This window comes from Labrus mixtus, chromosome 9 (assembly GCF_963584025.1).
Source record: "Labrus mixtus chromosome 9, fLabMix1.1, whole genome shotgun sequence".
NCBI lineage: Eukaryota > Metazoa > Chordata > Actinopteri > Labriformes > Labridae > Labrus > Labrus mixtus.
Window position 1 is genome coordinate 4,486,662 of NC_083620.1, and position 72,089 is coordinate 4,558,750.

The 72,089-nt window shown below is 40.5% G+C and overlaps 2 protein-coding genes across 2 annotated transcripts; one reads left to right on the forward strand and one right to left on the reverse strand.

Annotated features, from left to right (window-relative positions):
* Positions 1-5,074: 5,074 nt before the first annotated feature.
* Positions 5,075-20,049, reverse strand: LOC132980101 (A disintegrin and metalloproteinase with thrombospondin motifs 8-like). The gene is made up of 9 exons (XM_061046028.1): positions 18,913-20,049; positions 16,956-17,195; positions 13,619-13,751; positions 12,889-13,056; positions 11,772-12,064; positions 9,805-9,991; positions 8,648-8,820; positions 8,052-8,227; positions 5,075-7,531 (listed from the first exon to the last, which is right to left on the reverse strand). The coding sequence occupies exons 1-9, from the start codon at positions 19,645-19,647 to the stop codon at positions 6,799-6,801; spliced, it is 2,838 nt and encodes a 945-aa protein (XP_060902011.1). The 5' UTR covers positions 19,648-20,049; the 3' UTR covers positions 5,075-6,798.
* A 1,056-nt stretch (positions 20,050-21,105) lies between these two features.
* On the forward strand, positions 21,106-38,812 carry LOC132980102 (A disintegrin and metalloproteinase with thrombospondin motifs 15). Its single transcript, XM_061046029.1, has 8 exons — positions 21,106-22,560; positions 26,214-26,346; positions 29,496-29,663; positions 30,552-30,835; positions 30,935-31,112; positions 31,657-31,832; positions 32,836-33,011; positions 33,848-38,812. Exons 1-8 carry the CDS (start codon positions 21,589-21,591, stop codon positions 34,623-34,625), a joined length of 2,865 nt encoding a protein of 954 aa, XP_060902012.1. The 5' UTR covers positions 21,106-21,588; the 3' UTR covers positions 34,626-38,812.
* The last annotated feature ends 33,277 nt before the right edge of the window (positions 38,813-72,089 follow it).

The window sequence follows — 72,089 nt, forward strand, 5'->3', positions numbered from 1 at the left end:
TATCACTCTAGAAATACTAGATGAAAAAATTCAAGTACATTGTGGAAACAGTGGGTGTAGGCAGGGGGAAATACTAAGGTGCTCTCTGAGGGAAAGGCAAGGTGAGGGGGGGTGAGAGCTGGGACAAAATGCCAAGTTATGTAACGACAATCAAAGCAGATGCGCAGCGATGCGAGCCAGACCCATGTGGAGGCCAATGCACTACAGGATGCTCGGCAGCTGTCTGTGAGACATGTGGATTTTCTGAGGCATGAGATTTTCCATCAAACAAAAGCTCGAGTGAAGGGGCTCTCGCAGGGAGAGTATGCACCCCTTTACACACACACACACACACACACACACACACACACACACACACACACACACACACACACACACACACACACACACACACACACACACACACACACACACACACACACACACACACACACACACACACACACACACACACACACACACACACACACACACACACACACACACACACACACACACACACACACACACACACACACACACACACACACACACACACACACACACACACACACACACACACACACACACACACACACACACACACACACACACACACACACACACACACACACACACACACACACACACACACACACACACACACACACACACACACACACACACACACACACACACACACACACACACACACACACACACACACACACACACACACACACACACACACAGACCAAGGGAAAATACTCTTGGGCTATGTTGGCCCAGTAAAGGCTAAGTGAATTATAGACGTAGGCTGTGGAGGTGCAACAGGAGAGTGCCTATTCTGCACTAGCAAACAGAGAGTTTAATTCCACCAATGGGGTTCTCTAAAGGCAAAAATAACTCCTTTAGAATATAAATTTAGCTACATGATCTCTGTAAACAAAAATAATCAAAGTGATCTTAACAAAACATTAAGGTTAGAGAGTACAGTTGCAAACTAGCAATGAAATAACTCCTATTTCTAAGAAAGATATCCAACCAAAAAGTCACATTTTGGTGACAAAACAAACACACTTAAAAATAAGAAGAAACCCATTAATTTCATTTTTTTTTAAAATTAGTATAACTTATTGATGATCCTGATCGTTTTACTGTTCATATTGTTAATATTGATTTAGGCCTTCAATTAATGGTATCCATAGTTTACCTCAGGCAGTGCCATTTTAATGTTGTTGAATTGTTGTGTTGCACATCAGAATAATGACAATAAGGCTTGATTGTCGTGTTGTATTATTTTTATGAATCCTTAGTTCATATGTTTAACTTTAAGTGAATCCTAAATCTAAGAGAGCGATAACTGATTAAATCATTGTCCATGAAAAGTTACAACAAATATTTGATAGCCAGATAATTATATAAACACTACTACCTGATATTGAGTACAAACTAAATAAGATAAGTAATAACTTTAGGATTTCTCGATTTGTTAAGATCATCTAAACTCTTTGTTCTTGTTTGGTTTCAGATTTAACAGATTTGAAGACAGCAGTGGCCCTTTTGTTATCGATTATAAACATTTTATAGCCTATATGCTGAGACATACAAATAATTAATCAATTAGTATGTGACTAAAACGGATTAAAACAAACAAACAGTCCAATTCCCAACCAAAACAATAATGAGAGGAGGCGTAGCCTTCAGCCTGGTGCTTTCACTCTGTTTACATCACTCACAGGCAACTTAATGTAAGTGCAAGCTGACTAGTTAGTGTGTGCACACATCGATAAAGACTGTATATATCTATGTAAGTGTGTATTTAAAGCGTGTGTGCTTATATTTAGGGAGTGAGATGCTGAACAAAAATGTTTGGAACAAATATTACAGTTTAGCTTACTGTAGCTAACAGCGTCACGCTCATACGTCAAGCACACCAGGAAGTGAAAAGTACACCCGGTTTGTTTTCAGAGTAAAATACTAGTGATCGTAGTAATAGTCGTTAACGTTGGTTTATCAATTTTAAAAAACAGTGAGGGATTAAAGTAACGTAAAACATTGACCAGATTATCTGTCGTGTTGCTTGTAATGTACATCTGTATCTGTAAATGTCTGGTGTATCTTAAAATGTCACCAGCAACAGATTCTCCCGAATAGTGACACACGTGTTTGTTTTTCGGTTGACATTACAAAATGTACATCTCAGTTCTTATTGAATGATAAATGTTATCTAAAATTGTAATACCCAAAACATAAATCGGCAAAAACATACAAAAGGTAATTTACGTTTCTATTTTGAAGCCACATTTCCGGTTTCACTTCAGGTAACCATGGCAATCTTTACGCAGCAGCCGCACGCAAGCTAACTGTCGTTAGCCACAAAGCTAGCGCTAGCCAAGCCACCACAGCACTGTTAGTTGGTTTTCTTCTCCTGAAGAATGCTATATAGCGGATTTTAAGTGTGTTCAACGGGGTTAGCGTTATTTTAAAAAACACTGTGCAGAGGGAATTTACCTTTTTGGATGAGGCCCGTGATACCGGCTGGGCCTCTGGATGGACCTCAGCTGAGGAGCGATAGTCGGAGACAGCGGAGCGCCCTGCCGCTTCACTCCCAACACTCACATTCCTCTCTCTCTGGCAGCTGTCAGCCTGCCAGCCGCACAAACTCACAGTTTAATTAACGTTGTCATGAATTGACATCACAACAGGCTGAAGTTTAAAGTTTTCGGGGGTCTGTTTTCATGCCTTTGTGCTTCCCGCTGTCCTTTCTGCGCTCTGTTTGTATCCCCACAATGCAACGCGCATCTGTCACTGTGCTGTACAGTGAGAAACAGGAAGTGTCTCATTAAGCAACACACACAACTCTGACATGAATATATTAACTTATTATTTACAGTCTGTGGAACTTACACACAGTTTGAAGACTTCTTATTCACCTGATAATCTAATCATTGCACAAATAAGATATAACACATTTTCTGTCTTTCATATAAACATGGACTACTTCTACATTTATAGTGTTCTGAAATTATGAATTTTTATGTAGGCCTCAATTAATTATGTGTTCATATTGTCTTATGCCACTCTTTTATTTTCAAATTTACAGTAATCAAATAACTCGACTCTGCAATGCAGAAACTTTACTGGACACATTTTTTTTTAATTGATCAAACTGTGCAATATTTGTGCAATTATTTACCTGTTCATTACTTTCTGTTTTAATTACAATGTACTGCTAATTTAAACAATGTTCCTATTTAACTCTTATTTAAGCAATTATAGCATTCATATTTGAATCACAAAACAACCCTTCACTCAGCATTTATTGGACTCACATATCTGTCGGCTAGATATTTAATATTTTGTACTTATTCCTATATTTGTTAGTTATTCTTTCTTTTTTTGTTGTATGTTGTATGACATACAATTACTACTCATCAGAGTGTATGTATGAGCAATCATGTAGCTCAGTCTAAGTTCAAGCAGGAAGACTGGTTATATTCTCTCCCACATTTATTCAGTTTCTTCATTCAACTTAGCCTCTCCCTCTCTACCACGTCCTCCCTCTCCCTGCTCTGGTGATCGGTTGATTTGAGGCGTTTACTCTTTAGGTAATAATCTAAACCACATTGCCACAACCTCTCTCAAACAATCATCCTGCCGTGGTCAAATTTTAAAACCTGTTCTCTCTCTTCCACAGTCAGTTTGTCATTTCAGTGAGATTGCTGCAACCCTCCTCCGCCCAGGTCATCTCCATTCCAGCTCAACAGAGTTCAGATACAGCCTCAGAAACCCACTCCTCATCACATCCTGAATTATTCTATCACCACCACCACCAGTGTATAGACTCCATAGGGGGGTATCATATCCTGTCGGCCTCATGACCCCTCTGAGTACATGAAGTCGTCATGTTGGAGTCTAATCCCCAAAGACTTTACACATTTATTTCCTAAATTCTTAAATAAACTATTGTTCATTCTCAGTTAAGTCTCTCCTGATTGAAATAACGTTAGCTATCACAATAATGCAAATGACGAAAGTCTTCTTCTCAGTATCCCCAGCTAATTTTACAATCTCCCAAGTCGGTTGCACTGGAAAAATTGGATTTTTGTTGAGGTTGCAAAACCTATTAGCACCTTGACTTCTTATCTGTGTTGAAATCCAGAAAATGTATGTGACCAGTTTGAAATCAAGGAGGCACCATTGATCTTGAACTTTAAATTTAATGGTCTTATTAATGGCTGCACTGAAGGTGCCTTATATCACCCCAGATTTTTATTTTTTTTAAACACATAGGCTTTCTCTCCAAACTGACCATAGTCACAAGCTGGTTCAAAAAACACAAATTGCCATTTATTGGTTTACTAAAGAAAAACAATAAATACTACAATTTGGAGTCAAATCCACAAATACCAAATATCTCAACATATAGCCTAATCCAAGTCCTCTGCCACCTTTAAAGCTTACCTGATGTTTTACAATTTAAAATACAATTTAAAAAAAAGCTCTACCAATTGAATTAAATTAAGTGGACAACCTTCTTATTGTAACCTGTTGTGATTTGACATAACCAAAGTCAGGTCTTAAGAGAAGAAATGTTGAATGGAAGTTCTTAACAAACCACAGCTACTGTGTGTTTTACACAGCTGTCTTTATTTCAGACGTCTGAGCAGCAAAGTTATTCCAATGTGGGAGGATTTTACTGAACATCTTAAGGGGTTTCAGTTTGTAAAACGCGTGATAAAATGTGCCTCACCCTGCTTTTAAAAGAAGCAGAACCGCCAAAGAGAATTCCAGTCGTCTGGACAACATTGTTGGGTTCAAGTGGCCCACAGTGGTTAAAGGGAGTGCTCTGGAAAACATGGAAAACTTGAACATTTGATTGGGAATCGCAGGTCATTCAAAAGTATGGTTCTTCCTCATACCAACTGTAAATATATACCCACCTGTCTGGATGCAAGAATTCTCTAATCATGTGGCTTTTGTGCACAATAGAGAAAATAAAAAGTGAAAACACAAGTGAAAACACTTGGACACATGTCCCAAAGAGTTTCTGCTGGTTTTATGTGGGAGAATAAGCTGCAGAAAGAGATAATCATGTTTGGACATAAATGTGTTTATTTGACCATTTTTATGAAAAAAAATCTCAGACAGCATCTGCCATGTTAATTACACATACAAGGTACACATTGTACAAAAATAAATAGCTTAAAAAGGAAGCTGTTATAATAAAATAGCATGGTCCTTCACTGAAGGGATATTTAGCCTAATGCTCAGTCTGTTTTGTTTTGATAGCATACTGTAAATTAACAACAGGAATGAAGAACTCAAATATACATACGAGAGTCTGGAAACAACTGTGAGTGTTTGCATACGATGCATTTACAAATACAAGTTTGGAATTGAATAAAATCAATACTATTTTCCATATGGATGATAATGTGGTTATCATTTCATGTACAATATCTCCAAAAGAAGCATTCATTGCCTCAACTGTTCCCACTACGTTCAACCACAAGGTAGAGGGAAATTCTCTGTCGAAGGTTTTTCTGGTTATAAATGACTCGTCATCATCTAGACTAAACCTTTTACACACCGTGTAAACTCAAACTCTTTCTATAAATACTACACGTCTGGTTCAGAAATGGAACCAAGTTTTCTAACTGGCACATTTTAGCCAAAGATATTGGGTCAGATTCGAGGTCGCCGATTGGTTTCCCCAAAGTTTAATAATCCAATCTTAATCAAAATGATAATCACTCATCTCATTTGGGATGTATAAAGAAAAAAGAAGTAAATCCAACAGGAGCGCATTTCCCAGAGGTTAAAAGTCCCATTGCATTGATCGTATGTACCTACCTCAGTAAAAGTTGAAAGGCTCGATCAAAGCATTATGGGGGTTTGAGTTCTGTGGAAGACACTTACAGAGGTATATTTACACTGTGCTGGTGTTTGACAGCAGGTTTAATGCCTTTGTTCTAACCCCACTCTAAGTGACAGCAAAACTGAAATAAAAAAGAATCATTGCAGATTATACCAGACTTCATACCAAAAGTTTCTGTTTAAAGTGGGACTCGAAAACTTCTCTTTCTGGAGAAAACACGCACACACAGCACCTTCATGTAGCATCTTTACATAGCATCACATGTACATCCTGAGGTAGATTTCCTTTGTTTCGGTTCTCAATAGTGGTTGTAAAATGTCAACAAAAGAAACTATATTTAGGCAAGAGCCTGGGAAGTAACGTCAAATGAACATGGATGGATAATGTGGTCATGGGCCCCTGGGCACAGACAATTTAAAGGCCAAAAGCAGTTTTTTTTTCACAAACTGAAAGAAACACAAAACGACTACAAACGTTCAAACACATTTGCAGTTGAACTTAAAACTCAGAAACGCAGAGACACAAGAGCAACCTCAAGTTTTTTCTGTCTTTTTGTGACATTGATGTATTTATCTCTCTGTTGTTCTTTTGTTGCTATTGTCTCTATGTGGTCTCTTTGTGTCATCTGTGATAGTTGGACGTGTCATTGTGGTTATATTAAATCTCATCACTGACATTTGTAACTCTTTTTTGCTACTTTTAATGTCTTTGTGGTCACTCTGTTCTCTGTAATTCCTTTGTCTTTGTGTTCATCTCTGTGTCTCTTTCTCGCTGTTTTTTGTTGTTTGCTTTATGTTGTTAGGCCGTTTTATGCATACCATACCCTTTGCCCACTTGGACTCTTAACCTGCGCCCAGTCTGTCCATTCTGTAATCCATCCATGTTGAGTAAGTTTAATCAGACCAAAATGGCAAAGTTCACCGTTCTCTTGTCCCTCATAAGCACTCTTGGTTGAGACATTCTCCAGAGACCGGTTCTGGCATTTTCTTTGGATCACACTTCTCTGACTCAACAGTCTTCCCAGTGTAGTCTATGCAGAAGACGCTGCGCCGGCGCTCGCCCTGACCACAAGTTCGTGAGCAGGCGGACCAAGGTCCCATCTGCCAAATGGGGCATGGCAGATCCCCACAGGCCCTGATGTCTATGGGCTTTAGGTCTTTGTCACACTGGCTGGAGAGGAAGCCCGCGCTGTCTCTGCATTCAACGTTTCTCCTGGACCACCCGGAGCCACAGCTCTTGGAGCACTCGGACCACTCGCCCAGCACCCAGTCAGGCACGCCAAACGGTTGGATCATGTGCAAAGACTTCTTCTCCTTTGATTTGTTGAAGGACACATCTTTGGGGATGAAAAAGGTGTATTTGACCTTTGGGGGGTTGGCGTCCCCGGCTGTAGCCAGGATCTGGATGGTGATGGCCTCCTTCAGCTGCCTGAAGCTCTGGATTCTCTCCAGTGTGGTGGAGGAGCCACTGTACTTTAACACTGCACCCAGCACAGGAATGTCCTGCTCCACCGTAGACACCGAGAAGTTACCGTTGAGGATATAACCGCCGCCCTCTCTCTTTATAGCCAGGTAGTTCCCATCATGTTTGATTTCCCTGTTACTCCGCTGTTTGATGTCGATGTTAGTCGCTCCAACAGGAATCGTGACAATGTCACTGTAACCATAGCTGGTGGAGAAAACAGAACAGGACTTAGACAACTGGATCATTTGGATATTCTTTCTTCTTGTGTAGTTTGTTAAGAAGTTAAGTATGTTTTAGAGCTATAGCTCAGATTCAGAAAAAAATTTGCTTAGCTCAGCTTAGTATTGATATTGGCAACAGGGCAGCGAGGCAACCTTTTGTTTTTTGTATGTGTAACAAATAACCTGAAACGGTCACATCATTTAACATTTAACATTGCATAATGCAAAACTCTTCCAAGCAAAAGGAAACAAGGGTTTTCAACAATCTCTATTCACAATACAAAAAAATTGTAAAGAGGCTAAAAATGCTCCTGGTGAAATCCTAACAGCTGAATTAATCTGTGCTTGCTGCTGATGATGATGAAACACTTTTAACTCTGCAGCCATGGTGAAAGGAAAATGCATAAATACCCTTTTTGGTGAATCTTGCAATATAACTATAACATATAATTGCAATTGTGTAATCCTTTCCAGATGAGGATGATGTTTTTTTAAACACTTACGTTGCTTTGTTGTAGGAGCCTGTGATCTTTCTACAGGTGAGTCCACTTCCTCCACACACTCCACACTTGTCGACTCTCTTGTTGGACCCGATCACCTGGTCGCATCCTGCCTTCACACACTGACCTTGGACACACACCGATGTGGTGTCAGGCCCACAGGTTGTCCCATCGATCACCTGCAGGGACACATAGGTGTTGTTGAATCTTTTATCAAGAGTGTTAAGAAACCGTCAGATTCACCGGCATCTTGAAGAACTTCAATGATTCATCAGTTATTATCAAGGCTGTTTGATCAATTGTATATTAACGTGCATCACTATTGATCTGCTGATAGAATACGATATGATACGATGCGTTACAATATGATATGATACAGAACGGAACGGCCACTTTTTTGCCAATTTGGGGATCTTTGTCTTGGACTCCAAGAGCTGCGCATATTTAACTTCCTCCACAGTAGTAACAAATCATGAATGCGGTGAGATGGTTAAGTCCCACAAAAAGTAAAAAAAAATGACAAGAATTGTAACGTTACTTTTCAGTATATTTTTGGACTGTGATGATGGCTGTGCACTGTATAGACTGTGATGCTGTACCTTGGATTCAAACACTTTAAATTCACTGCTGCCTCTGGCTCTGCAGAACAGCTTACATCGGTCTCTGGGGGAAACACCGGCGTACTTTGGTATCCACTGTTTCATATTCCCATTGAAGTCCAGGTAGTTGGGGCTGTTGTACTTCTCACACTGCTCCTCTCGGAAACTCTTACCTAAAGGGAAAACAGAAAGTCAAGCTTTGTTTTTCAAGGAGCTTGGACCCCAACAGGAAGCTCCTGGGAATATTATCTTCTTGTAAATATCAAAGAACTTCAGAAAAATTAAGCTAATAAAAATGTTAATTGTGTTAATATTTTACTTCAATCTTAGAGGAAATGAGTTCATTTTGCTTGAAAACACCACTGTACACTGAATATGGTTTTAGAAATTAATTATGTCAGAGCCTGCAGACAAAATGATTATTAAATATCACAAATCAAATCAACAGCTATTTTGACAATCTATTCACTTTCCAATAGCCAAGAAAAAAGAGAATATTTCATCATTTAAGCGTCTGAGTTGTTACGACTTGATGATTTTCTTTTTTCTTTTTTGACAGGTACCTGAGTGTGTTTGATGACAATGTTGACACATTTGTCACTGTTTTCAGACATTTTTTTGACTTTACACCCAACTGGGAAAATAATCCTCAGATCAGCTTTTTGTTTTTTTAATTAAAAAATGCATTGTTAAACTTTGCACAGTCAGTGTGTCAGCAATCATCCAAATATGCAAAAAACTGCTGATGTGCAATTACGAAAAGTGTAAGAATAACAGTTAATAATAATGGGACGAAGAAATTCATCTTGGATTAGATAGCATAAATGTATAAAATATAAGTCATGACTTGACACAGTTCAAATAAATCCATACATACACTTATATATACTACAATGTTTGTCTAAAGGAGGTGGAAACTTGATTCTAAACGATAATGTACCTAGATAGGGGGAGATGAGTTCATTTAAAAGACTGAGTCTTACCCCTTGAATAAAAAAGTACTTCAATTATTTTTTCTCATACCCGCACAAATCCTTAAAGTCCTTTCTTTGAACAGATTGTGTTCTCAAAAATGCTAAATAAAATGTGTGACAGTTGATTTTTTTTTTTAAAGTGATGGTATATAAGAAGATAAGCCATATATTATTGATTCTCACCTTGGTTGTTGTCACAGGGTTGTGCGTTACAGGACTGGTACTGAACCCGCTGTCCCTCACAGTATTTTCCTCCATTCTGCGGCACCGGGTCGGTGCACTCCCTGTAGGAGAACTCCACCCCTCCTCCACACGTCCTGGAGCACTGCTGCCACGCTCCCCATTCGCTCCAGCCACCGTCCACAACCACCTGCGGTCAAACACAACGAGAAGAGAGCAGTCAGAGTGGTTGGTTAGAACTCAGCGCCAAAGGCAATCTCAGCTGTGTAGCCCGTGACCACAGTCTGGCTTCTGGCTCTGAGGCCGCACAGTGTGTTGGCGGTCCAACACTCCAGGCTAAATCTGTGTTGAAGTTCGGCACGCGCTTGCTGTCTGCCTCTACCCACATTCCTGCCACATGTGTCACTCACCACCAGTGGAAGCCGGCATGCTGCAACTTTGTAAAGTAACATTTAAAGTGTGTGTGTGTGGATGTGTGTGTGAGTTTGCCAGTTTGGGTGTCCTTTCCAGAAGTTTTATGAGTTTGGATCAGCTAACGTTCCAGCTGCCAGCACGTCTGGCTTCATAAACAGATGTGTGATCATAACACAAGGAGAAGATATCAAGGCAACCATGCTCAAATGAAACACCGAGATGTATAAATGTTCTTAAAGGAAATGTAAAAAGGCATCAAGAAGCAGCTGGATTTAAAACTCACCAGAGCCCAAAAATGTAGTGATGTGTACTTTTATCCTCTACATTTCATTCATGTATTCCAGCTTCAAACTGCACAGCGCTGCCATGCTGAAAATCATCATATCTCCACTTACTGAGATACTGTACAGAGATTGACTTGTAGTTCTTTCCTTAAAATAGCAGATTTCTAATGGTAGTTTTGGAACTTGACGACCTCTCTTCCAAGGCTAACCTTACAGTGTTTTTCATAAATCAGCAGATTTCCAACAGAAGTTCTGGATTGATGACTCCTAACCTGAAATGTTTTCCCCTTAAAACAGCTGTTTTCTCAATGAAGTTTGGTATTGCTTAGTTAATCCAAAACAAAGGGAATGAATCAAAAACATCTTAAGCTGAATCATACAACTGCATTTCAGACATAAATCGAGGAGGTTGATGACACTTACATCACTCAACCAGGAAGCGACCGCTGGGATCGCCATGAACGTAATAAAGCAGCTTCATTCTTTTTTTCTGCTCACTAGAATGTTTTTCCCCACTCATTTGTTGATACTGTGGATATGTCCACAATCATACAGCATTGATAAAAAGGTAAAAACGACTGTTATCATTTTTATAGTTGGATTTCGTTGTCCCTTCACTTCACCGACCACCCGCCCACCTTCAGGGAAAACTTCACTCACTGTAAGGGACATATGTGAATAACAACTTTGGAAAATGTCATGGGGAGACTTTATCATAGAAGGAGTCAAATCAATCCAATCAGCAGCACAGATGCTATTTATATGTGAATTATCTCTTTAAATGCTCAACACAGATGAGAAAATAGGGAAATCTAACTCAAGAGTTGCTGATTAATTAAGTTTAGTGACTGCAAACTTGATTGCTTGTTTTTGGGTAAATAAGGGGCACACGTCAAAATGACTCATTAAAACTACAGGAGGTTGATAACAGAAAACAAGCGCAACAAAGTACACATATTATGCACCATGGAACTATAATGTGTGTGTTTTTTGTGAATGCCTTTTTAGCTGGATTCATCTTACAGCTTCTATCTATCTAGAAAGTAACTTCACTTGTGATGCCAAGCCATGCCAAGCCATTCTGTCATTCAAATGGGATAACTTCTGGCAATCCAAGACAGTCATGGCCAAAATATCAAGGAGTGTTTCCAGACAGTCTGTAGGTACAGCAGACCAACAAAGGCTATTGCAGCAAACACCTGGAGAGGATTGGCTATAACAAGAGTAAGATGCATATAGTCCTGCTTTGATGAGATAAAGAAACAGCCTTACCAGAGGCTGCATCACCTCCTGGGTGGGCATGCACGCTCCGTGGAGGCAGGTCTTGTTGATGCCACAGGCGGTGCCGTCGGCCCACGGCAAGCTGCCGTTCTTGCTGGAGCACTGCATTGTTCCGTCCTCCTGACACCACAGCTGGCTGCAGATATCACTGTCTGAGGTGTTGGGACAGTGGATGAACTCCTCTCCAAATATCTGCTGGCACTGCTGGTCCAGGCTGTACTTGGTGCCTGGCAGCTCTCTGGGTAACGACATGGCGCTCTCTGGGACGTCCAGCAGGCAGTCCCCTGTGGTTACAGTAGAGAGAGAGACACACAGTATGAATACTCGGGCTTGGAGGTTAATGGCACTGGACATTTGAAATGTGTTGTGTGACAACAGCGGAAAAATATTTAGGTCAAGTTCTGACCATTTTATAAATATCAATTTAAGTAATGGGGTGCAGTTTTATAGGCTGCCTCGTACTCCAAATCTGGACATTTGACAGCTAGTGTAAATCTGAATTCAGGCATTATTCTCCTAATGATTGCGTTTTATATTCAATAAGCTTTTTGTCCGGAGTTGTCAATGACGTCCCCAGTTTGGAATCGACATTCTCAGCCACATTCATTTTAAGTTGGAAGCTTTTTCCCCCAACTGATAAAGAACACATTCTGCTGACACCAGCTGTTGCTCTTGGCTGAGGAGGTGAAGAACAGGAAGAAGTCCATCGTGTGACTCATCGGAAAAGACGGTTCACTGATAGGTCTTGCAAGGATACAAACAATGCACGATGCAAAACATGAGCAAAAGAGGGTGAGGCAAAGAAAATTAAAAAAAATAAAAAACAGAATGGGAGAGGAGGATTTGGAAAGAGAAGATGGGGGAAATCTAGGGCAAGATAAACCATCGGAATCACACATAATTTAGGGAGCGACATGTTTAAGCAGGAAAGCTATCGTTAGAGCACACGAGGCCTAACATTATATTTTATTGATCTCTAAATCAGCTCTAATGACGGAGCCACAGTGTTGCGGCAGAAGACCGCGCTGGCAGACGGTCTCTATGGGGCTTCTTAGTTTAAGATTTATCCTCAGTGACATTTATGATATGAACCCGATATATTTCCTACCGTGTCCGTTGTCAAAGAACTCTGTGACGTAGAGAGCGCTGCAGGGAGACCAAGGTGCAGTCTTGTTGAGGCTGACAAACAGAGGAGCCATCAGGTAATGTCCTCCCAGATCTCCAAACAGCCTCTCGCAGGTCTTGGAGTCATCATGAGGCATACTCAACACATGACCTGAGGTGGGAAAAAAAGATTCAATTAGAATTGACTTACTTACATGACAAGGCTGCTGTTTTTTCTGACATCCAATCAGGGTAGGAAGCTCAAATGTGTGTTTATGTTTAATTCATCTATCTAACAGGCTGAACGTCTTTGCATTTAAATGTAGAACATTTCTTTTTGTTAGGACTTTAAAATGCAATTTATTTAAATGTAGTGTTGGCGCCCCAGTCAAAAAAGTCTGCACATGTTTTGCGGTCTATTGCCTTTTTAGTTCCAGTTTAGTTGGTAAAGGCTTAAATGATAATGATTTGTTAAATTACTTATTGTCAAATGATCTGCAAAGTTATAACAACAGTGGAGATAACAGCCTGGCTCTGACGTCAAAGGAAAATGGCCATCATGTAGATATAGTCATCAATGAGTTGCTAAGGTTCTCATGCATCAAAAGTGGTTCTGAATGACTAAAGGAGACTCTAAAGATAAACATCATACAACATGCTTTTTACATTAGATTTCCAAGTTTCCATTAATCCTACAGCCCAAACCACAATCTAAGACAAAAATGTGCTCTGACCGAGCTCATGTGCAGCTGTGAAGGAAGCTTGCAGTCCGTTGTCCTCAATGACTGAGCAGCTCCTCTTAGGGTCACACATCGTCCCGACATCAGCCACGCCCAACGTGTCGCAGCTCCTCTGTCCGCAGATGTCCTGCAACAGAGACAAGGGAAACGCTGAAGCTGGAGAACCCAGGGCATAGTGATGAGTTGATATTAGCGAAGCTGAAACCAGCTTTTAAATAAATGCTTGCATAAGTTGATGTTTAAAATCAAATGTGAGGATTTTCTTAAAATCTCAAAATTGTCAGACAAATTGACATCCTTTACCTGCAGTTGTTGTGATCCCATTTTTATCTGTTTTGTACTCAATTCTTATAGTTTTCTGAGTGTTTTCTCATCTTTAGACTAGACTCTGTCTGAATGTTTAATGTTTTTTTTCTTTTGGGCATTTTTGCCTTTATTGGATATGACTGCTGCAGACAGACAGGAAAAGTTGGGAGGAGACAGTGGGGGCTGACATGAAGCAAAGGGCCAGAGGTCAGATACAAATCAATGGCCGCTGAGACTTTAACCTCTGTACATGGGGTGCGTGACATACCTGCTTGGCTATACGATGCTCCACTTAGTCTGGATTTATTTTTTACTTCCTAATATCAGCCACAGTAATCCAAATCCTTTATAAAAGGTTATCGGTCTCAAAGTCACCTTTTGGTCAAACTCTGCTATGGGCCAACAGGCGTTACATGAACATGTCTGTTTACTTTTTGTATGTAAGAAGTGGCTCCACACATATCAGTCAGAATCTTTTTATGCCATTGGAGGTTTGGCAAAGTGACACAACAACCACTCAAGCCTCAGTGTACAAGTTCAGTAACAAGACACAGACACAGCCACACATTACAATAAGCAGCGTTGTAGAACAATAAGAGTTATTTTGTATGGTTGGAAAGTGGTTTCTGCCAGTGGAACAAGAGAGACTAACTATTTGTAAGTGCCATAAAACAGAAGAGCCACGGCAGCATACCAAATACCAACAGCGACATACCAACCAGAATTAACTCGTGCCACTCGAACAAAAGCTTCATAACACAAACAACATGGGCCAAACAAAGAAAAGACATTCCTCTATTGAACTCAACTAGTTCAAATAAGTTCAAGCTAAATTACTGCCATGGTGTGGTCATGATTGGCTTTTTACATTCATAAATAATTTCAAAATCTTGTATATAAAAAGTAGTCGCTTAAAAACGGCTTCCTAAGTGGACCATAAAGAGTTAAAGCCATTACTCTGAGGGACTGTTTTATTAATCAAGCTGGATGGACCTTCAACGTCTATTTATTTCAACTTGTTTTTCTGCCTTTTTCTTAAGACAAATCAAAAACATGTTGCGGAGTGTTTCCATCATAAAAAAAAGCAAATAAATTATCCCGAGCATGCATTGTCCAGAGCTGTGATGTGGGAGATTCAGAAATCTTTCCCTGCTCATGAAGAAGCCTGGCTGTGTTAGGACGGAGATGGACGCACCCTCCGTGGCCTTGCCTCAGCCGGAAAAAAAACCACAAGGCAGAGCAGTCTGTGATTCAAAACACATCTGGACCTGGAGCACAACCCCAGCGTGTGTTTGTACACCTTGTTTCGACAACAGCACCCATCAGTCATGTGTGCAGAAAACACTGACACGAAGCAGGACGTATGGGTCACAGCATTGGCTACAGTGTTGCATTTGCATGACGGACGTGCAAGAACACACATACAGTACGGGACCACAAGAATGCATGAGAAAAAATGTTTCCACTACAAGAAAGAGAGTGTAAGTTTAGAGTTTCACAACAGCCAGTAGCAGCAGCCTTCTCTTATGACTGTGGCATTCATGGCACACATATTCAACCCTGACCTGGCTGCAGACTCCAGCCCTGACCATTTAGAGTGTCCCTTATCATGTCAGGCTTTTATTTGTGGCGGCACTAAAGTTAGCTCACCCACGTGGTTGGAGCCTTCCGGCCTCTGCATTTCAAAGCATATCTCCGCGGAAATGGAAAAACAAACCTCGACCGGGGTTTGTGTGGAAGATGGCCTCCCCGATGGAAAGCCTTTGCAACAAGTCTGCAAAAACCCCCATATGTTCTATTCATCATTTCCCCCAAACTAGGCTCAGCTTAACATGGGAACGTCATTCAGTAGGGCGGATAAATACCAAGCTTGTCATCAATCAAGCTGCAAACAGCAATGCACTCGGCTATAAATGTGTAATAATAGAGAAGTTACTAGCATATGTATTGTCTGCTAACACCTTGTCAAAGTGCACATACCAGAGAGGAGACGGCAGCCAAATACAGCGGGACGAGCCAATCAAAACACAAACCCTGAGGACGCAAGAACTTATTTCCTGTTGGAGCATCCATAAAACACAGTTTGTTTGTTCTCTGTTGATATTCCCCCTGCTTGGAAAAAGATTACAACTATTCCATCTTGTAGATCCCTTTTCAGCACCTGGATTCACCCCGAGGGCTAAAGGGGCTTTCCTTAACTTCCTCTGGTCTTCAATCTCAAACAAGATCTCCTTAAAGGCCTGACAATAACTGTGAACATGGGTGTCCATTTCCAGCCAGCCCCCCCCCCCCCCACACCACCACCACCACCCTCCCCACTTGTAACACAAATTGCACCTGTTTTAGTGAAAGGCTCTCTGGTTTCAAGTAATTGTTGTGTGGTTTTGAGTCTGCTGCTTCTGAAACCACATCATGCCCCCCAGCTGGACTGAATTCCACCAGTGCTTCATTCATGACTCATCACTGCTCGAGTATTGCTTTCTGAACAGCGAAAAAAAAAATATAAAACATGAGTCAGTGGTTATTATAATACTAGACTTTTAAACTCACAACTCCATTCAATTTGTTTATGCGCCCACCAACTTAAACCCTAACCTGCATTAAGATTCAACTTAGATACATAATGTGTTTAATTGCCTTAAATAATCTTCTTCTTGTTTAAGAAAAATGCTTTGTAGTTTCTTTTGATTTCTTCTGTAACTGACTCGAAATTTCTGAAGGATCTCTGAAACGTCAGCAGTGTGTGAATGTGTATGAATGTGTTAGTTAATACTGATGTGAATGGAGAGGTGTAACCTGCAGTGTAAACACTATACAAGCTCAAATCCATTGACCTCTCTCTCTCTCTCTCACTCTCTCTCTCTCTCTGATATCAGTGGGACTAACCTGGCTAAATAAAGGTTAAGTAAAAGCATCTTTCCTCCTTAAATCCTTAAAACAGTATATGCAGATGACGGTGTGTTTTCTTGCAGAGAACTCCATTCTCTAACTGTGTAAAGACACCAGGTATGTTCTTGCCGCTCACCTCTCTGGTGAAGAGCATGGCCGTGTCATAGTGCTCTGGATGTCTCTGGCTCGGCGGGTTGAAGAGCTGCTGCCAGGAGCAGAAGTTCCTCAGAGCCACGCCTCCGTTGCTGGAGACCTCTGGGCCGACCTCCTCATCCTCCACCACCAGCATCTTCACCAACACGATGTTTACCGAGTTCTTTATGCTCGGGTGCTTGTACAGCTGGGCGGCCATCGACATCAGGGTTAGGATGTAGTGCTGTGAGGGAGGAGAGACATGGGCACAACATTTCAAACTTAAAACTTCCATGAAAAGGAACTTGTTAGCCTGAGGCTTTTAAAAGTTTGGACAGCACAAAGACACAGTGGAGGGTAGATAAAAAGGAACAGGGATGGTTTTACAAATATCTGACACCTGAAGAAATTAGGATTGTCATGATACCAGAATTTTAAACTTAGATACAATACTAATTTAAGATCAAACAATATTGAGACCTGTTTCCACACAACATGTTGAATCTGGTTAAGAATTCAAGAAACTGGTTAACTGTGTTTCAATTTCTGCTATCAGTGTTAGTGCTTGGCTGAAGAGACGTTGGACTGGACTCTCCTCCTGGTCTGATAAACTGTCTGCTTCCTTTAAAGGGGATGAGAGCAGCAGATGTGATCGGTCATTAAGAAGAGACCACCTGTATGTTTTCCTCTAATAATGTGAACTGTTTGTTCACCTAAACAGGAATTCCTTTGAGCTTAAATTGCAAACATTTGGCACAGTTATGTACTTTCATTCAATGCATGCAACCACTTCCAGCTAAATAGAGGCATCATGTCTGCCTTCTTCTTCTTTTCCAGTAAAAATAAACTAAACTATAAAAAGATTCCCCAAGAAGTTTTTTTTTTTTTTGCTTTCCCTGATTGTGTCATGGCAGGAAGTAGTGATGTGCAGGCTTTTCCACAATACTGTCATGAGGGTTATGTTTTAGAGGAGAGCTAAATCAGTGTGAACGTGGGCGTATTGTGCCATGATGTGTAATGTCAAGTCTATGTCTGCTGCGCTGAAATCACTTTTCCAAGGAACGGATGATTTTCCCACATATAAAAAGTTTTTCCACATGTGCTGCACACATACACAGACACACATGTTGGTTTGAGCCTAGGACCTCCAAACCACTAAAACTGCCCCTGTTCACAGAAAACCAAAGAAACATATGGATGGACATTATTGGGAATATGACTTGGAATAAAAGCAGAAATGAAGCCAGTGTATCAGCTTGTCCACTTCCCTCTGTTTATTTGTTAGTCTTTCTTTTCTTACAGTAGGATAAAGAAGTGTTTGGCAGCTGAAGAGCTTGTTAAGTACAAACAGACAAGAATTTGACTTCTCTAGGCTGTGCCAGGATCATGGACTGTCTACAGTTGTTAAGGAATTTTAGCTCCAGAATAAATGCAGCATTAGTATTAATGAATATCTTTATATAAATTCAGCACCAATATTTTAATTTTTTCAATTTAAATATTGAATAGCAGGAAATAGCCATGTAATGAATTCATCATTCTGAGTAAATACAGCATAGGACGGATATTGTAAGCCTTGTGAATCTGCCCTGCATGATGCTGAGGCTCTGCTGCCAAATCGTGACCAAGTCGTGAGGAATGTGCCTCAGCATTTCTTACATTTCTGTTGCCTGACCTTATTCTCAGTCTGTGGAAAACAGGGAGCACACCGGCTTCCTCCCAAGCTCCCTCAATGCCAAAACATGTTTTTATGAAACAGCATAGAACAACTAATTCCTGAGACTATTTTTTTCTGAGCTGTGAATCCTTACAGACAGGATTATGGAAACTAAAGTGGGGAAAATGTGACGTCTTCAGCAGTTTGTTTATGGGACAGTCTAATCAGTTTAATTCAACTATGGTGTGTTTAGGTTCATATATTAACGGTGTGTGCAGGAAAGAATGAGTGCATCATGTCTGACCTTTATTTCATCTCCATAGAAGTGGGTCATGGTTGAGTCTGCCACCACCAGCGTTTCTATGAACCGTGGCGCGGAAACAAAGCGTCTCCGGCGAGGTTCCCTCCGTGCGTCACTGTCGGTGTGCGTAAAACTTTCCCCATTGTGCTTATCTGCTCGGCTCTCCGCTGCCGCGTGATCAAACAGCAGGGGAAGACCGTGGCTTTTAGTGAATGTCCTCCTCTTGATGACATGCAGCTGCTCTCCAGAGTCTGGCCCCATACCGCCTCGAAGTTTGGGCTCAATTAAATACTCTTTCCCCTCCGTTATGAAGGAGCCAAAGATGCCCGAGCACAAGCTGACCGACACAACCGAGTTCCGATCATGATCCACATTCCCGGAGTAAAAGCAGCTCCTCAGATATCCTTCACTCTCCACTGTCTGGTTCATCAAACCCTGGAGAGCCGCGGCAGGTCGGACACCTGAAGCGCTGCGTAAAGCGCCAACATCTCTGGCTTTGATGCGCTGTATGGTGAAGGAAGGTGCGATGAAACTAGTGTCTGGAATGAGATTTATAGTCATGTCCTTGCCAAATGCGCTAAGGATAAATGTCGGCTGTTCCTCGCTTCTTTTCCAAAATCGACCTCTAATTCTTCCATTTATCCGCACAGGTACAACATCCTCTGATTCAAATGGCGTGGAAAGTGTCGCGTGTATTACGCACAGGAATAAAAAGAAACAACACAAAGTGGAACACATCTTCTGCAACTTGAAGTGCAATCAAGAGTCGCAAAAATAAACAATTTATTTCAGTATATGTCCTTGATCTGTTTGGTAAGTTGAGCGTCGTCTCCAATCAAAAGAGAGTCCTCTTGAATCTTTACAAATCGAAAGTGATTTCAGTGCTGTAGAGCCAGTCTGGGTCATCGAAGTTTGACTAGTTTTAAACTTCAGTCTGTTTTGAGTTGTCGTTTCTAATCTATCCAAGCCTTGTTGTGCCACTCACCAGCACCGCTGCAGTCTGGACACTTCGGGGGTATTTATACTTTCTGCTCTTCCCTGACATGAGGGGGTTTATTTTTGATATCCTGCGTTGCTGGAAATTCTCCTCCCACTCTCGCACTTCACGAGACACTCGCGGATAAAACGGATCCAATGAGAATAGGCAGACACTCCCCCCCTTCTAAAAAAAAAGCTTGACAACCGCGCTCCTATTATTAACCCGGAGTGTTATAATGCAGCGGCAGGACATCTATACTACGCATAGCTGGAAGTCCGCTACTCGAGTTATTTCGGAGTCCTGTGTGAGTGACAGGCCCCCACAGAGCCCGGAGCCCCGCTAGGCCGAGATGCTTTATCCCCCGCACAAAAGAGCACCGCTGGACGGAGAGAGGCGCTGTGTGTGTGTGCGTGGAATTGACCGCTGCCCTGCACACTGAGAAACGTTTATTTATATCAGCAGAGCTTTGAGAAAAATATAATAATTTAATCGGGGTTTCGCTGCATATTACTCATAAATTTAAACTTTTAATATTTGTAACATTATGAATAAACAAACAGGCTTTATGTTGAATAAAACTAATTAATTATTCCTTCGATACAAATGGGCACTGGCACACCTTTTTTTTTTTTAATTAAAAATATTAAAATAAATATAATTCATTTTTTCTTATTTGCACCAACAAATCCTGCTTTCAAAAACATGGTATTCATTCTGTTACAGAGATTTTTTCCCCCTAAATTACGCGTCTGATTTACAAGATCAAGCACCCGGTTTTCATGTAAGAATGTTTATTAAGCCTGAATGCCAGGAAAGTTCTTTCCACGGTGATGTTTATCAAGCTGTAGTTAACATGTTTAGCCACAAGATGGCAATACAGTATAAACAAACTTCTTCATGCGTTTAGATGCCCGGACGTTCCAGTGGACTTCTCGCTCAAACAGGTGTCGCTCTTTGCCTGCATTGCAATTTGCAACTGTCTTCAACTTTTCCTTATGCATGATGATTTGCAGAAATGTCATTGTGTTAAAGTTTGTTTCTGTGATTAGTTTTCTAATACAATGTTTGCGTTTGTAATAAAGAGAAACTTTCCAATGTGTCTTTAAACGTATTATGTAAAATAAATAGTAAGAAATACATGGAAATGGCACAAGATATTTTGAGAAATTGCAGAAAAAAATCGTCCATCTTTAGCTTCACGGCTTGCAGTATCAGTTGCATTATTTTGATATCAATGTGAAAAACCTTCAGATGTAACCACTTTCTCTGTTTCCTTTTGCATAATGTGTGTTTGCACCCTGTGATTCCTTCTCGGAGTGAGTCTGGGCGCTGGGTGGGAGGGGTGATGCTCCAGCTCCTGTCACACATGCTGTACAGCAACAACACTATTTGGAGAGTTACAAGTGCAGCTCAAACTGAGATTGCATGACCAATGAGCTCTCTCGCTCTCATGCGCACATACCCAGATTTCACTTGTCAGAGATCGTCGGGTTTTACGCGCGACTTTAAAGTTCAGCAGCTCAGAGGAATCGGTGACCAGAGTGGAAACGGTGCAAGATGGGAATGAACCTGAAAGGCATCTCGGGTGCTTAGTTTCCTTAGGACGCACAAGTGGCGCTCCGTGCCATTGCGCACAACTTCTTAAAGCGCATGCAAACTCAGCCGAATTACAGAGTGGACTTTGCTTGGCACGAGCCGAGATGGCTATACTTATCAGTTCTTTAGTAGTTCTTACAAAATTCCTACTTTATTTAAAGGTGACATACTGCATGGAGGTGGATTTCTGCATACCTATTCGTGTGGATCACCAGAAGCATGAGAAGCATCTGCACCGGCGCGCGGAGCAGATGAGTGACAGACAGATTGTGTTCAGGTTAAGCGCGTTCAAACAGGAATTTTACCTCCATCTCACGCCGGATTCTAGCTTCCTTGCACCGGGCAGCATTCTGCCTGAGAGCGGCTCCTCATCATTCAACACTTCTGCAGCAGCTGACCTGAGGGACTGCTTCTACTCCGGCGATATCAACGCAGATCCGGATTCTTACGCAGCGCTCAGCTTGTGTAAAGGTCTCCACGGTGGGTTTTCCTATAACGGCATGGAGTATTTCATTGGCCTGAGCCGGACTGAGGACAGAGCTGCCGCGTCTGGATTTGCAAACTCTTTCGACAGGACACATGTGATCCGCCGCCGGAGACGCGCTGCGCACTCCAGCGGCAACTTCACCAGCAGGTGCGGAGTTACACCTGACTCCAACTTCAACGTGTCCTTGGAGAAATACAAACACATGAGCGAGCTTGAGATTGATGGCTTAACTGAAACTGTGCTGAAAAGTTTGGGGAGGTCCAAGAGGTTTGCCTCCATCCCCAGGTTTGTGGAGGTGCTGGTGGTGGCAGATGAATCTATGGCCAAATTTCACGGGGATGACCTAAAGCATTACCTCCTGACCCTGATGTCAGTAGCAGCCCGCCTTTACAAGCACCCCAGCATTCTCAACTCAATAAACATAGTGGTGGTAGGCTTCATGGTGATAAATGAAGCTGACAAGGGACCAAAGGTTTCCAGTAATGCAGCTCTGACTCTGCGCAACTTCTGCTCCTGGCAGAAGAAGTTAAATAAACACAACGACAAGCACCCGGACTACTGGGACACTGCAATACTGTTCACCAGACAGGTAAGCAGGGGAGGAGAGACACCCAGCTGTGGTGTATCTTATTGGTGTTGCAAAGACAATGATAGAAACACATGCACAACCTGTACAGGGGCGGATTATGAGACATTCTGTGAATAGTTGTACAAAGCTCCCCATCCCTCTCTATGTAAAGCAACACAAATCCTATTTTTCTCTCCTAGTAGAACTTTGCAGGTAAATGTGAACTCTCAAACTATCAGATACACAAAAACGACCAAATTATGTAATTTCTAGACGTTCCTGTTTTGTTTTTGTTTGTTTTTTGTATATTGGAATTTTAAAGCCTTGATCGACTTTCCTATACCAGAAAAAAAAACTATTTCAAAAAAAGATTAATGTAACATTAATTGGGGGGTTTATTAACAAAATGGTGAAGCAACAATACAATACTGTATGGTTCTATAAGACACAAGACATCCAGCAAATACAATAAAAAATCAATTAAAAGAAAAAAACATTCGTTGCTGTAGAGTATATTACCCAAAGACCAACGCAAAATGAGGATGTTTAAAAGAAACCAGTAAGAGTAAAGCTAGACCTTGTAATATCCAACTGGAAAGATGCCCAAACCCCTCCCCTAAACAGCCTTACTTATGATGCAGGAAGAGCCCAGGAGAGAGGGAGAGCCGTCACTGTTAACTATCCATCAACAAGATGTGTTCAGACGATTTATTTAGTTTTATGAGAATTGGGTTTGCTTGTTTCTGTTTGCTTTCTCGTGTAACATCTGGGCACAACCGACCTTGGCTGGACCCAACAGAGAGGAGGAAAGACTGTAAGTAGAAAGGAAGGGAAGGATGCAGATTGCACGAGCAAAAGAGGAGAGAGTTTGATAAGTATATAGGGCTACCAGTCCTTTAATTCTTGTGCAAATACTTAAATGCAATTTGCACACAGGTCACATGCAGTTAGGCAGATATCTAGGTAGACAAGAGAAGAATCCATTTGGTCAGAACTAAATGACTTGGCGGATTCATTACAGACCTGTGACAGCTACAGGATTTCCATCTTTTTTTTCTGTTGAGGATGCTTAATTTTGGGAGGATATAATGAACATTTGAAAAAGTCAAACAAAATAATGCTTCCAAAACAAAAAGCCTTCCCCAGCTTCACAGATGTTTGTAGTCTGTATGCCTGTTCAGCAATCCCTCAATGAAATAGCAGGCTGGTGCAGCTTGTGAACTACGAAGCTTTGCAAGTCACCCTCATTCACTTTGGTAAGTCACTGGAAAAGAGCCACCTAGTCTTTTCTTTCCAGGAAACACCTCACCTCTTGTCTGATTAAACAGAGCTCAGTCACTACATGCCTATTTTTAATCATCTGAGAGGTTTATAAGACTCCAATTAGACTCCAGTTTTACTGTTCATTCATTCAAACTCGTGTAAACTGAGACTTTCTGGAGTCATGGCTGATAATCCAGTGTGGCTACTAGAACTTGGATCACTGAGGGATAAATCTTTCCCCATAATCATTAACTTTCCATGTCTCTTCTCTCCCCGATGCCCGCTCGCTGTCGCCTGCTTTCCATTAGATCCAGTTAAGCCATCCGATACGCATCATGTCTAATTCACTGCATAGCAACAACCACAAACATTTCAAGGTAAAAACCAACCGGCTGCCCAGACAAAATCCCGTATTTACACTGAGGATGATTATACGTAGGAAAGTCCAGGTTGGATGTTGTCGTCCTCGCAGGGCACAATAAGTGAAGCTGCTATGGTGGAAAAAACCTTGTAACAGGTTACGGAGAGCAAGTGTTTGGGAAGACACATGGCTGGCAGAGGGAGCTTCTGGCACCGCTGGGCCCTCATTGTGTGAAAAGGTTTGCAAGTTCACCGTCCACTATGTGTCCATATTTACATTGGACACTACAAAGGCACAGGAAAGTCATTTTGATCCAATTACATAAAACAAATTCCAGAAATAATAAAACACAGAATTAGTTTTAGGCACAGAAAAAGCTTTTCATCAAGCTTCAACAATATTCCTGTTAATCAATGAGTCTTTTCTGATAACAATTTACTGTTCCCGTAATAATAGATACTTCCAATAATAATGAATAGTTCCAGAAAGTCTCACAGCTCCCCCTGTCATGTAAACTAACAAAACCAAAAGTCACAAAGCTAGTAGATTGTGAGGCTTTTACTCATTTATTTTGTTGGTCTTTTGATGTTATTGATAGAGCAGCTGAAGAGTGACATGTGATGAAGAGAGAGAGAGGGGTGGACATGCATGAAAGGGCCGTGGCTGGGAACTAGACCTGGGGCTAAAGCGTTAAGGACTGTAGCCTCTGTATATGTATAGGACTGACCTGAACCTGCACCAAACAGTGTTGTTTTGAGCTAACTGCTAATACCAGCATGCAAACATCCTCAAAATTGAAAGGACATTGAATGTGCTTACTTTCTACTCTCCCTTTGTCATTGGACAGTCCTGCGTTAAGTGTAGCCTTAAAAAGTTATTGGAATGTTAATCAGGAGCGAGGAGGCGTTCTCAAGACGTACGACATGATGTAAGAAGAACGGCGTGGAATTGGCAGGAAAAGCAACAGAGTTTGACGATATAATGAGAATTTTTGCTTGCATACACTCTTGTACACTGGTCCCAGGATAAACGTCACCAACACCTCCTGCACGCTTGAGCTGGATTTTCCTGTATATATTTCCTCATGTGTTCTCACATAAGCTCACCCTGACTTCATGTGGCAAATTTAGAGAGCTGGCAGGAAACAATTTGGGTAAAGTCAGAGAAAAAGTGTGGCTGTTTGCGTGCAAAAAAAGTGGACCTCTTGATTTAGTAGTGAAAAAGTAAAAAGTCATCCATCAATCTAGAGCCGTCATTCACAGGTTTTTGTAAACGGAGTTAGAGATATAGCATTTTAAATAATACACAAAATAAATGCGTCCTAATGAAAGTGAGGAAACCCCTCCCCCCAATTATGCCCTTATGCCCTACTGATCAGTCACATATTCAACACATGGCCCCTAATGACTACGACAACCCAACAGTGGAGACAGATGGGCAGCAAGAGCCAACACATCACAAATGGAATTGAGCTTGTTTAGCGCTTTTCTAGTCTTCTGACTACTCAAACATGTCCCACCTACTGATTCACCCATTCACACACTGATGGCAGAAGCTGCTGTGTAAAGTGACCATCAGAAGTAACTAATCCCATTCATACACACTTAAAAGCCGCAGACAAAGCAGCAGGAGCAACATGGGGTTGCCCAAGGACACATGGGAGGCTGTGGCTGCAGGAGCTGGGGGTCGCCGCCCCCATGTAAAGAGGAGACTATAGCGGAGCCACCATGGTGTAACTTTACCCTGTGCTCTGTGCTGCAGGTGGTACTCATCTACCTCTCCCACTTAACACCAAGAGGAAGTGTGTGGTGGGCTTTCTCCTCTGACCCTCAGCTCCAACATATTTTAAGAGCAGTGCAGCAACAAGCAAACCAGAGTCCCATGTGCATTGCATTAGTGCTCTTTATGGCTTGTTCAGTTTGTAGCTCCCTGCATCCAACACACAAAACCTGTCTGGATCACAGCTTCAGCCCTATCAGATATTGTGAAGCTTCATTCAAATAGAAAGTTGTTTCAAAGATGACATCACTAATCTCATTGTTGTCTTCAGGATCTCTGTGGGGCCACGACCTGTGACACACTGGGGATGGCAGACGTTGGGACCATGTGTGACCCGAAGAGGAGCTGCTCTGTCATTGAAGACGATGGATTGCCCTCGGCTTTCACAACGGCCCATGAACTTGGTAAGAAAGTTATGCCAATGATTGTGAGATTTGAGGAGATGTTTTCTAATCAGCAGGGCTTGAATACCCCATGTTACCTGCTTTATATTCACGCTGGCACACGTGGCCTTGGGTGGAAATAGCTGAATATAATCTTAACTTGAAAAGTCAATCAAGTCCGGTTTGACTAATGAAAACCTGAATCATCAGTGTGGAAATGTTTGTGGTCAGGGGGCTCTGAAACTTTTCATTATGATCTCTATTTCTGTGATTCTCAGTTGTGATCCTGGAGCACTGCTGGTTGGCTATTAAATTACAGTCACCTGTTTGTCTGCAAATCAGTCCCTCATCAGATGGACACAATAAAAACCAGCAGGTCTCAGGGTCAAGGTTGAGGTCAATGCATGCTAGTTGTTCTTTGATCAGGCGCATTTGCCCTGAAAGGATGCAACCATTACAGCCCGTCTTCTGGCTGAAGCAATCTATTGAAGCTATTTCAAGATGTTCACTACTTATTAGTTAATTGAACCCTAAAATATGTAAAAGTAATGACCAAGTTCTAAACAATTCCCCTTTAAGTACTGGTATGATGGGCTGTGGTTTTTAGAAAACTCACTCCAACTCAAAACTTCCTCCAAAAACAACCAATGAAGACGTCTACCCATGAAAGGACAAAAGACATAAATGGTGAAAACAGGGTAACTTTAGTTTGTGATTATCTGTGACATGAGGCAGGACTCAAAATGTGTCCTTGGTTAGAAATCCTGTCTCACTAAAAAACCTAAATGATGCAGCATCTGCATCCTCAAAGAGTCCTCATAGCCTAGAGCAAAGTTTGAAGTGGCTAAGAATGACTAATTCCTCACCGCATTGTCTATCATCAGACGTTTTGTGGCCTCAAACTTGATTGTTTTCTATATTTACATGCAGGGATATGTCATTAGGAAACTATAAAAAGCTAATTTTAGAGCACACAAGGTTTGATGTGCTCCTAGATTGCATTTTTGCCAATTTGTTTCACCACCTTCCCTGACTCAGATTATTTTTCCTGCATGTAACCAAATCCTGCTCGCATGAGATTGCTCAATATAACTGTGGATACTGTTGTCCCTTGTCAACATATCCTGCATTCACAGAGAGATATATTGATCTGAGAGATAAGAAAAACAAAGGGTATCAGCTAATTTGAGCAAAAAACAACACGATCTTGATGTATTACCTGAGTGCATGTTGTAATCAGATGTCTTCACATCAAGACAGCCAGCATCTCCAGTTACCTGTAGGAAAGATATGATCTTAAGAGTCCTCATATCTTCAAGCTCAGTTTTAAATGGCTGAAAATGACTAATTCCTCACCACATGGGCTATCATCAGACGGTTACAGCTTGCTTGTGATCTAATCAACAGACATATAGAAATATCAGATACCTCATCTCCCCTTTCATGAAAGTCAGCACACACATTTTCAAAAATCCTGAACAACACTGAGATTCAGTATGATGTTATGGATGTTCTTTTTTCTCTCCTTAGAGCAGATTTAAATTACCCCTTTAAAAAAAAAGAAGCTGAAGCTGAACAAGGGGAAGCCTTCCCTGTCAGCTTTTTGTATGAAATTGAATGTGCCGAGATATACTACATATAGCCCGACACACTCCTAAATCTCTTAATAACGGCAACTCTGATTTTCTGTCAGATTTTTCAATCGTCAGTGGTTGAGACGTCTCTGAAAGAAACAAGGCTAATGCCTGAGACCAGATGAAAAAGTAACTCATGAGGCCTCAAGAGAGGGATTGGTTTACACCGTCCACATATATGTTAAGTAATGACACAATTTCCCCTTTAAACGGTCCTATTTTATGACTGAAAATTCTGAAACTGATTTTTTTTCTTTTGGAAAGCACTTCATGTTCGTATTTAGGGACTGAAATGATTTCCCTGGGAACTAAATTCTCCTGTCAGGCCTGGTTTAGAACATGGACGTATGCCACGCTGAATATTCCCATGTTCGAGCACATTCCTGTCTGCTATGACATCAGCCTTAAATCAGGCCAAGTGTAGCTCGCTTTGCCTTATACATACATGTTTGGAATGATGTCTGGCAAAAGGTAATTACTGTAGACACTTAACTTTATCTTCCCAGGGATTTTAACGACAGCTTGTTGAGTTTTAAACCGTGCTGTGATTGAAAAAGAAGTACCTTCTCTAAAAGATAGGTTTCTTTTAGAGTTGCATCAATGCGGGTACATATGGGGCGGCTGTGGCTCAGTTGGTAGTCGGTCGTTTCTCAACCGGAAGGTCGGGGTTTGATCCCCATCTCCTGTAGCCACATGTCTGATGTGTCCTTGGGCAAGACACTTAACCACGAGTTGTTCCTTGTTTTGGGCGTATAAATGTGTATGAATGGGATAGCTAATACTGATGGACACTTTACAAAGCAGCCTCTACAGTGTGTGAAAGTCTAGAAAAGCTCTATACAAGCTCAAGTCCATTTACCATTTACAATTTGTGAAACTCAAGGGCTGATAAAAATGTTTAAAATAACAGTTTAGCAGATTTCATTTGAGATGTTTTTTCATTAATTTGTTGTAATTCTTGCTTGTTTTTCAAATGAGCTATGTGTTAAAAGCCCTTCCTCTTAAAATGTCACCTGAACATGTCGTACAAATTGCTTGTCCCTGATCGTTCTCAGAGACTTTATAAAAGACTCCTACATAGCCGACGTCCTGTATCATTTTAGAAAACAAATTTAGAGTTTGTCCAAACAGTTGACTTTATCTGCCAATAAAAATTATCTCAAAATCAGTAGTTAGGGTTACTAGCCTGTAACAACAGACACACATTGGCTACTGGCATGCATACCACTTAATTTGCTGATGAGCCAATGTTTGTCAAGAGGCCTGATACAGATGTTTAACCGATGCGTCCCTCATTTTTGGACCCAAATGTTTTTACTGTTTACAATTTTAATTAGAAATGTTTGATTCTGACATGTAGATCATCTTCTTTTGTTTGTTTTTGATTGAAGCTTGTTTTGAGTTATAATTATCCTCCATTAGTTTATGGATTCCTTAACTTCCTTTGTTCGCTCTCTCTTTTATCCGGGTCTTACTTTTACTGTTACTCTTCTCTTTACAAAGCCGTGACCTTCTGTCTCTCTCTCCCTCCCTCAGGCCACGTCTTCAACATGCCCCACGACAACGTGAAGGCTTGCGAGGAGGTCTTCGGGAAACTGAAGGACAACCACATGATGTCTCCCACTCTGATTCAGATCGACAGGAGCCGGCCCTGGTCGGTGTGCAGCGCAGCCATCATTACCGAGTTCCTGGACAGAGGTCATGGTTAGTAAACACGTCCTGTATGGAGTCCATGGATTCAGACGTAGCTCTAATTCTATCCAGACTTCATGCCTCTCAGCTGGTTGTAATCTGATTGCATCCATGAAAAGAAAAAAAGAGAGAGAGACCTTGGCACTGTTTGGTTATGGTTAAAAATGTCTGCTCCGTTTGAACATGGAAGAGGTCAAACATTCCATATTTATACTTTATTGTGTTTAACAAACAAAGTCATTTTTCTGGACCTCTCTTTTCTTATTGTTTTTTTAAATTGTCACGTCAAACACAACCCTAAGAAATATTAACTTCAAGTTGTAGGGCTTCAAGGCGCCTGCTGGCCCACTATAATCACAATGGCTGATTAACATGTGGCTGCCAAAGCTAAAGGCAAAGGAGGTGAACATTCATGGCCATGATGTATAATGGCTCGCACTGGTTTGTTCTGATTGGTCCTGCTCAGAACAATTGAATAGTTCACTTTTTATAACTAAGAAAAGCAATACTAACTGAACATAAACATTGTAAAAAGACAAAAAGGGGAAGAATAAACCTAAGTTCAGTAATCTGAAGCTGAATGTTTCCAAGAGGGTTTTTTTTATAAGGAAACTGCAGAGCTTCTCCCTGTGTTCTTTGTCAAGCAGCAGCTTCCATTTTTAAAAGCCCCTGTGAAAATGATTGCAGATTTAAGTTTCCTAAGTTTAAAAAAGGCTATTAGAGCGGGCAAATAGCAACAGAAATGTCAAGTTAAGTTGGCTTAAGTTACTGTAAGTTAAGTCAGTGTTTCCAATATGGTAGCCGCTATAGTTGGGCTTCATATTGCCTCTTTAGGAACCAATGGGTGACATCACTGAGACTACCTCCACGTTTTCTAAAGACTGTGGTTTGTTTCTGTAGGAGACTGTCTGCTGGATCAGCCTCAGAGGCAGCTATCCCTCTCAGACAACCTGCCTGGTTCTAGCTACAGTCTGCACCGCCAGTGTGAGCTCGCCTTCGGACTGGGGTCCAAGCCCTGCCCGTACATGCAGCCCTGCTCCAAGCTGTGGTGCACCGGGAAAGCTCGCGGTCAGCTGGTCTGCCAGACACGACACTTCCCCTGGGCGGATGGCACCAACTGCGGAAACGGAAAAGTCTGCTACCGAGGAGCCTGCTCAGACAAGAACAGCACCATGCACATCCAGGTGAGGGAGTGTGGAAAGAGTTCACCATCCTTTCCAGCTTGGTTTATTTTTTTAATACAAATTTGTTTACCAAAGTGCATTTTTTTTCTTTGATTCAAGGTGGATGGCCGCTGGGGGAAGTGGGGTGCATTTGGAGACTGCTCCCGGAGTTGTGGTGGAGGAGTTCAACTGGCCAAGAGGGAGTGTAACAACCCTGTACCTGAGAATGGAGGCAAATACTGCTACGGCCTTCGAATCAAATACCGCTCCTGTAACCTCAACCCTTGTGCTGACACAGGTATGGTACTCTTTATCTCAGTATATACAAACATAAAAGGCCTGTGGGTGATAATTGTCATTGCTCACCTTTACCCCTAGGAGGCTATTGTCCAATTAGACCTCAACATCTGTTACTGGGTACAGCACACCTGGTTTGTCAGAGTGTTAAAACATGGGGCTCTACTAAGAGCGAGTTCTAATATTTATGAAGTTTGTAGGGTTTGTATAGTTACTTAGAAAGATTAAACATGTCTCTATCTCACCTATTAGGGTGCAACTGTTAGATGGATTACAAAAACTCTACCTACAGTCTTTGCTGAACCAAGTATTACATCCAAGGCCAAAAGTTTGAGTCGCTTTTATTTCAGTTAACATATATCTGCACGTGTAGAACCTGTAGGCAAGGGCCAAGATTTTCATGTTGGGTGTCTGTTGCACATGAGCTGATAAAAAATAAAAGGCCTGACATGCACATTGGCAATAACCAAAGCTTTAATCACAAATCACATTCTGGTCAACAGTGTTGGATTAGTTGTCAAACCGATTTCTTTTTTCATTTCCAGGTAAGAGTTACCGTGAGGAGCAGTGTGAGGCGTTCAATGGCCTGAACCTGAACACCAACAGACTGGGATCCTCTGTGGTTTGGGTTCCCAAATATTCAGGCATCTCTCCCAAAGACAAATGTAAGCTCATCTGCCGCGCCAACGGGACTGGATACTTCTATGTCCTCGCTCCAAAGGTATTTAGCTGATTTATTCTTTTTTTTCTTCACACTGTTGAACACTGTTGCAACTGTTTGAATCAATGGTCCACTTTGCTTCATTTCTAAATGAAATTCATTAGAGAAGCGATTGGGAACACTGTGTTATTAGAGAAACTCTGATGAGTTCTGAAAAGTTCTAGGCAAATGACATATTGACTGCTCCAACCTTACCAGCAAAACGTAATTACCCAACCATCTGGAGGCTGATTTGAGGGCCGATAATTGCTAGCTTTAGTGCAAATGTGGTTGCAGCCTATAGGGTGTATATGGAGCAGTGCTGTCAGCTTTCATTACTCTGCTGTGAATACAAAACCAAAGTACTGCCACACTTAGATCTGTCTAGAAAGCTTAGGCATACCAATTGGGAACTGTGTTATTATTCTGAGCTTAATGGGTATCAAGTCTTATACTCGCTAATGCAACGTGAACTTGTTGTCATTGAACACCTCATCATGAGTTCAAACCTCATGGGAGGTGTGGTTTAAACCTGTAGGTAGAAATATGAAGCAGACCTGTGTTTGAAAAGGGTTTCTGAATTTGGAGTCTAACCTGGTATAGTTTGACCCTTAGATGTGATGTGTCATTCAGTAAAAAGGACATTTGTTGTTGGCACTAGAGAAAGCGGCTGCTGCTGCAGGATTGATGGAGTGGAGAGACAGGGAAACATGCAGGGAAAGCATCCCTTCACAGCTGTGGCTTGTCAGCAACTATTTATGCAAAGAGAGAGGAAACAATCTTGTAAGAGCAACGCAAGCCAACATCTCGTTTACACTGAAGGACACTGTACACTCCCTGTGGTGCAGCTTTGACTCTCTGTTTATGTAGCTCTTTGGCTTCTTGTGTTTGTTTAGTCAGAAGAATGAAGTTTGTAAATTGGTGGAACATATATGGGCCAAAAGTTTCTGTCTTGTGCTTTGCTTCTCCCTGTTTTTCCTGCTTACATAACAATTGGCATGATGTCATGTGTCTGACTCTGCAGGTTGTGGACGGGACGCCCTGCTCTCCTGACACCTCGGCCGTATGTGTTCAAGGAAAATGCATCAAGGCTGGCTGCGATGGCAAGCTCGACTCTAATAGGAAGTTTGATAAGTGCGGTGTGTGTGGCGGGGACAACCAGGGCTGCAAGAAGGTCTCAGGACTGTTCACCAAACCAATGTAAGTACTGTGACACTTGTTAGTACAACTCAAGTGCCAGGAGAAATGAAGGTTAAAGAAGTTATTTACAGTTAGTATGTCTCTGAAGGGCTTCCTGGGTCAGAATTTCTAAATCAATTTCATGTTTTGCTTCAAAGCCCAAGGCAGTGCCAGGACAATAACTTTGCATCTGCGGTCATCGATCCCTTCACCATCCCTTTACAGCCCTGAAAATTTGGTGCACTTTTCCGACTCTTGCTTTTTGTCATCATGATCACCTTCATTGTTTGTCAGAATCCAGTCTAAACAGACTTTGCTAATAGCACTGAACAACTCACTTTAGCTAAGCAAGCGTTTAGGGCAACTGAATGGGAAGTGTTAGTGCTGCTACATTTCTGTGAGCGGTTATGTTCAAGCATTGACAAACTTGACAGTAGCATCAGCTTTTTATTGTCTTCTGATATGTTGTAAAGGAGGGGGTCTGTGTATTTGATTGAATTGAAAAATTTCATTATATATTGAAATAGCAATCAAATAGCAAATCAATGGATTTTTGACAAACTGTGTAAATCTCTTGGCAAACTACTGAAAACATTGCAGTGAGCTATGTACAACATGTTGAAGACCCTGATGTAGAAATGTTGCATCCTGTATGTTGCTGGTTTGATTCCAGCAGGTGATCTGTTTTCCTCTTCATAGCCATCTCCTTTCTCCTATCAACCTCTATCCTGTCTAAAAAGGCGATCAATCTTAATACATGTCATGCACTTCAAGTGTACATTTCTATCAATCTTGCTGGAATTTGTATTGCCCTTCCAACATCATTAATGCTGTATATGTCCTCACTTCCCTTTCAGTCATGGCTACAACTTTGTGGTGATGCTTCCAGTCGGAGCTTCCAATGTTGATATCCGTCAACGCGGCTACAGAGGAATGGTCAGTGATGAAAACTACCTGGCAGTGAAGAATCGACATGGCAAGTACCTACTCAACGGTAACTACGTGGTGTCAGCCGTGGAGCGCGACCTGCTGGTTAAGGGAAGCTTGCTGCGCTACAGCGGCACCTCCAGCTCTGTGGAGATTCTTCAGGCCACCAGACCCCTGCAGGAGCCTCTGACTGTGGAGGTGCTCTCTGTGGGGAAGATGACTCCTCCCAGGGTGCGTTACTCCTTCTACATCGCCAAGGAGAGCAAAGAGGAGAAGACTCTGCAGAAAGAGGAGCGGAGTCACGCGGCACAGAACAGCGTCTTATCAGACAGTAACAGGGTCGAAGCGAAGAAGCAGATGATGGGTAAGAGGCCGGTCAGCCACTGGGTGACAGCGGGCTGGGATTCATGCTCTGTGTCGTGTGGGACCGGTCTGCAGAAGAGGCTGGTGCAGTGCCAGAGCATGGAGGGGCGTCCTGCAGCAGACTGTGACAACACTGACAGGCCTGCAGCAGTGAGAGCATGTGGGGATCCCTGCCCCATGTGGGATGTGGGGGCCTGGTCACACTGCTCCAAGTCCTGTGGAAGGGGCTTTAAAAGGCGGCCGGTGCGCTGCATGACTGAGAATGGCCTGAATCTACCTAGAGACCATTGTGCTGGAAGGAGGAAGCCTCAGGAACTGGACCTCTGTAACCTGAGGCCATGTTAGAGCTGGTAAGACGCAGCCTGAGGACTTCTTTTGTCAGTCAAATCGATGTATTGACATGAACCTTAAGCTCTAATCAGCATGATAAGGATTTCAAGGCTGCGTTGAGTAGAAATAGTCTCAAAAGCAGCCTTACTGCTCCTGACGGGGCGTCTGCTGCGATAAAGAAAGAAAGAAGAGGAGACAGAGAGGGTCTTCTTCCGATGTTAGAAGAGACAGGCATCATTCAAGATGTGAGAAAAGAAGACAGAAACTGTCGGTCCCTCTGCAGCAGGTTTTTAACTGTGTACCTCTACCAGGAGAGATGACACGGGGCCTGAGTATACAGAGAGTGAAAGAGGAGAAAGGGGCAGAGACACAGACTGCACAGAAACATAACGTGTTGGTGTAGTTACATGCATGGGATCAGAGGAACCAACAAAGACACATACAAGTCCTGAACAAACAGGTTAAGTTTTGCAGAACTCTGCAGAAACACTGTGCAGTTATCTCACCAGTGAAATTAAATTTGTCTTATTTCACTATATCAAAATGTGAAACACAGTACTGTATTATTTCTACAGGTTCAAGCCGTTTCTTCACCTTTTTTTCTTTTCTTTCCATACTTTGTATACATTGCAATGGCTGTTGCCAGATGTAGAAAACAAAGCCAGCTGCTGGTCTGAGTATTTCATCTTGACAAATAGCTTTACAAGCTTCTCTACCTGCAGCTGCAATACATGCTATGCATACGATCTTGACGAATTTCACCAGTATCAAAGAATTCTTACTATTACCCCAGACCAAAAAGGTCTTTTTTATGGGAGGAAAATAAATGTAGTTAGAGGTAAGATGTGAGAATACTCTGTAGTGAATGTACTTAAAGAGCCCATATTATGCCCTTTTTGGGGTTCGTATATTTAATCTATGTACCTACTTTTGTACGTTCACAATAGATAAAGTTCTAAAAAAGTGTCTGTTTTCATGTACTGCTCCTCCTTGCTCCCTCTACGCTCTGAGTCCGTCAGCTACGCTCTGCTGAGCCCACACTGTTAGACCCCACGTGGGCCAAGTCTGCTCTGATTGGTCTGCCGATCCGCTCTGTCGTTATTGGTCAGTTGCTCAGCACGTGTCTCGGAAATTTCAACATGAGCTGCAGGGCTTGCCACAACGAGCCAATGGGCTTAGATCAGTGATATCACACTGACAAATTTTTATCGAGGGGGGGCTAGAACTGAGCGTTACATGCGGCTAATGCTACAGCTAACAGGAGGACGTAGGAGAAGCCGTGTTTTTGAATTTTTGCACATAGATGTGCCTAAACATGCACAGGACACTTGGAAAACACACTAAAGAGCATATAAAACCAGAAAAAGCATAATATGGGACCTTTAAGACTTTTTCCAGTGCAATCATAATGCATGCATGTCTGTTCTGTGAAAACCAAACTGAGCATATATAGCTTTTTGTTCCATGTTGCCAAAGAGTTATTACTTTCAAAGAAGCCTCGGTGCTACGGTAACAGGCTGTATCCTGGCTTGCCTACAGTACCTTAAAGTGTTACTGAAATTTTAATACGTTTTTTTCTTTTTACTGCCATTTCACTTGCACTGTGTGCGTCAATGGTCTTAAAAGTTGTCTTTGCTTATCAAAACTTATCTCCTCGAAGCCCAAGAGATGGCTGTTAAGATGGGGAAAATCAACTAACCAACCCATTTGGTCATTCAGATAATGAACTTATTGCTTGTGTTTTTAATGAACATGTATACGAGTTTAACTTCACTTGTTCCATATTCTCGAAATTAGCTGCTTTTGTCCCTCTTTTGTAACGGACTAAATGTTCAAACAGATGGATTTGGATTGTTGTCAGGAAACACAAGGGACCTGAAGACATAATTCTGGGCTCAAGGAACTATTATTTTGGGACATTTAAAAGATCCACTGTTTTGTAGTCTGAGCAATCATGAAGAATTTGTTGTCTGTTAAAAAAGGAGAATTTTCAAAACACTCCAAAAGCATCAATGGCTTTCCTTCAAACTATGTGCTTTTTCAGCAGGTTAACAGTACCTGATTAGCAATAATAATGATAATAATCCTTTTCAGATGTTGGTTCATAAGTGTTCATCAAAGCTCCATGAACACAAGAAGTGAGTGTTCATAAGGGAGTGCTCAAATGACAATTTAACATCATATTCTGCTTTGGGTAAAATGCATGTTTGATTGTAGTATTTTCTCATCCTGCACATGGTTCTGTATTTCTGCTGCTCAGCTGCTTCATGACCTGAAGTTGTGTATTCTTGAAGTGAGGTTGTATGTTTTACACCTCAATAGTATGTGTATTAGCCACAGGAGATGTCAGGTCAGTTAGACCCCTTTATTTAGAAACTGGTCAGAGTGCCTGCTCAGAAGCTAGGCTATATAGCACTGCAGATGGAGACAATGGTATACCATCTAATTTAGTTTGGAGGTCTATAGCCCCCATACCGTACACAGGGCTTGCACATTAACCACTAGGCTGCCGGGGCCTCATGTAGGGTTTGTTAATATAGCTCAGTCGGGTTGTGTCATTGCGCAATAAAATAAATTACTCTGAAGACACATTTCCATTATGCTTTACTGGTTTTCCAATTTTATTAGAACATTTTGAAGGTCAGTACAATTCAGCATTCAGTACAGCAGGGAGCTCTGGATGTTGAGTGATGCCGACTGCAGGCCCGTGTGAGCCACTGGTATCCTCTGATTCAGATAAGGTCCTGAAGTTTTTTTCCAACTCATAGCTCTCTGGGTCCATGCACATGGGCTCACAGTTTACACACCTGCACCATCAGGAAATCTCCAGTTCCACCCCTCTCTTGTAGGGACCTGTTGAATCACCATATAGACATTTTTTTCCTCTGTGCACTCTGGTCCATATAAGTATCCTCTTAAGCAAACTTTTGAATCGTCATTATTTATTAAGGTTTGGGTTTTTACTTCAAATTGGCTAAATTAACAAGGTAACATTGGCCCTGTCTGCAGCAATACATAGCCTAGCTTAGGCTAGCTTAGCTAATGAAGCCGAGCTCACCGGCTTCCTGTGGCTAATACACTTGACAAGTACCTGATACAAACCCACTGACAAAATCTGAAGTATCCCTTTAAATGAAAACACAATGCAGGTTCAATTTTTTGGGAAACTCCAAGATCATGTCAGTCTATTGGTGCGCTGCTCCTGCATTTGGTCATTGTTTTAGTGTTACGCCTAATGTTTTCACTGGCACACATTATGATATTAAGTAAGAATCCACCCTAAAACACAGTCAGTTACCAAACACATATTAATAATTTTTTTCTTTCCTGGCTTCCAATTGTGATGATGGAACAGGGTTTGTTTTCTTTGGATGACTGTTACTGCATTTCCAGCACAGCTGAAAATATGTGAAGTTAAGTAGAAAATGTATCAGCAGTCCTAAAAAGATTTGGTAAGAATCCAGTTTTGTTGTCACACCCCAAGTTTCTAAAGTGTGAAGGCGCCTGTCTGGACTCAGTATTTTATAAATTTGCCATTTTCAACAATAGAGCATGCAGAAATGTATTAAAGAGAAGGCTTTCAACATCTTTGAGATTAAAAGTAAACACTACCAACGTCAAAGTTAATCAATAAACAGCTGGAATGGATGAGACATCATAGGAGATAGACTCTCCCTTTAAACTGGGTTGATGCTTGATGGTATTGCCGCATTGGCAAAACTGTTGTGTTGTGTCAGAGTGAACCTAATTGGTGCCTAGATTTAATTAAACTGCAACACTTTAACACGTTTACCAACAAGTGTTGAAGGTTGTGAAATGGTTGCAGTTTCGTTAGTGTAGCATGCAGACCTGTATTATGTCTTACTGCCAGCAGGGGGGGGACTCTATTGGTTGCATACATAAGTTTGATTGGATGAAGGTTTATGAGACAAGGAGCCAACTTCTTTCTTGATTTATTGGCTTAGTAAATATTTCCAAATGCGTTGGTCTGAATCTCTAGTTAAGAGTCTTCTTCAAATTAACATGATGAAGCGCCAAATACATGACAAAGCAGGGAATGCTTTAGGAAGTGGTTACCTGTGATTATATAAAGTTATGGCCAACCAGGATTAATAGCTTGATTTTTGACTAAGATTTTTTAAGACTAAGATTGTTGGTGATGGCAAAAGACCAATCTGAAGGCTATAACAAAGAACTCGGGGGGGGGGGGAAAGGAACCCCCTGGTGGCTGTGCTGCATGTTGGTGCTGTGGTTAGTCACCTCACAGTAAGAAGGGGTTCCGTTATGAGTGGGACAGGAACCTTTCTGTGTGGAGTTTGCATGTTCTCCCCATGCATTTGTCCCACCCGGGTTCTCCAGCTTCCTCCCACAGTCCAAAAACACGCTCGTTAGGCTAATAGGGACTCGTAATTGCCCAAAGTTGTGGATGTGAGTGTGACTGGTTGCTTGTCTGTATATGTCTGCTCTGTGATTGACTGGGGACCAGTCCAGGTTGTACCAGTGCCAAATGACCGCTGGGATCGGCTCCAGCCCCTCGCAACCCTGAACAGGATAAGTGGCTTACATAACAGATGGATAATGGTGGCAATATTCATTTCTTCATCGGCTATAGCTTAGGCACCAAAACTATGTGAATTACTTTTTCTTTCACATGGGACAAGAACAGCTGGTTGTTAAATAATGTCAAGACGTGTGCATGTGTGAGTTTTGCTCATCTAGTTTTACCCTGTCTTTAGAGCACAAGTATCTTGTGTTTTTTACAATGTAGCCTCACCATTAAAACTGAGTGACACTGCTAACACTTCCTTCAATTTATTTTTATTTTCATATTTTTGTCTCAATTTCCAGTTGGTTTTGGTTCAGTGGGTCCAATCATACCATCTAAAAGATGGTGCTGTACAGTTTGTTTTTTGTCTTTCTTTTAAATCGTGTACAGTTTTTTTTATATTATTGTTTTTTGTATTTGTATACTATGTATACATTTATCTAGTTGTATCAAAATAAATATAAGTATAAAAAAAGTGCTGACTCATGGTTGATGAAGTGTCTATAAGTATTTCCTGATTGCCAGATATTTTATTTTTACACAAAATAAAGATAATACTACAGTCCCTCATCCATTGGGAGTCAGAATGGGTGGACTCCTTCAGTCTCTTGATCGTCCCTTTTTGCTCCAGCTGTATCTGTTACGGCAGCTTTCTGCTGTGCCACGCAGTCTTCCATCACATGAGATGAGACATTCTTGATACCTCAGCTGAAGCATGACCACAGATGAAAACACATTCATTCATCCATTTTGGTATTCTGCTGATTCAAGCTCCGTTGTCCCGGCTGATCTGTAATAACACACCCAGCTCGGCCAGTAAGCCGGCTGCATTGTTGGACAGACGTCTCTCAGACTTGGACGCCCTCACCCCAAAGATTTGACCCACATAAGGGTTAAGTGATCCATATTAATATTAGTATTTTTGGATAGAAGATACGAAACCCTAAAGCCGGTATGTGGGCGCTGCCATCTTGCGGTGCCCACCTTTTCTGTAGTGGCATCTCAGCGTCTGCTGCTGCCGGCTTACTGTGACAGCAGCATTCATAACAACATCAGACAGCTGCTGATGAAGATATCATGCGAACATCATTATAGATCACATAAAATGTGATGAAATGCTGTTTAATATAACGATATTATACATACTAATCAATCAGCTGCTGCATTTGATCATCTTAAACTCGTTTATTGTAAAATACATTTCTATAGATATTCAATAAGCACTTTTTTTATTGCTTATTCAGCTGTTCTGTAATGATTACATGCAGCTCTTACCTGGCTAATAGAGGAACATTATATGAGATAATTTAAGTAATCTTCCAGTGTTGAACAACTAAATACCATCTACAGATCACGCAGAGAAGGCAGACATTACTTATAATTATTATATTCTTGCCCTTTGGACAGAGGCTATGGTTCTCCAAGCAGGCGGCCCAGGTTCCAATCTGACCTGTGGCTCCTTTCCTGCATGTCATTCCCCACTCTCTCTACCCGATTTCTGACTCTAGCCACTGTCCTTTCTCTAAATAAAAGCAAAAAAAGCCCCAAAATTAACCTTTGAAATAAAAAAGGAAAAAAGGAAAGCTCACGTTCACTCACACAGCTGTTGAAGGGCGACACCACCGCAGTAATAGCGACTTGTCCACTCCTGTTTTTTTTTTTGTTATATTCGTCTATAGTTTATTTTAAGCATCTAAATTTAAATGTGACTTTCTAAAGATGATCTCCACATCAGATGACTATTACATTATATATTTTTCACTGTACATAATCATATTGATTCTTTTTGGCATACAGTAAATAAATTGTGTAAAGCTGTACTGCTTGTGTCTCCTTGGATTTGAAAATTGGTAGCGTGCTTCTTTTACTTAATTTACCTTGAGGGGAAAGTGATATGGTTTAAAACAAAGGCCATCATTTTGGTATATAAGAAAGCACTGAGAGACAATTAAGAAACATATTACCACCCTAACCCATTAATAAGGAAGCGTTCTCTTGGCTTAGGTTTATGAATTTATTATTAATCAGCCTGTGAGATTTTGAAAGATTATGGAGGATTCTGAGACTAAGACCTGGACTCATATTGCAGCAGGTGTCCAGCCGCTCTAAAAGTCCAACCTAACGAAATAACCACATGCTCTGAATTCCTCCTGATCTCACCTGAAAAGCCTGAGCCTAAACTCCAGAGCCAGTGAACCAGATGTGCTTTGTGCTTTGCTTTTACAGAAGATATCTGTTAGAGGAAGTTTAGACTGTCGGTCAACGCAGCCTGTGAGGGCAGCGAGCTAAAAACACAAACACAATTACCTCATTATCAGGAGGTCATCGTTTGAAGCTGAACTAGGTTAGATTATCATTCCAAACACATCTAGAAACCTGAATCATAAAGTAACAGAGGAGAGGAAACAGTGTCTACCAATAGAGAAGATGAGCATATATAAAATTGTTGTTAGTTTGTCTGATTCTCCAGCTGAAAGTTAAGTCGTCTGTCTCTTAAAAACAATGAGTCACCACTGTTTGAACTTTTTCTTTCAGTATCTTCTCAGTAAGTGCGACCACGTCCGTGTGCAATTTTATGAACTGATCGTATAACTCCTGCATGGTCATCCAGTAAAAGAACAAACAGAAAACAATACATGTGAGGGCTCAGTCATTTGGATTTCTCTTCATCATCTCTGTACAGTAAGATGACGGAATTACCTGAATTACCCACTACTGCATGTCTTGTTGATTAAGCCACTAAAAGACACATTTTTCTCTCATATTTCACATTTAATTGCTTCAGAAATGGAGAAAATTGTTTTCAACTGTAACCCACAGCAATGTCATATATTGATTAATGGAATATATGAATTGTTATGGAAAAAACTAACTATGTTAGGCAGCTCTGCTTATAATTTAGCCTGACATGATATTTCTGTGAAGTCTGCAGACTTTAAAGACTTTCCAAGAATGATGACAAAGCCTGGCAGAGTAACATGTTTATTAGGTTGGGCGTGTCAGGTGAAGTGGGTTCATGATTCACACAGTGACCGACTAGGTTGAAGAACTCCTCATAATAAAAGCAGCTAGAGTCTGAGGCAGGAGGAATTACTTTTTGTATGACATCAATAAAAAAATGTTTGAATCGAATGTGTCTGGAAATTAGATCAACATGGTTTGAGTCAGTCATTACTATTATTTTCCAAACGACTACACGGCTCCTCCACCCATTTAACACATTCACACCAAAGCCACGTCCCTGGGATGTCTCACTCAGGGTGGGAGGCTAAAAATGCCCTTTTAATGTCTTAATGCTGTTTCCAGGTTGCACAAAGCATTAACATCAACACACATTGTTTTCATTTCACTTCTTAATTCATCAGAAACTCAAAAGATGGTGAAAATACACAAGGACATCAGGCCATATCTCAGAGGGGAATTACACATTTGATAGGAAATAAAAAAAACAAACAACTATCCACATGCTTCTCTGTTTACATGAGGACTTTTGTTAGAGTTATTCTTATTAATTGATTCTACTGTGGAGGCATCTAAATGTGAGACAAATTTACCTGAGGAGACAATAAAGTGCATCCTGTTGTTCACATCGTATTTTAGCTACATTTGGACACCAGCCAAATTTTCAAGCGCTTCCCAGTTAACACTTTGTGATCGTGTTATATGATACCGTAGGAAAAAGTAAAGTCTTAAAATCAACTTCCATGCTTGCATTAGTTGTTAAAGCCTGAACAAAATACACAGGACTTATCCTATAAATAGCTTAAATTAAGAATCTCCAACAAATCGCGAGCTACCGGTAGCTCATGGCTGCCCCCCCACCCCCAAGAGGTTAACAGACTGAGTCCGAAAAATCTATATATGCAGCTTAGTAGGTATGTTTTTAAAAAGTAGTAGTAATTGAGCTCGTAAGAAGAAAATCATACTTGTCGGGCCTGCCGCTAGAGGACACGATTTTTGAATGGTGGTCACACCAGTCGTGTCTGATGCAACCTCAGGCCGCCAGGAAAATGTGAACACTGATATGATTTCACAACACAGCCACCAGAGATTGATAATGCACATACAGTATTTGCATCACATAGTTTGACTTGCCATTGAAACTGTATTTACACTTGTCACACAAAATATGTTGGTCAATTTCAGCCTTAACACATCTTTACTCTGTATCATTCTTTAGACTCTAAAGCTTAAACCCAGCAGTATGAAATTATAACAGCACTCAAGCTTCCGATCCTGAGCAAGTTGTCAGAGGAAAATGTCTGTGGGGTGAATATGCTGAATTTTATCTCTGCACACCATCCATAGGAAGGTGAAGAAGCATAGACCTGCAGTGTCTTCTTGTGTCATCACTGTTTGAGTCTTTAGCCACTTTAATGGACCCGGACTTCGCCTGAATGGATCAGAGCTCTATTGAATGTGAGCTTTGGTCTTGTGTATTCAGAAAATCGCCCTCTTGGAGTTCATCTTAAAGAGTTTTAACTCACAGTGGGCCGCTGCTGCAGAGAGGTGTGAAGAGAGCTCTTGTCCGGAAATCACATTATCTGCTTTACACAACAACACAGCGGTTGACAGCGGCCTCTGCCAAGAGCTGAGTGGATTTTGATTTACTTTTCCCTCCTGTTGTCCAAGTGGGTTTCTGTCCACCCATTCAGAGTCCAGTCATGCGGCAAATGTGCATGAAGGGTTAATGTTTCCCCGACCATGGGAACCGCTGAGGCTTTAAGTTGGCCTTTCTTTGCATTGACTGAACCGCAAAGTCAGAATGACCAGCGTTGCAGAATTAAATGCATGTGGAGGGCTGTAAACAAGTGGCTGTGAAGTTCATTTGCAAAGCCAAGACGCCCTGCAGAACATCAAGTCCAATGCTTATTTAACAGAAAATACATTTCATTCAGGCATTAACTGAACTTAACTTTCAATCACTCAAATATGCTGCACAAGATGCTCTACCAGCGGCAACCTCCAGTGTTGAAAAATTAAACCAATTTTAATTGCAGGAAAAAATATGTGGTTCCTCAAGTGTCCACTTGAGGCTGGCTTCAACAGCGAATGAATCCTCATATTAAAATGTCAATTTGTATAGCAGAAATAAAGGGGAAAAAAAACAAATTGGTCTATATAGCTCGTTTTTTCATATTAGTTAAAACTGACAGGAGGTAAAAAAATTTTTTTATAACTCCTCTATCTTGAAGTCATGAAGGCCTTGTGGATATCTTTGCATACATTTGGGTGTGGCTGAGTTGACTGACAGACTGGCACGTTGGTAGCTCACCTTAACTCCATCACTACGCCTGTTTCTCAATCGATCCAAAGTTAGGCAGAGATAGTATTTGGGCTTCAGAACGGCTCTTAATAAACCAAAGGGCGACGTCACTGAGACGACAACTTGTTCAACACAGTCTATGTTTAGGACATGATGGCATCTGTGCTGTTAGATCAAAAAAATGTGTATTTTTTGTTGATTTTATGTATTTGTCAGTCCCATATTGAAGGGCATTGCAATTGAGCTTAGGTTATGAAAGCTGTAGTGTATAGCAATGGTTTACTTACTTTATGCATATTCCTTAACATGTAAACATTAAGTAACCTGAAATATATTATCTAAAAAAAGAAGGAAAAGATCCATCGCCAAGCTGCAAAGGAATCACTCTTATCAAGACAACAGCAGAAAGTCTGCAGTTTGTTGCATTGAGTGACAAATTATCTCAACATTTTCAGGATATGTGAAAGTTCCTGTGCATCCTATTATCGCCCATAACACCCTTTGATTCATAGCTTTGCAGAGAAGTTGACTTGTGACTTCACAGAGCCAAATGGTAATGGGCTCATAGGTCAGTCAGCTAATAGTCACTTGCTTTAGCTCTCAGACTTTTTGTGAAAAAACAGCCACATGTTTCTGGAGGTTAAATGAGTTTGATGTTCCACCTTATCTCTTCGTTTAGAAGAACTTGCAGATGGAGCTCTTAAGTCAACACAAACCACTTTGGCTAATTTCACTGGCGCCTGTGTCGTTGCATCTAAATCTTGGCTAAAGTCAGACAGGAATCCATCTTCTGAAGGGATACAGGCTGAGGTTTAAACCAATAAATGGAAAAGATCAGGGTTGTGAATGTGAGGATAACAGTGACAACTTCATCCACAAGATTTTATTGGCGGTGTCGTGTTCTCATACCAATCTTGTTCTAAAATGAAGGATTGATAGATATCAACTGGAGATGAGACACTGTTTGTACACTTGCATGACAGCCACATGTGTGGTTTCAGCACAGTGTGGTTTTGATTATGTTATAGGATGCAGTCAAGAGCACATCAAAATCATCTGAATACGATAGCCATGATGTCCGTGTGAAGCTTGAAGTGTGGTTTATTATGAGACAAGACTGAAGACATGATGTAACAAAAACTTGACATTTACTACGTGTTAATGTTTTTTTGTAAAAAATGATTATTCAACCAGATCAGTAACATCATGTCTCAGATACCTCTTTATTGTGGCCCAAATTCATCATTGTACATGTAGCTGGGCTGACTTTAGTCACAACGTGAGCTACTGTAAATGGCCAGAAGAAGACATGTTTGTAACACAGCATGTCAAAGACCCTATCTACGGAAGCCCTGAGTGGACAAGGGGATAGTGAATGCTAAGCTAAAATCTAGCTAGGCAATCAGAAATCAGAACCGGTTTTACTGCCAAGTTTGTTTAGAAGGATTTAGCTTGGTGTTATGGTGCAAAAACTTCTAAGTAGCATGGAGGAGCAAAAGGCTTTAAAACAGAAGTACAAGCTGTCAAGAAACTTAAAAATAATAAGATTAAATAAAATTTTAAAACACAACATTTGCAAAAGGTACAAAGAAGGAGCTGTACAGTTGTGCAGGTATGTGTGTGATAAAGGCTGAGTGCAAATATCTTAAAGTAAAATTACAAAGTGTGCAGTGAATTACTCAAGTGCAGTGTGTGTTTATGTAATGCCGAAAATAAGTTTTAACCTTAACATGAATATACTGTAACCTGTTGATGGGGCTGGATAAAGTCTGTGTCATATTGGGGTTGGGTAGAGGGCTGGGGTATTATCAATGAGGCGGTCAGCAGAGGGAAATAAACTATTCTTGTGGTGTACAGGTCTTAAAGACACTTGTAGATTGTGGCTGATCACCTTCTCTGCCAAGTGGATGATACGCTGCAGTCTGCCGTTGTCCATAGCAGTGCGCAGCTACGTACCAGACTGAAACATAGGAGGTGAGGATGGACTCAGTGATGGCGGTGTAGAAGTACACCATCAGTGTCTTTGGCAGGTTGAATTCCTTCCCAGCTGCCGCAGGAAGTACTGAGCTATCTTTATGACACTTCAGGTCCTGGGTAATGATGTTCCACTGGGAGGCGGAATCAAAGTGAATCTGTATGTGACACTATAGGCTAGAAAACCGCCGACCTCTGCATCGAACCAATGTGAACCCTTCACCACTTTTGTTTAAAATGATTGTTGAGAGGAACGGTAGCATTGCTTAGGCTATATGTCATATCAATGTTGCATATGTGCTTATACTCTTGCATGAGCAACCATACCGTGCCGAAGCCCATTCGTTATTTTTAATTAATGAACAGGTTTTCATTTTTATAGGGTATATTTACAGTAAATCATACATAGACTGCTTTCTAGCTTGGGAATTCCCCTTTTCAGTTGTTGTTTATAAGATAAATATAATGCAACAGACAGAATTCTATTTTCAAATGTAGTCAAGAAGGAGTAAAACGTTGCATTAAAAATGAAATACTAAAGCAAAGTATAAGTACCTCCCAATTTTTCCGACTTACAAAAACCAAGAAACAACTTACTGCCTCTCTCGGTGTGACTCCTGTCCTCTTTCATTTACCTTCATTTTCAACTTTAAGAGAATCGAGTCCCTCTGTATCCTCTCACTCTCACTTCTTTGTCCTCTTTTTCTCCCCACAAAGTAAAACAAAGCTTCATGAGGACTAAATTGGGGTATTTCCAGCGCCTACATAGATTTAAGTTGCCATGGAGACTTCTCAAAATAAGGGCCGGGCTTAGTTAACTGCTCTTCTTAAGTTTCAGCAATCATCTTGGCTGTAATGAAAAGCAGCATGCTAGAAAAACGCAGCACTTTACAGTTCAGTCCTTTTGGTTTGTACAGTTTTCATGCATGTAACAACAATCTAACAAATGTTTTTATGCTCTATATAAGTCGTGAAAGCTGCATGTTTACGACAAGGATAACATTTTATGAGATCTTTTAAAAGTTTTGGGAAAATAAAGAGTTTTTATTGCTGATTGTAGTAAAGTTGTTCATTCAGTTGCTTCACTAAATCTCAGTTAAGGGTTAAAGTTGCTGAAAAAGTGAGAGCAGCACCTTTGGGATCACACCAACAAAGAGTGATTCACTTTCTTCACAGAGACTTTGCACATTTTAAACGCTTGCTTGCCCTCACACTACAAAAACGCCTCTTGTTATCTCTGAAGGAGATGGAAGCAATGGATGGCAGGAATCCACTAAAGATGCCAATAGGCTTTGATCCCACAGAATGGCCTCTGCGGCGCTTTGGCTAACAGCCATAACATGTTCAAACTGTGGACAGAGAGCAAGGAGGGAAAAGTGGGGTTGGAAGAGAAATTTGTAAAAAAAAAAAGGGTAAAAAAAGGGAAGAAAAGAATCAGAGCGAGAGCCTGTCCTCAGCTGTAATAACTGTCTGTTGTTATCTTGAAAAGGCGTGGAGTGAGACAGCATGGTTTTTATCACAACATGCTGTGTTTGCTTAACAAGTTTACACTAGAGCGGCTAACCTCAGCCCGCGCTGATGAGCCTCTCTGAGGGGAGGAAATGTTTCAGAGGACGGTCTCACAGCGAGCCGGTCAGGCGGAGGAGAAGCAATCTGGAGGACAGCTAACAGACACAAGCACACAAACAGACGAGCACTATTATGAAATACAGCAATGCACGATGTCTTCTCTTCCCCTGTGTTTAACAACTCTTCAGTAACATCCTGACCTTTACTGGACCTTCACTAAATCTCGTCTAACTTCCATATCATTGCAGTATCTTCTTCTGACAAAAAAACAAACACATGCCTGAGTTTCTTGATTGCAAACAGAAAAGCTTCTTATTCCAAGCAGCAGTGTTTTCTGGCTTAATGACAACTGTCACAGGCAGATAATCTGTGGGTAGCATGCCAGCTAACGTCGGCTCTACGCTGATTTAAATTGGTTAAAAAGTGATTTTTAATACTTTCTGACTGACTCATTTAAAAATAAATATTGTTAAACTTGAACATGGTGACTACAATTACAGAATGGTTCATGTAGCCTACAATACATCCTTTTCAACTAACATGCTGTCATGTTTTATGTTTTATGTTTTTCAGTTTGAACAAGGCTATGAGGAAAGGACGTGGTCGCAAACATGTTCTGGGCTGTCATCAGTCAGGGTTTATGTAGTACACTACACTAAAAAGTGCAAATTAACTCCAACAGATCTTATTTTAATATAGCGGCATGAGCTAATACTGACAGGTAATGATGGTTGTCATGAATCTTTTAATTGAAATTATTTTATGTTGTCTGTTTTTTATTTTATTTTATTTTTATCCAAGAAACCAGGTAATTTGTTCAGTTAGTTATCAGAAGGTTGTGACTTTGAATTATTTTTTTTCCCCTTGTGTTCAGACTACTTGTATCATGTTTACACCAGGGATCAGCTGCTTGTACTCTGACACAGCAGCATGGCCGACAAGAGAACTCATTTCCTAAAGGAGCTAAAGAGGGAATACCAGGGTTGAAAAAGAAGATACAGACTTTATCTTCCCTATTGTCATCAGAAACATAGATGACTGGTGGTTGAAATGGACAAGTTAACATCAGTACAAGGAGTGGGTGTTTCGATTTTGATTTGTTAAGGCTTTAAAATAACTTAAACTACACTCATAAACAGCCTCCTGACTAGCCCCAAATCTTCCAACCCAATGGCTTTTGTCTAACAACGATGAATCTTCTGGGGACAAAAGTAAATATGGGTAAATAAAAAGTTCAAAAGTCGACATCAGAAACCAATTGGTGACGATACTAAGACTACCATGTGTTACACAGTCTATGGTTTTAGCCCATGCTTTTTCCAATTCACTTTGCCGTCAACACAAGTTGTTTTCCTGAATACAACCAAAAATGTACTCAAACATTGATGATTGAGATGACTCAGACTAAAAGTTAAATGTTCATTAATGTGTGCTGAGGTCTCTAACGCGTCTTTTCAATCTCATTCGTTCACTAAACCAGAGTCTGGTAGATGTCCTTTTGTTGTTTTGAAAAACCTCGGTTATCTCGAGGTCAAACAGTCATCTGCAGCTATACCCGGCCAATCGGCACAGACATTGTTATGGTTGCAATCAATCAAATTTATTGTGACTTCCTTATTTCTGCTTGAGCAAAAGCTGATGACATATTTGTATGAATCACTGGTTTTGATCTATCTGCAGAGCACCTGTATCTAAATCACAGGGTGGAGGTGAATTACATAATGCTTTCACAAAACGTGCACCAGCAATATGCTCATGCTATAAAACTGCTGTGTGTGAGTGTGTGTGTGTGTGTGTTTTATAGCATCTTAACAACACAGAGTAGAGAGGAAAACATGCGGTCAAGCCTGCATACGCACGAGCAGTAAAGGCTGCTTTTATGATGGGTGTTGTCATGTAATCCGCAGAGTCTGTTTTCAATGTGACAGCGTTGGATCAAAGAGCACCACTCTCAAACATATGAAACACTAGACTCTGATGCCGGTGACATGATCCTCTTGGCCTGACAAGGTATCAGGTGTCATGTTGGAGAGAGAGGTAGAAACAGAGAGTGATGTAACCAGCACAGCAGAGGAGTTTCGTACAGACCATTAATCACTGACGTCTTCAAAGCAGACTCATGCCACACACTGGACCGCTTAGTTCAACTTGGAGGAGAACTGAGCCGGAGCCAAAGTGAAACCATATACAGCAACTCTGTCTGAAGCAAGTTCAGACTTTCTTTTGTCTTTTCTGTTCTGTGGAAATGATTGCCCGGGTTTTCAGGGACTTTTTTGTGTCTTGCTAGAATTCATGTAATGGCAAAAACTGAAAACAAATTTCATAATTTTTGTGATTGTTGGGGAAAATCTGTTAGAATATCAAGGAATTCTTCATTATTTTATAATTTTTCATTTACTTGATAATATAAGAACATGTAAATGACTCATCCTTCACAGAGGTACATGTGCTTGTGTGGCACTCTCTCCCAATATTATTCAACCCCTCATACTGTGAATACAGAGTCTAGGATCTTTGAGCTAGTTAGCCAGTAAGCAGTCCATGTATCTAGAGCATAGCAAGACTAAATAAAAACAATGCACACAGTAGAAAAGTAGGGCCAACTTTGTGAAAGGACTGCCTGGTAAAGATAAGAAGATATGACAAGATAATGTGACGTATCACATCCATACAAAGAGAAGCTCATTTGATTTATTTTTTAAGAAGCTTCCAAGCCCGTTCCCACACGAGTGGCTTCTATGTTATCAAATGTTCAACTGGCCACTTATAAAGATGCGTACAGAGTTGCTAGGTGTAAAAGATATGCATACAGTATGTATGTTTATGTCTTGATGTCTATGGTGAGGGGTGGGTTCTGGCTTGAAAATATTTTCATCTACCTAAGAGGGTCTTGCAGAAAACATTTTGGAACCACTTTTCCAGTATTTCAATCCCTTCATCGCATCCCTCGACGGCAATATCTGCTACAAGTCCCCCCTCCCCAAGTTTACAAATTGTACAGAGAACATGTACAGTACGTATGTGGAATCAAAAAGACCATTGGAAAGTATTTCATGGATCCTTGATCTTCCATGCATAATGCATTGGCACAGTTTACTCGATGCCACCACGATATTAAAACACATTATTACACTACTACACAAACTGCAGAGTCGGGTGATTACATGGATTTCTTTAAGACCCAAATGTGATCTGAAGTTTGACGAATTCACTGAAAAGTTAAGAAAATAGAGAATGAAACAGTACTTTCATACAAGTAGACCATAGGACAGTAAATTACATTTTAGGGAGGCTGTGGCTAAGAAGAAGAGAGAGTCTGTCAGTCGTAAATAATTGATTACACTCTACAAAGGTCATGACTGAGTGTACAGTGTTCAGTTCTTGTTAATATCCAGTTTACAACATTTACATCGTAGATATCTACCGATCTATATCAACTAGTTATTCTTACTAAACTCCTCAAAAAAAGTTTGTAAACGTTATTTTGGTCACTTATTTCGCCCCTTTAATAATACCAATTGGTGTTGTATTATATATCGTTGGAAAGCCTGATTTGTCACCTTTACAATGAGGTATAACTTGTAAGGATCGTGCATTCGTGGAATGTGCAACCCAGCTAAACGCGTGAGTAGCGCTCTAAAAAAATGTGCCAAAATCCCCTGCAATGTTCTTCTGTTGGTATTCACTGTTTTGAGCTTCAAGTGCTGCCAGGTGTGTGCCAGTTACGGGTGTATGACTAGCACGTGATTGGCACCTAATTGACAGCACTTGTGGGATCATCTTGGGCGTGCTGTTCATGCCAGAGTGACCAACACAATCACGCTGGTTGACCTTCAAAAACTCCTGGTTGAGGAATGGGATGCCATCCTATTCCGAAATGTGACCAGACTGGTGACCAGCATGAGGAGGAGGTGCCAAGCTGTTGTGGCTGTGTATGGATCTTCCAAACTCTACTGAGGTCCCTGACAGTGTTAAATGAATGAAGTGTAAAAAACTAATTACTGTGGGAGAGTGCAATGATCCATTCCACCAAGCAACTCAAAACAGTGAATACTAACAGGAGAACATTGCAGGGGATTTTGGCACATTTTTTTAGGGTGCCACCCACACATTTAGCTGTGTTGCACATTCCACAAATGCATGATCTTTACAAGTTATACCTCGTTGTAAAGGTGACTAATCAGGCTTTTCAACGATATTAAATACAACACCAATTAGTATTATTAAAGGGGCAAAATAATTGACCAAATTAATGTTTCCAAACTTTTTTTGAGGAGTTTATATAAGACCACTATTTATGGTCAGATATGAATGTAAAAAGAAACGATATAAACTTGGCCTATAACTTGAGCTATGCATATGAAAAGATGGGGACTTTTGTGAGACACTCTGTGTGAAATGTGCTAACACTTAAGTAACATGAAAACCTTGTACATTGAGGACTGCATGTGGCCTTGGGCGCTGGAACCAATAACCTCTTTCTTTTATGTTGGGTTTCCTTGTTTTAAAGTTCTCTGCTCTTGGGAATCTACATCGTATCCTTCGACACTACACATGTGAACCCTGCCAGACCACAGAGAGTGCATGTGAAACAGAAAGAGGCTGAAACAGCATCTGGATCTACTCCAGTATTATCAACAAATTGCTGATCAAAGCCAAATAATCAAACGGTGACTCGGTCACTGGGGTTGATTCTCTTGATGTTAGGTGAAGCATATTAGTGAAAAGCTTGGGCACACTGAGGCAATAGTTGTTACAGAGATTTGACATACTGCAGTTACATTTAGCATCGGTTTACTCAAGGAGTCAGGGATTTGTGGTCAGGGATTATGGCGAGCCACAAAGACAGCCTCTGAAGCAGGAACAAGTCGTTAGAGCTCTGAAGGAAGAGGAAACAGTTGGAGGTCCAAATCATGGAAACTCATTTTCTGTGGCCTCAATAGGAGTCAAGCTCTGTACTGTGTAGAGCTGCTGCAGTGAAAACACGATTGATTCTTGTACATGATTCAGTTAACGATTTCTAAGAAGTGGTTTTAAAACCCTCAAGGACCCCTGGAGAAAGCCAGCTCAATCCAAACCATTATCGGTATTTCAAAATTAAAAGAAAGATTGTAAGTTGTTTAAAATAAAAAAAAAACACACATTTACCTTTTGGTGCCCCATCGGACAGAGAGGTACGTCATTTCTCTTTACTGATCTTTTCCTGTAGAATCACATTCAAAAACAGTATCAGATTGAATGACCTGGCATGTATGCATAAAGACAAGGAATTTGACTTCAGTTAACTTTACTCTCTATGAACAAACTAAACTAAACAGGATCTGCTGTTAAGATGCCAAATTATTCTTACGGATTTAAATTTCACAACAAACATGCAATCCTACAAATGTTGATCTTTTTTGTGCCCTGAATCTACATTTGTAGTCCGACAGCCTACAGACAGAAAACTGGGGGCACAAGGAAAAGCCAAGTCCTTAAAATAATCTAAATTCTGAGACCTCTGCCTTATCTTCCCTCTCTTCATATAAATGTTAATTTGTCATTGAAGACCACTTAATTTACTACATAGGTAACATTGCTTATGTTGTTTGATGGCTGGGGTAACATTTCATTAGCCTGAGTTGCTTATGTTAGCATTATTTTACTGTCCACATTAAAATACATGAGTAAGTTTAAGCTAACCCACAGTCATTGGTTGGTTTCAGTTCAAAGTTTTGTTCATTTGTTTAAACTTACCCATGTGTGTTTTTTTGCTCCAGCCAACCGTGGCTGTATCCGAATTACCAAGTACCTACTCAATCTGTCAGTAGGCAGTAGGCAGTACCTACTATCTGTGCTGTATACTGTTTAGTACCTACTATTCAGTAGGCGCACACAGTAGGCAGATATCTGTTCCTACTTCGTCTGATTCATTCGGTATGGAAGTGACGTCATTTACGTTTCCCGAACCGGCCGCATCCACCCGTTTTTTCTTTGTTTAGCTTTATTCAAGAAGAGTAATGTGCATATACAGTCAGGTAAAGAAAACAATATCACAATGTATATCAAGTAAAAGGCAGATTAAATAACATACAGTAGGCTACATAAAGGAAAGTACAAATGAAAGACAGTAAGATACAGAATATAAAATAAACCAATAAAGACACATTTAAATAGTGAAATCATTATTTAAATAGAGGGGGAAAGGTTTTATAATAATGCAGATATTTGTTATATTTTCTGTTGTTAATTAAAAGTAGTGATTTCAGTCGGGACTTTAACTCTAGATTAAAAATTGATTCTATTAATCCACGCTCGTTTGTTTTGATTTGGAGGCGCATGTGAAGTGATGATTTACGTTTAATTTCGCACAGCATTGTGGGTAAAATACAATTCATTTCCTGAAAGCACGCATCCGATCCATACTGCATGAAACCCGGAAGTTAGTATCCATACTGAAATGTTCAGTATACTGAGGTGGATCCAAAAAATGCATACTGAATGACCACGAAAGTTCAGTATACTGAAACTCCATACTGAACAGTACGTACTGCCTACTGAACTGTGACAATTCGGAAAGGGCCCATGCTTTCTGTTAGGAAGGGGTGGCCCTGTACTTCCTGATTTTAATGGTGTTGATGATGTCATCACTTAGATCACTGGGTCAAACCAAGTCAAGGGGTTTGTCTTTTCTGTAAGGGGTCTGTTTTTGTTGGTTTCAAACATTCTGGAGTAATCTGCTAAAATAAAGGTCATGTTATATAGCCAATTAGGAACAGAGAAAGACCCTAATGAAATCAACCTTCTGGGCCATGGTAGAGGCTGCTGCAGTCTCAGCGTTAATTAAACACAATATAAAGGCAATTTGAACATGCCTTAATGAAGAAAGTGATTTTCTTTGGTTTATTTTCTTTTGCCAAGTATTATTGGTTGAGGAGTTTACTGTAAATCACAAGGGATTCGTCTGAAAAGTTAAAAACAAAAAGAACATTTGGATGCCAGACTTGACTAGTTGATGGGTCTAACGTCTATAGGGAGCTAGATCTGGGTCAAAACATTTTTTGTCAGAATAATTAAAATAATAATTCAAACAGTGAATTTGTGTAGTTAGACAATATGTTATCTTTGTAACATCCGGGTTGTTTCCAAATTTTGCCTTAAAGCTGTGAACTCATCGCAGTGAGAAGAAAACTTTTCAAACCTGAGAACTCCACTTGTGCAAGGAAGTCTAACGAAAAAGACGGGACACCATGTTGTAGAAGGAAATGTGGAGCATTTACTGAACAACCCAGAAATGACATACATGCACTATGGGCACTGTAGTCCTTACCACTACAAGGAGCACCTGAAAACACAGCTGAAACTTTAGCCACTTACAAATCGGTGAGTTACAACATGTTAAACCATTTTCCAGCAAAGTTTACAATAACCACAAGCAGTGGGAGCTTAATATACTCTTCCTATTTGTCTTATTGAAACTCTTGCTGCATGCAAACCTGCTGCATTCTTTTATTCTGTAGTTAAGTTCTGGTATATTTTTTTTGCTAGCTTAATATGTAAACTGGGCAGCACTGATGGATGAAGTCATGGTCGTCAACATGAAACTCCCCTCACTCCCTTCATACTAAACCAAAGCACTATTAATCACAACACAACTGCCTCTTCACTGAGTTGCATCTGCTCTAACTGACAAAGAGAGGAGGTCAGCAGCCCCAAGCATCACTCCAGCTCTTCTCACTGTCAGCTTGTCAATGATCTTGCAGTCCAATATTAATGTTTAACTTTTAAGTGCAACATCCCCGCAGAGGCCTGGCATGCAGAATTACCCAGTCATTGTGGTATTTAACACAGAGGTTTTTTTTGGGTTTTTTTTTTTGGGGGGGGGGAGGGGCGGGGTTGTATGTGTGTGTTTGGTGCATGTGAATGCATGTCTGTCTTTATGTGCATGTGGGAAATCTCAGGTTACCCCCTCATCATTCCACCGCATGCTGCAATACATCACTGTCAGAGCGAATGTAGCCCCGTTCCAAATAGTTTAGTCTGACAGGGCCCACTTGAACTTGATGTCAGGGTTTAGTGCAGATTCCTGTTAAAAGCTGCATTGTTAAAAGAAATGACCTTTTAAATTAAGTTTTTTTTCTAACACTTTGTACTTGTACAAAAAACTGTAAGCCATTCATTTTATTATTCATTATTATAAATTATATTGTTCCCGTATGAAAGTATTTTTTATCCATCCTATTGAGAAAAAATCTCCACATAGTATGAGGTGAAGGTAGATAAAAGAACCAAATCCTGACTTATTTTCTTAAATATACTAGATCTTTATCTCCTCATACTATGAATACATACATACCATATTTATAATCAATCTCTGCAGGCCACATTGTTGGTGTGACCGTTCAGCTCTACAGTCCAGAGATGTAATTTAGTTTAAGGACAAACCTGAGTTCACACTACATCTTACAGCCAAAGTCATGAATGTGTTATGGAAATACATTTCTGCTGTGTAATAGCTGTGCAATACAAAAAACATGATTCACTAATGAAGATGTAATAGAAACTTGCAGTGATTTCATAGCTTCTCTGGGGGTCTCACAATCATCCCTGACCCTCAAGCTGTGCTGCAAAATCCTGATGGATCATTAAGTAAACACTGTAAGGCATTTTTATGGCGGAAAATAAATAAATACACATTTTTAGTGAACTGATAAGTATGTATCTGAAGAAATATATATCCTTCCATCTCCCAAAGGCAACTCGGGCCCCCTATAACTAACATGTACGGCTAATTTTCAAAATGTGTTTTGACAGAAATGTAATGCTGCTTGTGCTGCATGTTATGGTTTCTATCAACGTGGCAACAATTTTCATAAGGATGTTTTCCAAGTCAACTCTTGTTCAAAAAGGAGATTTGATTTCACGACTAGGTTCTCTATTGTAATGCAATATCCCTTCTCTCCTTCCATTTGGCTTCTAGATGAAAATTTAGGGAATGGTTGGTAGAGGCAAACAAAAAATGAGATGACTTGCAAGATATGCAAAAATCTAAAACTTTTGAACTTGGGGCAAATGGAATCAAATCTGTTCAATCTCACATGAAATCTGATGTTGAAAAAGTAAAAAGTCTTAAATTTGACTAAAGGATCCCTGTGATCGTGTGTCTGTTTGCTGTGTACATCCTGTTGAGGCAAAGGTCAATTTAGTAACTAAGATGTTGGCTTCAAGTCGTCATACCTGTCCTTAGACCGACCTCATCCAAACCACCCCGTCTCTGAGTCCTGACATAGAATTCAAGAGCCAAATGTTTGTTCCCAGTTCAACCCTGCCTGCCAGTGAACATAATCAGGCAGCAATTTCACTTTCCTCCAAATGTTTTCAGATGGGACAGGATGCTCGGAGGATTTTTAGATGGCAGCACAACTGTCTATAAATGAAATTTAGAGGAAGCAGATGCGATCAGAAAAGAATTCTCCCAACATGTCTGCAGACACTTAAAGTTTCAACTTGTTTGAAGACTTAATGCCTAACATGAGGCTTTATAACTTCAAATGATAAAATAATAAGAAAACATGAAGATCTGTTTGGCCAGTTTCTAGTTCAGTCAGAGGCTGAACTGTCTCACACTAAGCCAAACTCCCCTCACTCAGTCAGAGCATACACAGGCACAAGTAACATTCTGTCAATCCATAATTGGTGTAAATCAATTCACATTCAAACGTAACATGAAGGGATTTAAGTTAAATGTGAGCATATGGAAATTCTCCCGAAGTCTAAATGAGGTATTATTAAATAATGAAGAGAATTGAAGATTGGCAGTGATTACATAACTCTGATCAGATCGTCGAAAGAACGGCAAACTCCGATACACGCTACATTTCTGAAGAAGTTAATGGGTTGCAGGTGATGTTTGACTCACATCCAACCTCCTGCCCAGTCCCTCAAGCCAAATTCTTCTGGGAAACATGTTGGACTCCATATTGTGTGGACATTTATGCAAAGATGTGACGTTTGAAGGATGTTTTCCTGGATAGAGAAGCACCGATGTAATGCCAAATGACAGATAATGAATATGGAAAGTCACACTCGATGAAATACTGTTGTCAACGGGAGTTTGACTCATAGCTTTTTACACAGTTGCCAGATTTTTTTTTTGACCTCAAATAGCCAACACTTTGCAGCATGTGCACTCTAAAGTTGGCCATTTCCATTTTATTGTACTCTCAACCCTCCTCTGCACACATGTTGATCAATTACTTCATTATTTTTATTGTTAAGAAGATGGGTCAGTGACTGTATAATACAAGTAGTTGATTACTTTGGAAACTATTTGGGATTATTTTCTAAGCAAGAGTGACTTGAGAAGATGATGTCCTTGTCTTCAATATTGAGAAGAAGAAAAACAAATTCCAGCAACTGACACAGCTCAGAAATTATGGAAAATGTATTTAATCGGTCATAAACAAAAATGTTAATGAAGGAATTGATTTTAGGGAAACATACATGATTAAATGGCTGCTGAGCCAGAAACTGCATTGTTCTCCAGAGGTTTGTCATCACTATTTAGTTTCCAGGTGTGATATCATTTTCCTTTCAGAGAGACTTGCAACAAAAATGACCATATTTGGAAACTTGGGTTACATCAGGATAAAAGTCTTGTGAGTGTACAAGTAATGTAATTACAAACATAACATTTCTGTTAGCTTAAGAACTATCCAAACAAAACTCAATGAGTTAACTATAGAGAGGACGGGAGGATAACTCTGGATAAAGCTTGGTGTTACACTTTAGAAGGACATTTCAGGCTATGAAGCCAGTGTTGAAGTGCCATAACTTCAGTTTCTTGAAACAACTCCAAAAGTGAGTCGATCACATTGACTGTTTAAAGAAAGAACAGAGCTCATTACCTTGCCTCGAGTGAAGCCAAAAGATTTAGAGTTGCCCCCTGCTGATGGGTAGTAACCTGTAGTGTAAAAATTGTCAATGTTGAGGTGCAAAAAACTGCAGTTCCTTGAAAGTCCACTTGAGGCTGCCTCCAAAAATCAAGGAATCCCCATTAGATCCCATTTTAAAATTGCCCATGTTTATACAGCAGAAATAAACATGCTGAGAGCCCGGTTCAAAAAAATATTTTTAGTCTGAATAGTTCATGTCTCTATAGGCACACATGTACTGGAGCTCAATATTCATTCAAAGTCATGCCTTTTAATTTAAGAATGATAAGATCTATGCATAATTAGGGGCGTGGCTGATCTGACTGAAACCAGGCGTGTTGTAGATGTTTGTCGGGGGCCCTTAGGCTTAGTTCCAGCTCTTGCCTCTTGACAGCATTTCCATGTTTTATACATTCTATAGTATTCTATAAGTATAAAATCTGAACACGTCTATACATTTTTCTCTGTTTCTTTTAGGTTATTATCAGGATTTATTATTTTGTCAGACTGTGTAACGTATGTTGTTGGCTTTTTTGTGATGGGATCATTTTAGTTCATGTGTCATTTTGTCACCTGGCCACTTGCTGTCCAACCCGAGAGGTTTCCAAGTAAGGTTTCTTTAAGCTTTCAAGGTCACCCAAAGACATTGTCAAGCCTTTGGTACACTGTAATGGAAATCAGTCTGGTGGTGAGCTATTTGTGCAGCAATGAAATTATAGCGTATCAGATGAACTCCTATATCAGAATGTGTGGTATGAATGTCAGAATGATCCTGTTGTAATTTACAGCCTCTGCTGTCCTGTTCCTCTCTGTTATGAAACACCACAGTTGGATGTTGTTTCAAACACTTTCCTCATCTGCCCTCAGTTAAGAGAAAGCCAACATCTTTGGAAACACATCGTGAGAATCTAACTTCCTCTGGATCAGAGAGGACATTGTCTGCATTTCACACCTGTTTACAGTGAATGATGCTTCATCCATCATCATTCAATGTTTGTCAGCCTGACACAAGGGGAAATACCTGTCATAGATGTCCGGTTGTAGTGAAAATCATAAAATAAACAAGTTTAAAATAGTGATAGGCATACTTACTGTACAAAACTAAAGTTTTAAGGGGATTTCATCCAAAGTATCTCACAGACCCCATGTACTATTTCTTTGTAGAATTGGTGCTAGCTGTGCAAATGAAACACCCTTTGTCGTGTGAAAATAGGTGATCTAGCACATGAAGTATCTGAGAATCAAAAAACAGAGGAGGGTATTATAAGATTAGAGGAGCTATGGAAAGGCATTCAGCATTCAGTTAAGCATTTAAACCAGGTGTATATCTTTGAGTATTGAGGGCTATTATGAGGTTTAAAGTCTGTTTAAACATCATGGAGCGATAAGGATTAAAATAACCCACCTCTCACCAACCTCACCACCCGGGACGAAATCCAGACGTGAGCCTTTATTTGCTTTGAGTGAAGTGCAGCCACAGAAATGCCTGTGTGAATGCCATGCTTAACATCTGGTACAGCCTGATGTAAAGATTTCATCCAACAGTCGTCCATATAAGTGTGAATAAATAAAGAGAACAAGCGCCATTAAGACAATGCTGGCAACCAAATGTGTTTCTTCTTATGAGTAAAGGTACAAGTTTGCAACAAACCAGAATAATATGGATGCATGACCAACTTGTTTGTATGAATTGCTCATGCTGGCAAAGTGAAAAGAGTTGTGTACTACAGCCAACAGCCCTGTGAGGCTTTACCTATATTATTACTTTTGAAGTGTGTTAGTATACGTTTTGCTTAATCATTCTTAATGAAAAGTTTGGACAGTTTCATCATAAATTCAAAGTATTGGACACATTTTGAGGGGATTTTGGCCCTGGCAGGGATCACAGAGGTAGGTCTTTCCTTAGAAGGACGCTGGACCTTATACCCTCTCTAACATGTTCAACTTATTTCAAAATCAGTTTTTACACAAACATATTGTTTTCTTGGTGCTAAGACAGTGTCACAGAGAGTCTCTACGCTTTGTTAGCTTTGGGTTTTGACATTTGACACCTCTATTCAAGAGGTAGCTGAATTCAGAAGGTTCCTTTCTTTTTTGTTTTGCTCGCTGCCACTTTTATTATTTTAGATTGGTAGTAGACATAACTCTGACAGAAGGTATGAAGACATAGCCTCTGTGTTAGTGAGTTCTCCAAATTGTTTAGTTTTTTATTTCATAACTTGAATGTATTTAGTACATATTATATAGGAACAGCAGGGAGAAATTACATATAGCAGCATTATCAAAAGTCAGACTAACACACCTAGAAAATGTGGCAACGTGACTTATGCTATGCTACCCACTTGTGCATTTTGTGAAACCCAGGGGATTGTGGAGTATGCCCAGTATGTCTAGTCCAGTTTGGGTCCGAAGTGGACTGCTGGCGGTTGTGGCTCAACTGGTAAAGTCGGTTGTCTTTCAACTGTAAGGTTGGGGGTTCGATCCCCAGCTCCTGCAGAAACATGTCCGATGTGTCCTTGGGCGAGACACTTAACCCCAAGTTGCTCTTGCTGCTTCGTCAGAAGCATATGCATGTTTATGAATGGATTAGTTACTTCTGATGGTCACTTTACTCAGCAGCCTCTGCCATCAGTGTGTGAATGGGTATGTGCGACATGCGGTGTAAAAGCGCTTTGAGCAGTCAGAAGACTAGAACAGAGCTGAAGTCCATTTACCATAAATGGGTAACATAGCATAAGTCATGTTGTTGTCTGCCTTCGGATATCACCATAAGCTGTAGGTAACCGTGCATCACATTTGTACCAAAGGTAGAGTGTAGAGCATGTACCAAATATACAGCGCTGTAAAGTTGACCATGTTTTCATCTTTCGACATACAACCACCACTTAGCTCTTTGCTAACTTGTTAGCAAGGTCAGCCAGAAGAAGTTCCAAGTATCTGGTCCAAGGTGGTATATTGCAACAGTAGTGGAGCTGGACATACTGCTTTCAGGTAATCGATTCTCCATCGGTGCATGTACTTAATACTAGGGCAGGGGCAGGGGCAGTATTCCAACTAAATGGCCTTATCGAGCTGTAGCTCAACCTAGCTGTGCATGTTAACATACTAAGTGTACCCTGTTGATAAGTTTCACTGCCAGGACTCATTTGCCTGAGGCAGCTGAGTTAAGATAATATATTTATAATCTACCAATCAATGTTGTAATGGCTAACATCTTAGTAGTTAGTGGCAATCCATTAGAGTTTATAGAATAGATGTCGTACTAAAGAAATGCACACTTGACACACATAACCAATCATTATTGACTCTAGATCATTCAAGTGTTAAAAACGTCCAATTCATTTCCATTTCCAGACATGAATTTCACTTTAACAACACCAGTGGCTGAGTTGGACATCCATCAGACAGCCTCCATTGACAACTTCCAGCCTCTCATCCATCAGCTTCATTGACTGTAATGTGGAAATACCTCCATGAAGGCCACCAGGGAGCAGTTTATCTGACTTCAGTTGCACTGCAGTGACATGAGCAATGATTCAGGTCCTGCTGGAGGAGGTCATGGAAATGTTGCTTTAATAAACTTACAGTAAAGGCTGACTGAAAGCAGCATGTGATTACATAAAAGATTTTAATCTAATATAGATAGTGCAAGAGTTATGCTCTTTCTCTAATGGATGGCTTATAATGGATGGCTAATGGGGGATCAAATTAGAAAGGATTGTAGCTCCTTCATGCTGTGGCTACTTTAAAGAAGAATTTTGATTTTCTTTTGATTTCTTGTAAATTTGGCCATAAAACACCTGAAATACACCTCTTGCCACTCAGGACAGAAAGATGCAGAATTCCCACATTTATACCAACTGAGCCACAGCAGCCCCTTTCTAACCTCCCTTGAAGTCCAGACACTGGTGGTGGAGTCGTTAGCCAACGATGTCTGGGCTGATGGGTTGAAGAAGCTGGTTGAACTGTGAGGACTGGTGTTGATGGGAAATGGTTGATGATGTCATCTGAGGCTGATGAGATGACAGCTGATCTAACTGAAGAATGGAGTGGACCGGAACAGATGAAGATTTCATCTGAGGCTGAAGGGATGAAGAGGATGACCAAACTACGAAGTCTGGAGTTGACCCGACTGATGTTGGGATCTCAGGCTGATTGGATGAAGACGTTAATGAAACTGCGAAGACTTAGTGGTGACACGGAGAATGAGGCTTGCATGTAACAATGGCATGAATGAACTGGTGGAAGTGAAAGCCAAATTTAAAAAAGACAGTAACAATATGATAGGCTAACAATGAGGGAGTGGAAAAGTGCTATTGGATAGATGTGACCAAACAGCTTATAGTAACAAGAAAATCAGTGAGCATACATGGAGGAGTACATGTGACACAGTATAAAATTAAACAATAAAACCAGAGCAAGCAGAATATAGTCTTCCTGACTGAACTTTTGCTCGAGCTATATTTGGTGAATGCAGCCCACTGTTCATTATACTCTTTGATTATCTTAGCATTGGACTTGTGTATAAACCTTGCTAGCTAGTATTTAGGATTATAGAGACATTCATATTTGGCTCCAACACACAGCATTTCAAGTGGAGAATTGCTGACCAATCAGCTACGGGATGATTTGACCAACTACGAGTCTGGTCCTGCTCAAGGTTTCTGCTTGTTAGAAGGCAGTTTTTTCTTGCCACTGTAACTTTGCAAACTGTTCTTAGTGCTGTGCTTGTGGTGCATTAATGTTGTGTCATTATAAATACTATAACAAAGACTTAGGTGTTTTAACTGATCTTACCTGGGTGTAGATGCCTCTGCAGTCACCCATAACAGTGGTTCAAAGGGATTACTTGTAGTGTTTATATTTTTGGTCAGACTCTGAAACAAGAAGAGTTAAAATCATGATTAGCATTGCATATACTGTACAGTGAGAACAGCAGGTTAATGGGAATTATGCCAAGTTGAAACACATTATAATTGTCCTTTAATTTGTTTCCTTGTAGAAGAGATTAGCATGTGTCAGCCACTAACAGAACCTATAAGTAATACATAACCTCACTCTTTTAAAAGTATAATGGGTGGTTTGATAAAGAAGTTCTGCCCTTGACAATTTGTTGCCATGTACATCCAAATATTAGCCAAACACTTAAACCAAAGTTTACACAAGACAAGAGAAAAGCCAATTTAATCTCCTTGCTAACAGCTGCCCTCTTGTAGCAGTTGAAAGATGGAGACCAGGGGGAGCGAGGATGCTATGAGTAGCTGAGATTAAGAAGCGTGGGTGTGACAGGGGGGTGTTTGTCTGCCTCACAGTTTCCAGCTCCATTTATCACTCTCAGATTCCACATGTAGAATGTGTTAGCTGCAGGGAGGAGAGGAGAGGAGGCCCGATCTACGACAGACTCTGATGGATCACCTGCATACTTCACAAGATTTCTAATTAAATCGACACCAACAGAAAAAGTACAGGTGTCCCGCTCTTCTTCTCTGACTTTGTTCACACTGCAGTCTGGATCAGTGACAGGTCTGGAGAGATTAGACGTCTGGAGGATCTTATGACATGACTTTGTTGTAAAATCGAATGGCCAGATGGAGAAATACACTTCTATTAAGGAACTATCTACTGGCAGACTTCAGCCTCTGGAAAATTCAGAGTTTTCTGCAAATCTTCTTGTGGTTAAGTTATCTTTGGTCAGAATCAGATTTATTATATCAGATATTTGTGCTTTTTTAGGCAAATATGATTATTGTTTCCCCTTCAAGACACAGATTTCCAGTATTTTATGATCGACTTTCTACAGTTTAAATAGCCTGATAAAAGCCCACTGACTGATCCATTTATGGGGTAGCTTATTTTCTATCCTAATTAGTTTGAAACATTGTTCTTGCTCTGATTGTAACTGAGGCAACAAGCAGGCCTCAGTTCTGACTTTGCATTCAGGAATGTTTTATGTGTGTGCGTAATAATGTGATATTTAAAATCTTTGGAGCCCTGAGTAATGAAAAAGTGGGAATGTATGCTTCAGGAAGGATTGACTGACATAATTGGTCAATTATCATTTTAAACCAATAAAAGGTTAACCATTTGATTCATCTTTTTGTGTTTTATTCAGTGTTCCCCAATATGATCTTGCAGCTTGTGATCCTAGATTTTCTTCCAAATCAAAGCTCTTGAATAAAAAAGGTAAAACTGAAATTGAACTCTATACATCTGCAACTTTTCTCAACAAACTTTGAATAATGTCTGATGCCCCAAATCGAGACACCCAAAGTGCAAAAACATGTATATGAAAGGCCAAAAATGCTGACAGGCCTAGGAGTCAAGGTGTGATCGAAATGAATCTCTCCATTCTACATTTTAAATTGGCCAAAATAATGGAGGAGGTGACAGCCTGCCATCACAGAAAGGGATTAGATGCAATCAATAAAATTAAACATGGGGAAAAGCAGATTTATTTTATCAAGATGCAGAACGTTTTGCCTTTGCACAGCTTGTGATTTACAAACTTAATGTGTGTGCATGTTAAATTGTGGATTTTATACACTGCATTTACATGATGATCTCGACCATTGGTTTCTGAAGAGCAGTTATAAAACCCTTATTGAAAATGCTTTCTCCACCTAAATGTTGATTGATAGAAACAGACAAAGAGGCATTTTTCGAACCAGGCTGTACATTTTTTTAATTTCTGCTGTCAAAATTGAAATTGTAATAGTAATATTATATATATATATAGTGACACTAGCGGAACTGCAGTTATTTTACACTGTTGCATTGGCTTCATTTTCAAATACCAGAGGTTAACGCTTGATATTGATATGTTTCAGCTGATATTGATATGGGACAGCTCATCATTCCTGATAATGAATGAGTTGGTAAGAGCACTTTTAGACATCTTTGGACATATCTCACTAGACTTCATGTGAAGCAGATTGATGTCTTTAAGAGTCACTTAACAACTAATTTCCTGTTGCAGTGACCACTGTTGCTTTTGAGGGTTAGTCACAACAAAGTCAGCCTCCCAAACTTGACAAAACCTCCTTCCAGTCTGCATATTGCCCATAGCTATTCAAGGATAATATTTGACATTGTTAGAATAATTCAAATGTATATTTTATATCTGCAACTTCCATCCAACATTAGTACCTGCTGTTTATTAGATATAATATAATGAGGAGTATGTACGTATGTGTTTTTATATAATGTAAAATAACATACCTCCTCATATTTATTCATAATTCAATCAGGAGAGACAAGTGAATAAAAAAAAAATGTGGAGGGGCGCACAACACATCGGTATGAAGGAACTAAGGCAGAGAAAGAATCATATTTAAAAGGGGAGCAGAACGATGATAGGCTGACAATGAGGGAGGAACGCCATGCCATTGGTTAGATGAGTACCACTGACAAGACAGCTGATTATCCAATCACAGCCCCAGAAAAAGACAGCTTGAGAATGACAGCGGAAACGTGGGTGAGCGGACAAAAAGGGATGGATAAGAGATAGACCCAATCGTGAAGGTGATTATATAGTCTTACTGACTGAACTTACGATAGAGCTTCATTTAATTTAGAAATTCCTCGTGGTTGAGAAATTGCCTGTTTTACTTTTGCTTAAATATGCAACCCTTTGTGTAATGGGAAAATACAATGGTAGTAATGTAAAAGTAAGAGGTGTGGCTGTTTTCCCTCTGCTTCCTACCTGTTGCTGGAAGAACTAGTAAAGGCTGTACTGACTCATGCGTTCCAATAATTCTTCCTCTTTTCTTATTTTACTGCTGTAGAGTCATCCACCTCAGTGTCTGTTCCACCACCCAATCCTTTCTATTTCTCCATCCGCACACATCCCTTTCCTCCCTCAAACCCAATTTGTCTCTGTTATTTTCTGGTTTATATTGGTTGAGTCAGTCTATGAGACATGAGGCAATTTGGCAGTGAGGAGGTCAGAGCCCAGCTGGTGCTCGTCTCTTGGTTGTCAGGAACAAAATAACAAGACAAGACTGTTGCAAATCAACAAAGAAACTAAACGTATTCCCTTAAAATATTTCTGAGAAAAACTTTCCCTTTATCCACATTTTGGTTATCCAAACAATCCCTCAAACCTGCCTTTGATTCATTTCCAAGATCTGACCTTTTTAATTGCAATAATATGAGTAAACTGTATTGTCAAGTGTTTCTACATCAACATTTCTACCCTGTATATCCTAAACAAAGCAAATATGTTGTTATGTACTTGTAAGACTTTCTGATGCAGCGATTAAATAGCGTTATGATAGGACAGGCCCTAGTATATGATACATGTAGTCCCGTCTTAGCTTCTCTTCTGTTCGCAAATAATTATGAAGAGAGCGATAGAAAATGAAATAGAAATAGAAAATAGAAAAAGAAAATAGAAAAAAGAAATAGAAAATGTTAACATGAGTTAGAAAATAAATAGACCAGAAGAAATTTCAGTTTGTATGTAACAAAAATAATATGCGGAGTAAATAAAAAGGGCCCCAGAAATGATCCTTGTGGGACATCATTTTTTTTATTCACCAGGGTCTGAGGAAAACTCTCCATCAGAAACAAACAATTCCCTGTTAGCAACATAAGATAAAAGCTAACCATGAAAAGGTTCAGTCAAGTCATGTTTGTTAAGTCTATTAGTAAAGATGGTGTGGCTTATAGTTTTGAATGCAGTGCTGAAGTCAAACACGAGTAACAAAGAAAATTGACCGAAGTCAGCATCCACCATAGTACTTTCACACTACCCAGAAGAGACGTCGTAATTATTGCATCTATAGTGATGTGTGGGATGACTTTCCAGCGTCCAAGGTATTCAAACAAGTTCCCTTCTTTCTCTGCATAAACAACTTTTAAAGCAATTTGCAAATATCTAGATGTTTCTTTTATAAATTATTGCATATAAATACTTCAATCTTTATCAAAAGTTACAGTTCAAGAGTATACCTATGAGAGAAAGCATACTGTAGATGTGAGCCGGCACAGAGCTGCTGCAGACAGCTGTATATATTAATATGACAGTGTATGTGTTGCATGAAACGTTTAAGAATAAAATGCAACTGAAAGTCAATAAACTGCTTACGAGTAGCTATGCTTTCTGTCACTCACATAGCAGAATGAAACCTAAACAGTATGGCTGTATTATAGAGGTATAGTAGTAGCATTTACTGTACAGTAACGATCATATCCATGAAAAGACTTGTAAAATATACATTATATTGAAGGTAAATATAGTTCTTGTCTGAGGTATCGTTCAGTCTTGGAGGAAAAAATTGTACCATACCATCCGTGCAGTCAGAACATACCTCCCTCAACTAGACCGACTACAGGGACAAAGCTGCCACCCGATCCACCTGGAGCTACGCTTTATAGAGTGAGTGACAAATGACCGTTCACACTGCGTTAAATTAACTCAATCATTTATATTGCTCCTTGTAAATCTCTAACAATTAGTGTCAGAGTGTAACTTCCTCAAAATGTAGACCAGACTAGAACAAGGTCTTTGTGACTGGATTTGATCCAGGCAGGCATAGTGTGTGCGTGTGTGTGTGTGTGTGTGTGTGTGTGTGTGTGTGTGTGTGTGTGTGTGTGTGTGTGTGTGTGTGTGTGTGTGTGCATGCTTACCTGTGTTTTTGTGTGTATGTGGTGTGGAATGCCTCTACATACCATGTCATTCCTGGTAGTTTTATGCAGTCACATGCTCACATTGGCATGATTGACAGCAGCTGGTAGAGATTACTTATTGCAGAGCTGAGCATTGATGTACAATTAGCGCCGGGCTCACGCCTGGCCTGCTCTGCGGTGCTAGTAAACAGCAGGGGGGAGCTTAGCGCTGAGATTTTACAGCTAACACCTGCCCCTTAAGGGCCAGAGGTAAACTGCTCTACAACCAAACCATTAACCTGAGGAATGAGAACTCGCCTATGACTGAGTCCTGCATTCTTCATACAAAATGTCAGAGCGTTTCCTGATCATTTCTACCTTGGGACATGATGTCATGTAACATTCAACCATTGTATGTGCTTTTATGTACTGGGGGAAGGTTTGTTCAATTGGATCAGCTTAAATCAGAAATTCACCTTGACAATGTTAAATCCAGGGTCATTATTTAGAAAGAAATTATTTAGAAACCAGAAACACTGTCGAAGAAATGACATCAAGTGAACATCTACTTTGAAAATGAACCAATGCATGCTGCAATATTTGCAACGATTACAACAGTAGCAGGAGATTGTAGTGGGGACTACAGACCCCAGTGTGAATAAAGGTTCTTTGTGTTTCTAGATATGTGTTACAGTAGCTCTGCTGTCCTGAGTGGGTGGGAAGTGAACAGTGAAAAAAGCCTATAGCTCAAGGCAAACCAATTATTAAACTTCACAGAACTGACAATTAGACGAGGGGGTTCAGTCACTGACAGGCCTAAACATTCCTCTTTTAGTCCAACGCCAGGACTCCCTCTGACTGAGCCAAAACAGCTTTAGGAAGAATCCAAAATACTGAAAGGATTCAGTTTCTAGCTGCCTATCAAAGGTAGGACAGCTGTGAACTGGTTGAATGACGGAGCGACTACTCATAATGGATACAAACTAGTAAAAGCCATGTCTAAAGCCACTCAGACATGTAGAGGCCCAGTGTGTCAATGAAAGTCTTCAAAACTCAAACACTTCTGTCTGTGAAAATCCTAAACCTCTGACTTTTAGATATCATCCTTTGGTATGTGGGAATTTTTAAAACGTGCAATTTGTTCAGTGAAAAATGGAGTCCTTTGAAATCCACTAAAAGTAATTTGTCTCAACCCGATACATATGTGTATCAGTTTTCAAAACTGAGCGGCGTGAAGATGTGAAATTTGAAGTTTTTTGAGTAATTTTTCCGACTTTTTCTGTGCAAACACCAAAATACAAGACCTGATATGTCTGCCACTTTTGGTGAGTTTACGCGCACGTTTAAGCTGTTAAAAATGCAATTAATTTGCCAGAATCAATAATAATGATAATAACAATAATCTCTTGGATTCCAATAGGGTCCTCGCACCCTGTGAGTGCTCGGACCAGTGTACTAGCTTAGTCAATATAGTAGTACTACACAGTGTTAAAAGTTCAAGTAACATGATTGAGCATGGAGAATTGTTGTGTTAAGTCTATTTTTTCATTAAATTCATTTTGGATAAAAGATGATAAAAAGCTGTGACATTGAAGATTTTCACTTGATGTTGAACAACAGTTGAACTGTAAAAAGAAGCAGGTATCATCTGATAACCCTGACAGGATTAAAAAAAAACACAAGAAGTGTCGACATATCTATTTGTTTACTCCTTCCCTATAAAGTTTCATTAATAAATGCAATCCTAAACCTTTACTGTGAGGGGGAGTAATGACAGCGAGCCACGCACACACAGAGGACTCTTTGTCAAAGAGGAAATGATAAATTGGAGGTACTTGGCAGAAACAAACGCCCCGTACGTGAGGGCTTTGGCAACAGCAAGTCTATTTGTTACCTAAGAAGGAGGGCACTGACAGAACCACAGCACAATACTTCACTTTGTCACTCTGAAAACCTGCACCTATCCTCCCCCTAAATGATAGGCGAGGGTGAGGAATGATATCCTGGAGGGACATGCAGGAGATGTGCTGCGGGTAAGACAGGTATGATCTTTCAGCACCTTTGAATATTACGTCTTTTGTGGTGGTTCATCTAATATGAGGTCAGTGCACTGAAGAGTAAAACTGTGGAAAACACTGACGTCAGTGGAGCTGGCCAGCAGGGCGCGCTGACACAATCCTCTTAGCCAAGAGATGCACGAGAAGCCACTGTCATGAGGTCTGAAAAAATAATTTAGCAAATTCCAAAGGATGTGTCACTGCCCTGTTCCCCTCGAGTGTCGCAAAAATGCTCTGAGCTTCTATCAAGATGTCTTCATCAGCGGTGGAATGCTGTGAAGCAGTATTGCCAAACCGTGCTAACGTCTGTGGATGTGTGTGTTTGGGATTGCCATCGAGTTACCATCCCTGTAAAGATTCTCATGTGGTGACCAGACTTTGTTTATGTGGACTTCACACAGCTTGCTCGTGCCCATGTGCACATCTAGTCCTTTACATTCCCTGCTTGTCTTCAACCAGGAAAATAAATCCAAGGCAAACAATGTGCTAGAGAAATAATAAAGTCATAAAAATTACATGTGGCTAAATTGGCCTGAATCCATAGTTTCTTTCAGCTACACAAAACACATGATTGGAAGTACATGAATGGACACACGCCCTGTGCTGTACACAATGTTCGAGTCACAATTCCCATTTGGAATATACAGCTGTATTTAGAGCATGTTTTATATCATTTGGAAATCATTATTTTTTCAATGCAGTTAAATTGTTGTTCTTAGAGTCATGCTGAAGATATTATGAAGTTAAGAGTCCAACCCTCAAACTTTCACAAGTCGTGTCAATTAAGTTCAAATTTGCACCGTCATTGCACAAATACTGCTGACAAATTTCCCTCTCTTACCATCTCATGTCCTTCAGAAGCAAATTTATCGTTTTCGTAGCTCATATGCTATAAAGATGTCTGATGCAGTTACTAAGAAACAATGCAGAGTAGAATTTAACATAGGCAATAAAATGTTTGGCACTGTGAGGGCTTAAGTGACTTAATCACAGGGTTAGGGTTCCACCACCATCTCTTGGTCATATAACAGAGTGTCATTGAGCATGATGCTGAACCACATTGGCTCTGGGTGGCTGGGCCTATGGCTTGGAAAGCAGTTAAGCCACCATCACATTTATTAATTTGTTTTATTAAATGAAAGTACATCAAATACCATCTAAGAATTTAAGGTTTTTTAACACCCCTGATGATGGTTTGACAAAACATCTTAGAGCCGTGTTGGACAAGTGATATGTGAAGTGATTTGTGAGCTTAGCTAATCTTCACTACACTGAAATACATAACAAGCTAAGGCAGCACGACTGATGCAGTTAAGTTACTTTTTTCTGCAGTTAACCAGATTTATTCCAAATTAGTGGTAAATGGACTACTTTTACGGCGTTTTTCTAGTCCTCTAATCAATCGAAGCGCTTTTACTGTACAGGGCACATTCACACACTGGGGCAGGGGCTGCTATGTGAAGTGCCCCACTGCCTATCAGTACTAAAAATAAGGACATTCACTCACCAATGGCTTTGTTTTCAGGAGCAACTCAGGGTCCAGTG

Coding starts and splice junctions, on each gene's coding strand:
- LOC132980101 (XM_061046028.1), bottom strand. CDS start 19,647: ATGTGTTCCACTTTGTGTTGTTTCTTTTTATTCCTGTGCGTAATACAC. Junction 13,752..16,955: donor CCATGCTCTTCACCAGAGAG/GTGAGCGGCAAG, acceptor TCTCTGTTGCAG/GACATCTGCGGACAGAGGAG. Junction 7,532..8,051: donor GGCTCCTACAACAAAGCAAC/GTAAGTGTTTAA, acceptor TTTCTCCACCAG/CTATGGTTACAGTGACATTG.
- LOC132980102 (XM_061046029.1), top strand. CDS start 21,589: ATGGCTATACTTATCAGTTCTTTAGTAGTTCTTACAAAATTCCTACTT. Junction 22,561..26,213: donor CAATACTGTTCACCAGACAG/GTAAGCAGGGGA, acceptor TGTTGTCTTCAG/GATCTCTGTGGGGCCACGAC. Junction 33,012..33,847: donor GGACTGTTCACCAAACCAAT/GTAAGTACTGTG, acceptor CTTCCCTTTCAG/TCATGGCTACAACTTTGTGG.